This window comes from Podarcis bocagei, assembly GCF_964188305.1.
Source record: "Podarcis bocagei genome assembly, chromosome: 15".
Lineage (NCBI taxonomy): Eukaryota > Metazoa > Chordata > Lepidosauria > Squamata > Lacertidae > Podarcis > Podarcis bocagei.
In genome coordinates, this window is record NC_138141.1 from 14,242,322 (window position 1) to 14,313,834 (window position 71,513).

The following is a 71,513-nucleotide window of genomic DNA, read 5'->3' on the forward strand; positions in this document are numbered from 1 at the left end:
CATAACTCTGTATTCGTAGGTACCCAGTGGCGTGAACATGGCTGTCTTCCACTCATCACCTTCCCGCATGCGAATGAGGTTGTACGCCCCCCGCAGGTCCAACTTGGTGAACACCTTTCCCTTCCGTACCTTCGCCAGGAGGTCGTCGATGCGGGGCATGGGGAAGTCCGACGGCTTGGTCACACTGTTCAAAATCCTGTAATCCACTACGAGTCTTTTTTGGGGCGTGTCTCGCTTCTTAACAAAGAATACAGGACTGCCCCCCACTGCCTTAGACTCCCGGATGAAACCGCGCTCCAAATTATGATCGATGAAGTCTTTGAGTTCCTGCAGTTCGTCCTCAGACATGGAATACAGCTTCCCTTTAGGCAGCGCCGCCCCCGGCAGCAGGTCAATTTTGCAGTCATATGGTCTGTGAGGGGGTAGCCTGTCCGCCTCCTTCTCGCAGAAAACTTCCAGAAATTCTGCGTACTTGTGGGGAATCGCTTGCAGCGTGCCTAGCAGCAGCTGTGACTCCTCTTCCTCTCCTTCCTGCCTGGGTACGATGCAGTGTTCAGCACAAAAGGAAGAGCCGAAGACCAGCTGCCTCTGGAACCAAGCCATCGTTGGGCTGTGCTTGTCCAGCCAACTCATACCCAATACAATGGGCGTGTCAGACAGTTGAGTGACGTTGAAGCTGATGACTTCCCTGTGATTCCCAAGTCGCATCACCATTGGTGGCGTCTGCTTCACCACTTGCCCCCCTAGCAGCTCCCTGCCATCCACCGTGACAACCTGCAGGGGCAGTGTGGCCGGCAGCAACTGCACAGCGTGCCTGTCGACAAATTCCTGCCCTATAAAGTCCGCGTTGCTGCCGGAGTCGATGGTGATTGGCACGTCCATGGTGATTCCATTGGGCAGCTGGAGAGATGCTGTGAGCCTCACTACTGGTTTGGGCGGGAGGGGGTTCACTGGCTGTAAAAGTTCTGGGGACTGCGTCACTAACACGTCTGGCTGGGCCCCAGTGCCTCTTCCTCCAGCCAGACATCGTCGTTTCCCTGCTGTGGTCCTCCCTGCTGCGTTGCTGCAGTCACCATTGCTGAGGCTGCAGTAAGCTTGTGGGGCCTCTGGGGACACTCTTTCGCCATATGCCCTGGCTGCTCACAGACGTAACACTTCCTGGTCCCTCTAGGAGGCTTCGCCTTCACTGCTGCCGGTGCTAGGGCTCTGGTTGCTGACTGAGCCCTTGCACCTCCAACCTCCATAGGTTCGGCTCCTCCTCCTGGCGGAGGCGTGGATTGCGCTCGCGCTGCTTCTCTGGGAAAGAAGGAGGGGCCCCCGGCTGGTTCGCGCCCTCCACGTCCTTCGTCCTTGCTCCACGGACGTCCTTCCAGCCTCACCCCCACTGCCAGTGCCCTCTGAACGACCTCCTGGGTGGTTCGGGGTCTCTCCCCCCTCGCTATCTCATCTTTAATCGAGTTGTGCAGTCCCTCCCAAAAGAGGTCTCTTACAGGAGCCGAATCTCTGTCCCATTCCAGGGCGCTGACCAAGGCGAAAAAGCGTGCATGATACTGTCTGACGCTGGTCCTCCCTTGTCTCAGCCCATGCACCTCCTTCCGTGCAAGATCAATGTCAATACTTGATAAGAAACACCCATCCATCGCTTTAATAAAGGCATCCGCATTCTGGAGCGCCGGATCGTTATCTCTCCATAAATTGCGCAACCATGCTTTCGCCTCCCCATGCAGATGGGACATGATGAACCCCACTCTCTCCTGTTCATCTCTAAAATCTTTATGCAATAGTTGCAGTGCGCACAGTACGTCGGCTCTAAAGTTGGGATACTGTTGCAGGTTCCCATCGAAGTGAGAGAGCAGCCCGCCTGTCCGTCTCGCCAACCCAATTCCCTCCTGCCGGGGTGGTTGCTTTGCCAGTACGTCTAACCTGACCTGGAGATCCCTGCAGGCGGCAGCTGCCTCGTCCTCTCTCTTCCTGGATGCGAGAACCTCGGCGTTCAGTTGTGCCACTGCTTTTCTGAGGTCCTCTATCTGCTGCTCAGCCGTCATGTCTCCTGCCGTTCGTGAGCTCGCTAGTGGGCGCCTGTTTCTCTCCCCTCCTCGAGGCTGCAGATGCCCACAATGTGGAGACGGAGCCTACTGTCAGAGCTGCTTCAAGATCCTAGCTCACAGAGGATCACGCTAGCCAGCGGTCATTAAGTAAAAGTCTTTATTGAATTACAGTTTCCATTCTCACGCTGCTGTCTGCAACTCTACGTCTACTAGCTAGATCGGCGAGGCTCCGTCTGAGTCTCCGCCCCGTGCGCACCAACTTAATATCCTAGCCTTGCTCCACCTTTTCCTCCTGACTGTCCTCCTCTGGGTCCCTCTACCCCCCGGGGCTTCTTCCTTCCGGGATTCTTCTGACGCTGACCCAGACCCTTCTGCCTCCTTGCGCCGGGCTTTAGGACCCGGTTCCCTTTCGGGGCTGCTCACTGCGCCGCCTTCCTCTGCATTTGAACTTGGCGCGCGCGCCCAACCTTCCACTTTCCTCTTAACCGTTTCTTCGCTCCCCGATGGAGGTGTGGCCACTCCTGACTCCTGCCCTCCCTCCTGTGGTGAGCTGCCAGCGCTTCCCTCCTGGCTCCTTTCCTCTTCCCTGCTTCCTGGCGGTGACGCTGGTCCCGATTTCCAGCTGCTCCCCCCTGAGTCTCCTCTGGCTCTATCTTCCTGGGGTGCCTCCCTAGACTCCCCCCTTGCCCTGGCCACTGGTGCTCCTTTCTGTGAATCCTCTGATTCACTGGAAAGACTGGGAGATCTCGGGTCGTCGTCATCACTCATCCTTTCCTCTGTCTCCTCCCCTTCGCTCTCTGTTTCCTCCCTTGCCCGTGCCTCTGCACCTAAACCCCTGACAGATGCCCTTGTCAAATCTCTCCCCATCCCACTGGCGTGGCTCTGCAAGGGCTTATTCCTGAAGCAGAAGCCCTTGTACATCCCCATGATCCCCCTCATTGCAGCTGTGGGGCATTTAACCTCAAGCACCAAAATGTCACAGGCCACCCCTGGTATTCCTGCAAGTGTTTCCATATTTCTCTAAAAAGGCAAGTCACAAAGCTTATTCATGTTTTGGCTGTCCTGTTACTTAAAAGGGGACTGAACCACCAGTCCTCCTTTTCCAAACTTCAACCACTGTTAGGAAAAAATAAATAACGCTTGCTAAAGGCCAGCATCCTAGTAGGACCTGTTCTTTTCAGTTGCCACAGGAATTGCCATGGCTGAGGGTCAGCCTTGCCTAAATTCCAGTCAGATTAAGAAAAAAGGATGAATTCAGACTCAGGAATAATACATTATGCACATTTTATTTCTTCTGAGCTCTGCTAAATAGACCCAACTCTTCTTTCGGTTCCTGGAAAAAGGAAAAGGAAAGTGTTAGGATTTTCTAGAACATGGTCACATGCATTTATGGATAGAGGATACTCTACAGACCCTTGTGAACTACACTGGGATAAACACTGGTCCTTGTGCCTGGGAGGGAGTCCCTAAAGCATCCGTCAAGGTTCCAAACAACAGAGGGTCTCCCAGAATCAGCTCCTTCTTCATGGGAAAAGCACCTATATTTGTGACTGTTGCTGCTGTCTGATCTTTGACCACAATTCAGATTGATTGATTGATTGATTGATTGATTGATTGATTGATTGATTGTAACTGCTGCATAATTGCCTGAGAAGATACCAAAAAGCACCATCATTTCTCTTCTTGTGGGCCTTTGGTCAATTCAGCAAACTATGGTGGTATTTTTTGTTGTTGTTGTTGTTGTTGTTGTTGTTGTTGTTGTTGTTGTTGTTGTTACTGTGTTATGCATTTTTATGTTTTTATATTGCAAACCACCCTGCAATCCTTGGATGAAGAGCAGTATAGACATTTAATAATTAATAACAATAACAATAATCATTCCTTGAAACTCTTTTGGTTTCACTCAACTGCAACAGAGCAAAAAGAATCTGGAGCAAAAAGAACCTATAGCTGAATATATGAAGAGCCTGCTGAGGCAGACCAATGGCTCATCTAGTCATCAACATCATCAAACCTTTATTGGCATCACATAAAACATTCAAAATAAATAGGCCAGTGCAATCTCGTTGCCATTTCATTTAGTCCAGCATGCTGTTCTAACAGTGGCCAACACCAGGTAGCTATAGAAAACCTGCAAGCGGAAGCTGAGCTCAAAAGCAGTCCCCCTCCTGTGGTTTCCAGCAAGTGGTACTCAGGAGCCTTTCTGCCCCCAACCACAGAGACAGAGCACAGCTATCATGGCAAGTAGCAATTGATAGCTCTGCCCTCCAATATGGTTCTGCTCCATGCCTAGGATCAGTAATGCTCTAGAATACCAACTGCTGGAAATCCACAAGGTGAGAGAGTGCTCTTCTGTTTAGGTCCTGCTTGCAGGTTGGTCACAGATGGTTGCTGGACTAGATGGGCAACTGGCCTGATCCAAAAGGATCTTCTTATGTATACAGCCATCAAAGACCAGATAGGAGCAGGAATATATTCCCACAAGGCCAAGAGAAATGGGACACTTGTGTATTAACAAGTGTTGCTATCCACCTTAGGGAAGTCCTGTAGCCACATTCTAGCTTGTCTTGTGTAGGAAAGCAAGCCCTGGGTTGGTGCATTTTATCTTGAATTTATTTCTTCTCTCAACCATCATCAAGAAGGTCAAAAACATTGAGGGAGGGCTGTAGCTCACTGGTGGAGCTTCTGCTTTACCATGCTGCTCCGAAGCGGGGTGGGGGTGGGGAACACCTGCCCCAGCCGCCGGGCTTCGTAGCGCTGCTGCGAAGCCGGGCGGGGGGGTGGGAACACCTGCCCCAGCCACCCCGCTTCGGAACGCTGCTCCGAAGCGGGGTGGGGGGGAACACCCGCCCCAGCCGCCGGGCTTCGTAGCGCTGCTGCGAAGCCGGGCGGGGGGGGTGGGAACACCTGCCCCAGCCACCCCGCTTCGGAACGCTGCTCCGAAGCGGGGTGGGGGGGGGAACACCTGCCCCAGCCGCCGGGCTTCGTAGCGCTGCTGCGAAGCCGGGCGGGGGGGTGGGAACACCTGCCCCAGCCACCCCGCTTCGGAACGCTGCTCCGAAGCGGGGGGGGGCGGGAACACCCACCCCAGCCGCCGGGCTTCGTAGCGCTGCTGCGAAGCCGGGCGGGGGGGTGGGAACACCTGCCCCAGCCACCCCGCTTCGGAACGCTGCTCCGAAGCGGGGTGGGGGGGCGGGAACACCCGCCCCAGCCGCCGGGCTTCGTAGCGCTGCTGCGAAGCCGGGCGGGGGGGTGGGAACACCTTCTGAAGGCGGGCGGGGGGCGAAAGTCTTTGTCCCCCTGCCTGCCTTCCCAGGGGCTTTTAAATCTCCCCGGACAGCGGAGAAGTCCTCCGCTGTCCCGGGGCGATTTTAAAATGCCGCCCACCAGCATTTTAAGATCGCCCGGACAGCGGAGAAGTCCTCCGCTGTCCCAGGGTTTTTTAAAATGCTGGGGGTGAGAAGAAAAGCCCTTGTCCCCCCCCCCCCAGCCTTCAGAAGAGGTCCGGGGACAGACTGTCCCCGGACCTGGTCTGAAGGCGGTTTCCCTAGGAACGCATTAATTGATTTTCAATGCATTCCTATGGGAAACCGTGCATCGCAAGACGAAAAAACCGCAAGACGAAGAGATTTGCGGAACGAATTAATTTCGTCTTGCGAGTCACCACTGTATATGTTCTTATGTCACTTCTACCTTACCTTCCATCAGAACTTATAATCGCAGTTGTCCCTTGTTTGCAGCCTTCCCCCCTCTGCTTCCTCTTCTCCCCTGCAGAAGGAAGTTTAAATGGCACTTTCATGAAGATCAAGATGCAAAGAAGGAGGCCAATATTTTTAGTGAGAGGGTCACTCCAAACACTGAAGGAAGTCTTAGAGTGATGCTTCTGTATCCTGCAGTACCTTTGGGGCAACAGTCTTGGATCTGCTCTAGCCACTGCCAAACCCACCCAAAACATTTTCTAGGTTTTCTGTTCATCTAGCCTGGCTGTTTAGACCAAGGGTGCTGCAAGTCTGAAATGCAACAAGGGAGCGTCATTACTCTATATTAAAAAATAAATTCTAAAATACTTCAGTATAGTCATATAGGCTAGCTTTCTATGACCAATTTTTAGGAAGGGGGAGATCTCTAAACCTAAGTGGAGAAATAACTTCTCTATACCAGTCGTGTTTTATTTTCCCAGTGCCCACTGAAGGAATTTTAAAAACAAATTCCAGCAGACATTTTAACTGAAGTTTGATTTAACGGATTTTTACCTTTAGATTTCTTGTACACTGCTTAGGAGATGACTGGGGTTAAGGGGTAAACAAATTATTTACATGGATAGGTAAAAAGGGAAAAGATAAAGGACCCCAGGGTGGTTAAGTCTAGTGTTTGTCCATAGACAGCTTTCCAGGTCATGTGGCCACCATGACTAACTTGCTTCTGGCACAGTGGAACACCATGGCGAAAGCCAGAGCGTACGGAAAATAACATCAGGTGAAGATTCTCTAAATACATGAGTGTAGGCTTACCAGAGAGTCCTCCTGAACAGGTTGTGGTGGCTCTTCCTTGGATGTGCCTGCCTGCTTGCTAGATTGGGCTTTGACTGGTTTTACAGGAGAAGCCTCCATCTCATCTGTCTTTGTTGACAGGTTTTCCTTGGAAGAAGCCTCCATCTCCTCTTCTTCATTAGAGGACTCTTCCTGATCTTCATCCTCGTCCAAAGGGGGACCAACTGCAAGAGGAGAGTTGGCTCATGATCATGTAGGAGGTGGCGTATGAAAATTTACCATGATTAATCAAGCCACAGGTAAACAGCCAGATTTACTGCTGACACCCAGTACATTTCCAAGCACAATTCAAAGTGTTGGTGCTGACCTTTAAAGCCCTAAACGGCCTCGGTCCAGTATACCTGAAGGAGCGTCTCCACCCCCATCTATCCACCCAGACACTGAGGTCCAGCACCAAGGGCCTTCTGGCAGTTACCTCCCTGCGAGAAGCCAAGTTACAGGGAACCAGGCAGAGAGCCTTCTTGGTAGTGGCACCCGCCCTGTGGAACGCCCTCCCACCAGATGTCAAAGAGAAAAACAACTACCAGACTTTTAGGAGAAATCTGAAGGCAGCCCTGTTTAGGGAAGCTTTTAATGTTTAACAGACTATTGTATTTTAATATTTTGTTGGAAGCCACCCAGAGTGGCTGGGGAAACCCAGCCAGATGGGCGGGGTATATATATATTATTATTATTATTATTATTATTATTATTATTATTATTATTATTATTATTAGACAGCTGGACTCTGTGGGCAAACCTAGATGCCGCGTTAAATTTTGTAGATGTAATTTATGTCTGTTTTCCTTATCTAAAATGATAGCCACAGGAAATCCTGGACGATGACTGGTGCAAATAGAACACTTGATACCCTGAAGCTATGATCCCCAGGATTATATGGGAGAAAGAGTTACTTGTGATGATTATTCTGGTAATGCAAGCAGCAGCTTTTTCGAAAGCACCAGGTTTCAGGCAGCACTTAAGCAATAGCAGTATTTTGATATGCCCAAACACATGCAGGCATGAATGAGGGAGCAATAAAGAGGTAAGGGGTGTGTGATTGCAAGGGGAGAAACACTAGCCTGTCAGCAGGATTTAGCCCACCTGGGCTCATGGATGACATACATAAACTCAAATTCTGATGCCTATGGGGAAACAGGATACAGGATAAGCAACTATCAAGGCATGTACCCACCCCAAATTACAGGATAAATAGATTTCAGGAGAGCCTTTGTCAGACAGCGTACTTGGTGCATCTCAAAATCAACTTTGCATCTTCCCTTCACAATCACATGCTTTAGACCACAGGAGGGGGTGTAAAGGGTGCCTGGCTGGAATTGTACCCCTGAAGCAAGATAATGCCTCTTGCTTGGCTAAATAAAATGAGAAGGGTGTGTATTCATGAGCAGAAACCTCCAAATTTTTGCATAGCTGGAATGACCCTATGACAAGAGGTTGGGATTAAAGCAACAATGCTTGCAATGAGTTATCTGAACCAGTCAGGAGGGACAGACAGAGGGCAAACCTGTTCTTCCTCCTCACCAATTTCTTCTCTCTTAGTAAATACTCATTGGTAAGCTAGTTCACTTCCTTTCTGGCTTTATTACCTTCCAGATTCTTCTCCTATTTAGTCAGTATGAGTTAGCATGGGCTACCATTAGTTTTTGGCTCTATCTTGGCCACGTGTAAAACCTATACTCAGAATGGCTTTCTTTGCCACAACTAATAAACTTAAGTTTATTTATTCTTTCAACCAGCTGTCTTACCAGACTACGTATTTCGGCACTCCCCTGCGATACATTTACCAAACTCCAGCCCATGAGTCACATTTGCTTTTCTCTCTGGCCTCGCCCACCCTTGACATGGGGGCCCTGGAAAGGAATTCAGTCCTTGAGCTGAGAAGGATTTCCCGCCCCAGTAGACGTTACCTGATAAATATTGTCCGGCAAGGTAGACTGGCCCAGAGCCTGATTTTAGCCTGAATGTGACAGGAAGAGCCAGGTCAAGTCCCATTAAGGAAGCCTGGAGAGTACACAAGTTCATATTCTGAGACACTCACCACTACACATATCATAACAATGACATCAACAGCTATTCCATTTTGATAGATTGGCAACACAAAACCTATTGTGATCTATGCTAGATCAGTCCTCCTCTAGTTGATGGCCTCCCCAGTCAGATCTTTTGGGAGGTTCAGGTAATACATTTGAGCTGGCTGGAAATTATTTTGGCAGAGGTAATCCACACTTCTTTAAAAAATGCATAAATAAATGGCAAAGGAAGTACTCACCATTGGAAGCACAGAAAGTTTCAAGGTTGCTATATGCACTGCAGTAGATGGCTTGCTATCTTTGGGGGGCAAGATCTCCACCATATTGAGTTCATCCCTTGCATTTTCCCCTAGGCAGACCTTTTGACAGAATTCAAAGCCATCAAGACCTCAAAGAAATTGTAATAAGACCACCATTTCTGAAAGTAGTCTTGTATCTTTGGCATAACGCCATTATAGTTCCCCCATGAGCCAACCCCAAGTACAGTGTTTTTATTTTAGCTATAATGTAGATTGCAATCAGATTCTTGCCATCAAATGGGCTGCAAATAAGAAACAAGCAAAGTGAGATACTGAACTGGGTTATCTCTTTCCCACTGCAATGTGAAGTTCCACACCACTTCAAGGCCTAGGCCAAATATAGGGAACCTGTGGCCCTCCAGACACTGAACTCAACCATGCCCTGGCACGTGAGATATGAGGCACATGTGAACAGAGGTCATGTAACATTACAGTTCGTTTTGGTTTGACTTGGCTGCAGAAACTGAACTTTGCAGAATAAGCTGGGTGGAGGGACATGGGGTATTGGCTTGGTCATGGGTGAGGAACCTGCGGTCCTCTAGTTATGAGCCACAAGTGGTCAGGGATGATAGGGGTTGTGGTCCAATAACTCCTGGAGGAAACCAAATTGGGATAGGTACTCTGTACCAAAAACAGGCAACCTCAGGGGCCAAATGTGTCTTTGGCCCTCAAGGCTGTCTGCAGGCCACACATTTACTGGCCCAGCTCTGTGCCTTCCTCATGCAGAATGTATCCTTGAAGAAGAAGAATGCCTCTTGCTTGCTTAGATGGAAACATGGGTGTGGGTAGACACCTCTGACTTTTCTGGAATGTAGCACCCCATTAAAAAGGATCCAGGGGAGATGCTTCTGTCTGGATACCCAGGTGGGGGCGAGGGGCCACAGCACTCCCCAGGTGCAATCCAGTGGGGGAGTTACTCCCTGGGACTCCGTCATTTCTGGTGGGCCGGAAGGCATGGGGATCTACCCAATGCCTATGCCAAACCTCTTACATCCGTTGTCATTGAAGCTGTGGCCTGATTTCACCCAAATATTGGTTGTCATGTCTCTTATTCTTTATATTGGGGAGGACCGAAGAGTAGGGGGAATGCAATGCCTCTTGCTTGCCTAGATGAAGACAGGTGTGTGGGCAGAAACCTCTGACTTTTCTGGAATGTAGTGTGTTGAACAAATGGAAGAGTCGGGTCCATAGCTCCACCCACTATTGCCTCTACCCTGTGACCCATGAAAGGCTGCACACAAAGGGATGTGACCTTCAGGCTGAAGAGGCTTCCCCCCCTTACCTGCTCTAAAGGTAAAGGGGCCCCTGACTATTAGGTCCAGTCGTGACCGACTCTGGGGTTGTGGCGCTCATCTCGCTTTATTGGCTGAGGGAACCGGTGTACAGCTTCCGAGTCATGTGGCCAGCATGACTAAGCCGCTGCTGGCGAACCAGAGCAGCGCACAGAAATGCCATTTACCTTCTCGCCAGAGCGGTACCTATTTATCTACTTGCACTTCGTGCTTTCGAACTGCTAGGTTGGGCAGGAGCAGGGACCGAGCAACGGGAGCTCACCCCGTCGCGGGGATTCGAACTGCCAACCTTCTGATCGGTAAGTCCTAGGCTCTGTGGTTTAACCCACAGCGCCACCCGCTTACCTGCTCTATATACACCCAAAGTCAAACATTCTCAAACACCAGATGTGAACCAAATGCTACATACCATGGCCAGCCAACTGTTAAATATCATTCACCAACAAGGCTAGCAAGTTACTTACTGTCCTCAGGGACAGCTGCTGCTCATATGCCTCCTCTTCTGGAATATCAAATGTGTAGCTCGGGTTCTTACCATCTAGCCGACATCCTGTGTGAAATAAAGGAGATCTCAGAAAACCCTCACCAGCCGTTGAGGAAAGGCTTCTTTGTGCGCACGGAGAAGCAAAACTTCTTACCCCAAATGACACAAGTAGGCTGCTCTGACCTAGAGCTTTGAGTGGTGGCCGTGCTGTCTTCCAGGACCATTATTTACAGAGGGATTAGTCTGAGGGGGAGAAAAAGGAATGTGGTGAAACCTGTACTTTTCTAGCAAGGAGAAGAACCTGGAACATATAGAAAAGGCAGCGTGCTTCATTTCAGCTCTGCAAATGCTCTTTTGCTTTGAGAGGTAAATTGGAGGAAAGGTTAAAAAACGAACACTTTTATTTTCATTTTCGAAAAAAGGAAATTGCATCAGCTGCAAGCAACTATTAAGAGCACAGCAGCAGGTATGGTAGGGGAGTGTCCTCTGAACCACAGGAATGGAGGAAAATCTAGTTTCTGAAACCTGTATTGCCAGCCAATGGCTGTTTATATACCAGTGAGGAAGAGCTACATTTAATAGCTGAATATGCATTCCCCACCGAGTGTGGTTTAGAGTTTTTGCACCTCACAGGTAGGGAGGGGGTGGAAATTTGATTTAATTCACATTTAAAGGCAAATCTGATTTCCCATGCACAGTACATTATGAGAGTCAACACAGCCTTTGAAACTTGCATGTCTCTGAATTTTGCAGTGAAGTTCTCCAGCCAAGCAACGTACCCAAAAATGCATATATTAGCAAACAGTTTTACACACAAGATTAAACCCCAAGTTTAGAATTAGGCTGACATTCCAGCCTAGAGCCAAGATAGAAAGCTTCTTCATGGATAAATATTTTGGCCTTTGTCATTCACAGGTGTATGTATGTGTAAGCACATATGTCAGAAGGAGAGCAGACACACTGACTTAGAGACATGTTACTGATGGTATGCTCTAAACTAGAATCTGAGTTATTTGCTAAAGGCTCCTGGTGGAAAACAGGTAGAGTCAAATAATACTGACATTTTTTTATCTTTTTTAAAGAATATCGAGAGTGTATAGGCTTCTTCTAGAATGGGAAGTGAAAGATGAAGAGGTGAAAGAAGTAATAATTAAGTGGGAGAAAGATTTTGGTAAAAATATCCAACTACTGGCATGGGAAAGATTATGGAATAAAGAATGGAAATTTATGGCCTGTTATACACAAAGGAAAATCTTTTGAAGATGTTTTACAGGTGGTATATAACTCCCAGCAAACTATCCAAAATTTATAAAACAAGATCTAATATGTGCTGGAGGTGTAAACAGGCAGAAGGGACACTGTTTCATATGTGGTGGGGTTGCAAAAAAATTAAGAATTTTTGGGATATTATATTTGAAGAATTGAAAAAATTGTTTAAGAAAACTTTCATAAAGAAACCAGAAGCCTTCCTCTTAGGCATTTTAGATTCAAATATTCCAAATGAAAAAAAGAGAATATTTTTATATGCTATACTACAATGGCAGCAAGAATATTAATTGCCAGAAATTAGAAAGGAGAATTAGTACCAACAAAAGAGGAATTATTTGAATATCTTAAACAGGCAAAAATGACAGAGACAATTAGAAGACAGCCAAACCAAGAGTTCAAAAAGGAGTGGGAAATTTATAAAGAATATTTTTTTAAAAAACAGTGCCCTCAAGTTAAATCCTGGGCATGCTTTGATTAATTTTCACCAACTACAATATGGATTATTAGTATTCAGATAACAAAGAAATGGCAAAATGGTTAAAGAAGCAGTTAATTAAACAGGTAAGACAGACCCGCTTTGAGAAAGACGGAAGTCTATTGGGGAAGATAAGGAACTGGGAATTAAGAACATGGTGGCATAAGTTCTTTTGTAAGAACATATGGATTTATTGATGTTTTGGGGGGGTTGTTATTTTATCATTTTTGTTAATTTTTTGTGTTTGTTAAGTAAGAAAACTAATAAAAAGCATATTTAAAAAGTGTCAAAGGCAACTCTTTGAGAAGGGGACTAGATAGAGAATCTTACACAAGAGGAGGAGATTAAGCAGGCAGAAGTATTTTTACTGGAATGTCTTCCTTGCTTTAAGCTTTTGTTGGCAGCAGTAAGAACAGCATTTCTTAAATTTTGCCAATAGCGAGGAAATAGGGGGAACAGGAACTCATTGCAATCAAGTAATATCAAGTTTTGCATTCATAGAGAATTGTTATTTCCCTTCCATGGTGGAGTTGGGACATACAACCTGCTGTATTACAATGAGAAGGCTAAAGAGTTTAGCTTTGTTTGTGTCTATATGTACCGGCGATTAGTGGTGCCAATGTTGGTTTAGAAGTCACCTACCAGAAACAGGCCTATATAACAGCAAAATGGCTGATCTCAGAGCACAGACAACAAATCTATTACCCTCTGCTCCAAGTCAGCTAGTTCTAGCTATCTCCAGCCTTCCAAGTTAATTGTTAAAAACTGATTCTAAGCTGTTCTTCCTATCTGTTTCAACATTAGATTCCAAAGGTTTCAGAAAGGTCACAGCTTTCAAATCACTTTACCATACTTTAGTTTGAACATCTTAATTACATTGAATGGGCACCCTATAATGTTTTCTCAAGCAGTACACAGTTCAACAAATCTTCAAATTTATGGCTAGCTTTACAGATTCAAGGTTTTATAGACAAAGGATTCCACATTCGGTTATGACTTGTTTCTTTTACTAATCTTTCCAACTGTGACTAAGTTCTAGATATCGCCAAAGCTTGTCAATTGGAGGAATGTTAAACAGAACTCCAATTCTCCACATTCCCCAATTACAGGCCCAACTCCTCACTTACTGTACTTTTTCTTGGCAAGCTGTGGTTGGGTACAATCCTGCAACTCACTCCTGCTTACTACAATGTCATCATTGCTAGAGTGTCCTGTTTAAAAAATATTAAGCGCATCAGAAGACTTTGAAACAAGCCTCTTTCATCTTCACTACTGCTATTCAGATGAAGCAACAGGGGTTTTTTATCCTTCTTATAGCCCTGTGAAATAAGGATTAAAGAGCACCTTTCCAAGGCACAGGCAACACCCCTAAGCCTTTAATAGGAAATACTACAAAAATGAAGTTTCCAAAGCAAATAATAATATAGTTGAAATGCCCTCTAAGTTACCAGAGAATAAGCATACTATGCCAACATATAAAATAACCATTCAAGTTTCAGCTTTTTCCTACCACTTTTAGGTCCCTGAAGGAGTCAGTGCCGCTTACAAAACTGTAACTCAGCAGCCTCCTAAGCCTCCAGAGACCATTTATATAGAGAGATAAGGTGCTTAGCTTCAGCTTGGGCCAATGAACTTAGCCCTGAAACAAGATGCAAACATTTTATCTTAAAGAGACCCAACCCTTGGGTGCCCCAGTGTGCGAGACTGCATCTATCTCCAAAATTGAGCAGTACACAAAAGGATGAAACAGGCATGATCACTTCCAGTTCTTTAATTAAGGAGCAAGCCTTTAAAATCCATGTAATGCAACCATCTGGTTAGTAAGTACATTACTAGCATGGTCTTAGTGAAACCAAAGGCAGGGTTTCTGCCCCTGTAATAGCTGTGATGGTGTAACTTGCATCCAACTACCCTATATGCGATTGAAGGCTACTGCTTTTTTCGCATTCACTCTTGCATTAGATCACCGTAACTGCCCTATCATTTAAGCCTGTGGCTGTATGTTAAAATGCAACATTGCTTCCAGGTAGCCTGTTTATTCAGGACTCACCCTTATTCATTTCTATAAAGATCTTGGGGAGGTTAGAGAACATCACCCTGTTGAAGTCAGCTGTTTCTGATTTGGTTACCGTTAGTTTTTATGCAAGCACTTTTTATCCTGCACTTTCGAGTGCATTTTCCAATAACTTTTCTTACTGTAAAAAGTTCAGGGTTCTCTCTTCTTCTTTTTTTTTGGGGGGGGGGATGGGTTTGCTGTGCAATGTGAATTCACCAGTATGTGATTGAATCCCACCCCAAAATAGTGACAGTTTGTGTACCTTTAAGAGGGGATTTCAGCAAGGAATAGCTTGTCCTATCCAAGGGCTGTAGGGGGAGAGATGCAAAGGGCTTCTGATTTTACAAATAATTATATAGGAGAGGTCCTAAAGAGAGCCCTGTTAGATTAGGCCAATGACCCATCTAGTCCAATATCCTATTTTCACAGAAGGACTCTAGCACAACAGCACTCTCCCTACCTCTGATTCTCAGCGACTCACAGTCAGAGGTATACTCGATCCAAAAATAGAGACAGAAAATAGCCAAGGTTATTTATGTATGCTACTACTGCGGACTGTGTTTTGTTAGCCAAAAATGGAAAACGAGCGAGGTCCCAACCAAAGAAGATTGGCAACTTAAGTTGACAGAATATGCACAACTTGCAGACTTAACATAAGAATAAGAGGAGAAGAAGAAGAAACAACGTTTAAAGAAGACTGGAAAACGTTTATTGAATATATGGGAAATAATTGTGTACAGCTGAAAACACTGGCAGCATTAAGATACATTCAACAGTGTAAATAAGTTTTGATGGATGCAATAATGGAATACTGATTGATACAGTTTTTGTAAAATATGTAGGGATTTATGATATGTAAAATGAACCATGGAAAGAGAAGAAAGGAAGTCATTGATATCTGAAGGGTGTAAAATGAGTATTTTAAATTGTAAAACAGAATGAATATATATATATTCTCTTTCCATGGTTCATACACACACACACACACACACACACACACACATATATGAAAATAAAAAAATTCCTTCCAGTAGCACCTTAAAGACCAACTAAGTTAGTTCTTGGTATGAGCTTTCGTGTGCATGCACACTTCTTCAGATTCGTGCATGCACACGAAAGCTCATACCAAGAACTAACTTAGTTGGTCTTTAAGGTGCTACTGGAAGGAATTTTTTTTATTTTCATATATATGTGTGTGTGTGTGTGTGTGTATGAACCATGGAAAGAGAATATATATATTCATTCTGTTTTTTTATTTTGACTATGGCAGACCAACACGGCTACCTATCTGTAACTGAACACATATATATGTATATATATGAGAGAAAATAGCCATCATGACTTGTAACCATGGATAATCTTATTCTCCACGAAATTGTCTCATCTTCTTTTAAAGCCATCCAAGTTGGTGTCCATCCCTACATTTCCTAATGATGCTGACTGGGAATCTCTAGCCCTCCAGATGTTGTTAGACATTAGTCATGTGGCTGAGGCTGGTGGGAGCTGGAGTCCAGGAACATCTGGAGGGCTACAGGTTCCCCATCCCTGGAGTAGGTCCAGATTTTCCAAGAAACTGGATAGGGAATAAACAAACATCCCTTGTAAAGGCCTTATTGCTTCAAATATTCTTACCAAAAGGAGGAAACTTTGCCCTCCCTCATCCAATCCTTTTTGAGGGTACAATCATTTCCTTCCTTTTCCAAGCCATCGCTGCTTTGAGGGTGAGAGGAACCAAACCTGACAGGATTTCTCTTTTGTGCAGTTCTTAAAATACTGGAGGCACAAACTCATGTTGTGAATTTGGTGAACTTAAGGGAAGCGAGGGTCACTTCCAGATGATCTGTTTGGTGCGCATTCCTCCTGCTTCATTCACACAAAAGTTTGCAGAGAGTTTTATACAATGTGACTGTTTATCAAGCATTCATTCTGTGAACAAATGAAATAGGATGCGGCATCAAGCAAATGTTATTGCACACTTTCCACTACGTTTTCCTGTCATTGTCCTTACTACAAAGGTTTCATTTTTAGGGGGAAGCGGGCCAGTCACCCAACAGGACCAAATTCACTTCTCTTATGTAATCTGAATTTGTTGGTATGGTGGCGCTGTGGTCTAAACCACTGAGCCTTGGGCTTGCCGATCGGAAGGTCGGCGGTTTGAATCCCCACGACGGAGTGAGCTCCCGTTGCTCGGTCCCAGCTCCTGCCAACCTAGCAGTTCAAAAGCACGTCAAGTGCAAGTAGGTAAATAGGTACCACTCCGGCGGGAAGGTAAATGGCATTTCCGTGCACTGCTCTGGTTCGCCAGAAGCAGCTTAATCATGCTGGCCACATGACCCGGAAAAACTGTCTGCGGACAAATGCCGGCTTCCTCAGCCAATAAAGTGAGATGAGCACCGCAACCCCAGAGTCGTTCGCTACTGGACTTAACTGTCAGGGGTCCTTTACCATACCATACTGAATGCCTGCTCTTCCGGCAGCTGTTCAAGAGCCCTACAAGGGAAAGAAATAAAAGGCAGCCACCCTGCAACTAGGATAGCAAGATATAAGAAAGGGATCAGGTCCCTGCACCTTTAATTATTGTGCAGAAAATGGGATTTCAGCAGGTGTAGCATGTCATGCAAGCTACACCTGCTGAAATTTTCTCTGAAAGGTGCATAAGAATCTGGCTGACCATTGTAAGAGCAGAACTCTGAACTATATGAGCCTTGTGGCCTGATCCAGCAGCACTTTTCTTAAGTTTGAAGGAAAAGGAGTCAACACAAGCCTATCTCTCCGCCTAGTCTTATTCACTGGTTTGTTGTAAGGATAAAGTAACAGGGCAGGCACCATGTAAACTCTCTTCGGTTCCGTGGTGAGGAAATATATGTGCTCAGGATTGCAGTTTTAGTCTCAGTTAAGTGTGTGTTTACCACCTTATGAAAGGCCTCCAGGCAGATTTCTGAAAGTTTATTCATAAAAGGAACTACATTGGGAAATTATTCACGATGGGGTGCCAATGGGATATGTATCTGTTTGGACACTTTGTCAGTTTTTCATTTTTTGGTGCAGAAAGTGCTGTGCAGAGATCTTTCCTATTCTAATTGATTCAAGAGGGTTCTTTAAGCTTCTCTGTGTGATACAAGCTGGTAGTTTCTAGTTAACAAGCAAGCTTCTATTCTGCCTGGAAACAAGCAGAAGGTTCCTGATGTTTTGACTATTCAGAGAAACTGAGTACAGCTGATTTAAACTGGTTCTGTTATCTCTTTCACTCAAGGTCATGCTAACTATAATTATAAGCCAGAAGGAGCCAGGGTTTCACTTTCTGTCTCTCTTTCTCTCTGGTGTGGTGTACTGTACATAGTACGTTTAAGTGTTAAGGTTTTAGTCTTATAGTATGTTTAAGTTAAGTCTGCTGCAACTGGATTTCTTATGGACTGTTCCAATCCTGAAGATGTATTCATTTCTGACCATTAAGCACATTTGCCTTCGGTAGTGAAAAGCTCTGCTGGATGAAGCTAATTGCCTCTGGTCTATTTTAGGGAAATCCTGCAACGTGTTTACGTTTTTACTCTGCTAAATATATGTCTGAGTCTGCTCTGGATCAATATGAGCAGAAATCATGACACATCTTCTCCATCATCTCTCACAAACACACCTGGCCTCCAATATCCTGCTGCTTCTGATAGCAAAGAACGCGGGAGAAGGGAGAAAGGCATGCATTGTGATAGATGATGGCAGCTGCAGATTGGGCATGCAGGGTGACAAAATAAGCAGGAAAAGAATGTTGCTGTGCCAGAATCTTTATTCCAATTTGTCAGAAAGGTTCTCTTGACCTCCAAGGAGTGAGGTGGGAAGGCTCCAATTTTTCTCATTCATTTTTGCTGCACTTCAGAATTTCTTTAGAATTTTGGTGAAAGCAGGGCTTGTTGTGCGATAGCCAAAGGTGTGGTCCGTGTTTCTTCTTTACAGTATGCATCTCTCTGCAGCCTCCCTGGCTGCCTGTGATTCCTGGAAGGAGGAATCTCGTAATGTCTTCCCCAGGACTTTGACTGAAACATGGCAGCCCAGGAAAGCTGCAGAGTGCAGGCCACAAGTGAGATGATTTGCACAATGAAGGAAAGGACACCCACAAAAACACCCCTTGGCAACCTCAAATCTAAAGCAAGTGCTGTTAATTTGGCAATCCAGCCAAGGCCAGTGCACACCATGCCAAATGCTAATATTCAGTGGATCCCTCAATAAAGGCTTCCATTTTGTGGATAGCAAATTCATTAAATTGTAGGAAGCAATGAGTAGGAATAAATGGACAGTTCTCAGAATGAAGACATGTATAAAGTGAAGCCCCCTGGGGTTCTGTATTGGGTCCTGTGCTCTTTAATTTGTTCATAAACAAACTAGAGTTAGGAGCGAGCAGTGATGTGGCCAAGTTTGCTGATGATACTATATTGTCAGAAGTCATAAAAACAAAAAGATTTCTAAAACAACCTCTTCAAACTGAGCATTTATATGTGGCTGCTCTGCTGTCTGCATTACTGTAAATGTTCCGTAACTGAAGAGTATGCCTAGATTACCGTATTTTTTACTCTATAAGACTACTTTTTTCCTCCTAAAAAGTAAGGGGAAATGTGTGTGCGTCTTATGGAGCGAATGCAGGCTGCACAGCTATCCCAGAAGCCAGAACAGCAAGAGGGACTGCTGCTTTCACTGCGTAGCAATCCCTCTTGCTGTTCTGGCTTCTGAGATTCAGAATATTTTTTTTCTTGTTTTCCTCCTCCAAAAACTAGGTGCATCCTATGGTCTGGTGCATCTTATAGAGCAAAAAATATGGTAATAAAAACCCTGCGCCCCACTCATGGGACTATTACCAGGATTTTCTCTCTCCTTGCTCATTTTCAAGGCGTTTTCTTTTCTTGTTAATTGATGAAGAGTGGTGGTGGAGAATGCAGGAGAAATTTATTGGCACATCATTAGCAAGAGCACGCTGCTCCTGACCTCTAGATGCTGAAGGCTTTTGGTCTCCTAAGATCACATCCACTCCCCATCCAAAACTACATGTTGCAATAATCTGTGGAACAGCAAAAGATTTCGTGCCATGTGTAGGGACCATATAATCTGTAACCTTCACATTGCTGGAGGCAGCCAACCACAGTAGCGATCAAGGTTTTGGCTGAAAAGGGGAAAAGAAACTGATCATTGCATTGGCTGGAAAGAGAGTTGCAAAATAGTCATTTCCCTCTGTTCCCTCTGATCTTTCTGAATAATATGAGGTCTCACTGAAAAGGAATGTGCCTTTCACTCTTGAATCCTGTCTCTCTCTCTCAATGATTTAAATCAGGTATGGGGAACCTTTGAGCCTCCAGATGTTGGTGAACTATAGTTCCCATCAGCCCTAACAGCTCTCTTCCTCTTCCCCATTCTGCCAAGACTCACAGGCTTGAAGGTCAGTAGGTCTGATAGGAAGGGATGTGACAGTAAATTTGCTGGCCTCTCTCATCTCTATGCTCCTTAGCAGCTGATATCAAGAGCCACCAGTGATTAATAAGGGCCCATGCTACCTCTTGAACTGTTTTTCTAGTGCTATGGTGCTATTGAAAGCTTCCCACAATCTCCCAATGTAGCCATGCAAGGCGTTTTATGGAAAATGAAAATGGCAGCCGCCAGACTTTCCCTTTCAGCAGCTTAGTACTTATAGGGTTGCTTTTGCCTCTACCCAGTAAACCTGCTATGGGGCCTTACTGATGCAGGAGAGGACAGAATGGTGGGGCTGCTTATGAGTGTAAGACAGCCTGCTTAATGAGAATTCATCCTTATTGATTTGCACCAAGTTTGCAGGGGGGTGGGGTTGTTTATTGAGTATTATTATTATTATTATTATTATTATTATTATTATTATTATTATTATTATTATAGTGCCCTATACCTGGAGGTCTCAGGGCGGTTCACATAAAAAGATCATAGTATATAATTTTTTTAAAAAAAAGCAATAATCCAATAATACCCCCCCCCCAAAAAAAGAGCCACATGTGCTCGCTTCAGCAGCACATATGCTAAAATTGGAACAATACAGAGAAGATTAGCATGGCCCCTGCGCAAGGATGACACGCAAATTCGTGAAGCGTTCCATATATACCATATTTTTCGTCCCATAGGATGCTCCGTCCCATAGAACGCACCTAGTTTTTTTTTGGGGGGGGGGAAATAAAGGAAAAAAATTTTTCCATTATTTCCCCTCCAAAACCAGGTCGGGGAAGCCAAACCAGGTCGGGGAACAGTGGGATGGCGGCGCTGCGCCTCCCTGCTGCCCCCCGAGCTTGTGGGGCTGGCCGATGTCTGCCCGGTGTGCGGGGCGCTCTGCTTCAGGGTTCCTTGCGTGCCGGGCGGCAGGCTGCTATCCGCAGCGTGGGGAGCCCTGCGGGGAACTCCTGCAGGGCTCCCCACGCTGCGGATGTCTACCCGACGCGAGAGGCGCTGTGCTTCAGGGCGCCCCTCGCGCCGGGCAGCAAGCTGCTATCCGCAGCGTAGGGAGCCCTGCGGGGAACTCCTGCAGGGCTCCCCATGCTGCGGATGTCTGCCCGGCGCGAGGGGCGTTCTGCTTCAGGGCGCCCCTCGCGCTGGGTGGCAGGCTGCTATCCGCAGTGTGGGGAGCCCTGCGGGGAACTCCTGCAGGGCTCCCCACGCTGCGGATGTCTGCCCGGCGTGAGGGGCGCTCTGCTTCAGGGCGCCCGTCGCGCCGGGCGGCAGGCTGCTATCCGCAGCCTAGACAGCCCTGCGGGACCTCCCACAGGGCTGCCTAGGCTGCGGATGTCTTCCTGAAGTCTGGAGAGCAAGAGGGGTCGGTGCGCACTGACCCCTCTCGCTCTCCAAGCTTCAGCGATAGCCTGCATTCGCCCCATAGGACGCACCCAGATTTCCCCTTCATTTTTGGAAGGGAAAAAGTGCATCCTATAGGATGAAAAATACGGTATATATATATATATATATATATGCAGGTTTTGGTGTCTTCGGGTGTCTTCCCGTGTAAGAGTTGGGGTGTCTAGGCGACGTTTCGACGAGGTCTCACTCGTCATCTTCAGGCTGGTGCTTTCGGCTTCTTGTTACTAGAACAGAGCAGGGTCTCAGTGTTTGAGTTCCTATAAATACTGTTGAGGGGGTGTGGTGTATAGCCTCCAACGTTCTGGGCAGAGAGGAAGTTCCCAGGTTAATGTGCCTTTTCTTCTTTTGTTCATTAATTACTTGAGGGATATCTTGAGTGATTACTTGAGTGATATTCTGAGTACCACTTAGGAGGGTCATTAGGTGTGGATTAGTTGCTAAAGCTTTTGTGTCTTGATCTCCTGAGCTTGAAGAGTTTTTCTGAGAAGATGGCTGTACTGCACTTAGTTGTGCTCTGGCTTGGCTTCGTGTATAGGGGCGAGCTGTGGTTTTGTGCCCTGTGCCAGCCAGATCTGTGTAGGGATTGCAGGGGGGTGCAGCATCCGGAGGTGCCACTATGGTTTGGCTACTGGATGGTGTCTGTAATTTATCTGTGGAGAGGGTCTGGGTTTGGGTCTGGTGTGGTTGATTGGAGATGGCGTTCTGTGTGCCTCTGGTTCTGGTGTCGGTTTTTGTGGGGAGGGCTAATTTCCAGATGTCTGGCAGGCGGGACGTGTCGTCACGCTTGTTCATGTTGTGAGGGTGTTTCTCTATCTCGATGGCTTCCATGATTATTCTCTTGTGGTGATGTTCCATGTTAAAGAGCAATTTGGAATCTGCAAAATTAATTTCGTGTCCTGTTTCTTTCATGTGTTGGTAAAGAGAGGAAGTTTTTTCTTCTTTTTTGACGGCATTCTTGTGTTCTGCGATACGTGCATTTATTCGTCTGTTTGTTTGTCCAATGTACGTGGCTGGGCAGACTTTGCAGGGTATTTCATAGACCCCTTGGTTTTCTAACTGGATTTTATCTTTTGGGTTTCTGAGGATATTGGCTATTTTTTGGTTGGTGCAAAAGGCTGTTTTGATATTGTGTTTATGGAGGATTTTGCTAATTTTATCTGTAGTGCCCTTGATATAAGGAAGGAGGGCCATGCCATTGTTTTCTTCTGTGTCTTGGTTTTTGGGGGGTGTTTCTTTTTGGATTAGCTTCGTAACCCTGTTTTGCTGGTATCCGTTGGCGATTAACACATTTGAGAGATTCTGTAACTCAGTTGTCAAGTGGTCTTTGTCAGCCAGGCGTTTGGTTCTGGAGATGAGAGTCTTGGCTACGGAGTTTATTTGTGCAGGGTGGTGGTGTGATTGTGCATGTAAGTAGCGGTTGGTGTGTGTTTTTTTCCGGTAGATAGTGTGTCCTAGGGAGCCATCAGGTTTTTTGTAGATTAGGACGTCAAGGAAGGGAAGTTGGTTGTTGGCTTCTATTTCCATAGTGAATTGTATTTTGGGGTGTAGGCTGTTGAGATGTGTGAGGAAGCTATCTAGTTTTTCCTTCCCGTGTGGCCAAATTACAAAGGTGTCGTCAACATATCTGAGCCAAAGTTTGGGTTTGTGTTCTGACTTGTCTAAAGCATTGGTTTCAAAGTGTTCCATGTACAGATTTGCGATGACCGGTGAGAGGGGTGATCCCATAGGTGCTCCTTCTATCTGTTTGTATCTTTGTCCATTGTGGATGAAGTATGTGTTGGTTAGGCAGTGGTTGGTCAGGTCCAGGATGTATTCGGGGGGATTGTATTTGTTTTGAATGGCTGTCAAGGCTTCATTAATGGGCACTTGTGTGAAGAGAGATACAACATCGAAGCTCACAAGTAGGTCATCGGGATGTAGGTTTTGCTTCTTTATTGTTTCTATGAACTGGAAGGAGTTTGTAACGTGTGAAGCGATAGATTCTGCATAGGGCTGAAGTTGCTTAGCGAGAAATTTAGCGAGATTTTGTAGAGGTGAGCCTATGGAGCTGACTATTGGTCTGAGTGGTGTTCCTTCTTTGTGTATCTTGGGGAGACCGTAGAGTTTGGGGCATCTGGATGATTTTTCTCTGGGGATGATTCTTAGCTGGATTTCTTCACTGATAGGAGAGGCTTTTATTTTGGATTTGGTGGTTTTTTCCAGATAGGTGGTGGGATCTGTTTTTATAGGTTGGTAGGTAGGGTCTTGGAGTAGATTTGATAGTTTTGCTTGGTAGTCCGATGTGTTCATCACAACAGTGGCATTACCTTTGTCTGCTGGGAGAATGATTATGTTGTTGTCTTTCCTCAGGTTGGTGAGTGCTTTCTGTTCTTCTTTGTGTAAATTGCTTCTGGGTGGTTTGCTGGAGCAGAGGATGTTGGTGACTTCAAGTCTGATTTTATTGGCTTCATCTGGGTTGATTTTGGTTAGGCTAGCTTCGACTCCGCATATGATGTTTTCCGTGGGGATGCGTCTCGGGGCGACTGCAAAGTTGAAACCTTTGGAGAGTACTTTGGTTTCAGTTGAGGTGAGGATCCTGTCTGATATGTTATGTACTGTTTGTTTCATGGGTTGTTGTGGAGGGTGGCTGGGCTTCTGGCGTTTCTCTAGTTTGTGGAGTTTGTTGGTGTGTATGTCTGTCTTATGTGAGGACTCTGTTTCAGCTCTCCAAACGGCTAGTTGTTTGCATTTGTCCCAGAGTGCAGGGTGGATTTTGTTACAGAGTTTGAGGTGAAGTCACCAACATCCTCTGCTCCAGCAAACCACCCAGAAGCAATTTACACAAAGAAGAACAGAAAGCACTCACCAACCTGAGGAAAGACAACAACATAATCATTCTCCCAGCAGACAAAGGTAATGCCACTGTTGTGATGAACACATCGGACTACCAAGCAAAACTATCAAATCTACTCCAAGACCCTACCTACCAACCTATAAAAACAGATCCCACCACCTATCTGGAAAAAACCACCAAATCCAAAATAAAAGCCTCTCCTATCAGTGAAGAAATCCAGCTAAGAATCATCCCCAGAGAAAAATCATCCAGATGCCCCAAACTCTACGGTCTCCCCAAGATACACAAAGAAGGAACACCACTCAGACCAATAGTCAGCTCCATAGGCTCACCTCTACAAAATCTCGCTAAATTTCTCGCTAAGCAACTTCAGCCCTATGCAGAATCTATCGCTTCACACGTTACAAACTCCTTCCAGTTCATAGAAACAATAAAGAAGCAAAACCTACATCCCGATGACCTACTTGTGAGCTTCGATGTTGTATCTCTCTTCACACAAGTGCCCATTAATGAAGCCTTGACAGCCATTCAAAACAAATACAATCCCCCCGAATACATCCTGGACCTGACCAACCACTGCCTAACCAACACATACTTCATCCACAATGGACAAAGATACAAACAGATAGAAGGAGCACCTATGGGATCACCCCTCTCACCGGTCATCGCAAATCTGTACATGGAACACTTTGAAACCAATGCTTTAGACAAGTCAGAACACAAACCCAAACTTTGGCTCAGATATGTTGACGACACCTTTGTAATTTGGCCACACGGGAAGGAAAAACTAGATAGCTTCCTCACACATCTCAACAGCCTACACCCCAAAATACAATTCACTATGGAAATAGAAGCCAACAACCAACTTCCCTTCCTTGACGTCCTAATCTACAAAAAACCTGATGGCTCCCTAGGACACACTATCTACCGGAAAAAAACACACACCAACCGCTACTTACATGCACAATCACACCACCACCCTGCACAAATAAACTCCGTAGCCAAGACTCTCATCTCCAGAACCAAACGCCTGGCTGACAAAGACCACTTGACAACTGAGTTACAGAATCTCTCAAATGTGTTAATCGCCAACGGATACCAGCAAAACAGGGTTACGAAGCTAATCCAAAAAGAAACACCCCCCAAAAACCAAGACACAGAAGAAAACAATGGCATGGCCCTCCTTCCTTATATCAAGGGCACTACAGATAAAATTAGCAAAATCCTCCATAAACACAATATCAAAACAGCCTTTTGCACCAACCAAAAAATAGCCAATATCCTCAGAAACCCAAAAGATAAAATCCAGTTAGAAAACCAAGGGGTCTATGAAATACCCTGCAAAGTCTGCCCAGCCACGTACATTGGACAAACAAACAGACGAATAAATGCACGTATCGCAGAACACAAGAATGCCGTCAAAAAAGAAGAAAAAACTTCCTCTCTTTACCAACACATGAAAGAAACAGGACACGAAATTAATTTTGCAGATTCCAAATTGCTCTTTAACATGGAACATCACCACAAGAGAATAATCATGGAAGCCATCGAGATAGAGAAACACCCTCACAACATGAACAAGCGTGACGACACGTCCCGCCTGCCAGACATCTGGAAATTAGCCCTCCCCACAAAAACCGACACCAGAACCAGAGGCACACAGAACGCCATCTCCAATCAACCACACCAGACCCAAACCCAGACCCTCTCCACAGATAAATTACAGACACCATCCAGTAGCCAAACCATAGTGGCACCTCCGGATGCTGCACCCCCCTGCAATCCCTACACAGATCTGGCTGGCACAGGGCACAAAACCACAGCTCGCCCCTATACACGAAGCCAAGCCAGAGCACAACTAAGTGCAGTACAGCCATCTTCTCAGAAAAACTCTTCAAGCTCAGGAGATCAAGACACAAAAGCTTTAGCAACTAATCCACACCTAATGACCCTCCTAAGTGGTACTCAGAATATCACTCAAGTAATCACTCAAGATATCCCTCAAGTAATTAATGAACAAAAGAAGAAAAGGCACATTAACCTGGGAACTTCCTCTCTGCCCAGAACGTTGGAGGCTATACACCACACCCCCTCAACAGTATTTATAGGAACTCAAACACTGAGACCCTGCTCTGTTCTAGTAACAAGAAGCCGAAAGCACCAGCCTGAAGATGACGAGTGAGACCTCGTCGAAACGTCGCCTAGACACCCCAACTCTTACACGGGAAGACACCCGAAGACACCAAAACCTGCATTCCTGTACCCGTGAAAATCTACGAAAGCATATATATATATATATATATATATATATATATATATATATATATATATTTAAAAGAGCCACATTTTAAAAGGGTATGGGATGTTGATCAGGTCAGCCAAAGGCCTGGTTAAAAAGCAATGTTTTTGCCTGGTGCCTAAAGGTGTATAATGAAGGCACCAGGAGAATTTTTCTGGGGAGAGCATTCCACAGATGGGGAGCCACTGCAGAGAAGGCCCTGTTCTCGTGTTGCCACCCTCCTGACCTCTCGAGGAGGCGGCACACAAAGTAGGGCCTCAGAAGATGTTCTCAGAGTCCGGGTTGGTTCATATGGAAAGAGGCGGTTCTTGAGGTATTGCAGTCCTGAGCCATTTAAGGCTTTATAGGTCAAAACCAGCACTTTGAATTGGGCCCGGAAACTTAATCCGTAGCTAGTGCAGTCGGACCAGGATCAGTGTAATATGCTCAAGCTGTCTGAATTCTGCACTAGCTGAAGTTTCCAAACCGTCTTCAGAGGCAGCCCTACGTATAATGCATTGCAGTAATCTAACCTTGAGGTTACCAGAGCATAGATAACAGTAGTTGTCATTCTGATTAGTTTGTGGGGAGATTATTTGACATCAAGCAGTTGTTTTCCCACACCTTCCAATGCATTTTCTTGCTACTTTCCTTGCTGCAAAGGAAAATCTGTTTTATTTTTATTTTTGGGAAGTAAGTTTATTGCACAAGACCAGCAGTGAGGAATCTCTGGCCTTCTCCCCAGGGCACACACCTTTCTGAGCCACATCGCCTCACCAACCCTGCTTTGAACCTTCTTTGAGGGTTTTTTTCTGGCTGGAATATATCCTTGAACTCTGAGAATGCTTGTTGCTTATCTAGATGGAGGCTAGAGAGGGATGTCTACTGGACTAAGGTCAAATTTGCATTTGTTGCTCTGCCTACTTTTGCCACTGGGCGTGGCCCAGATGAGAACGTGGTCTTCCAGTTGAAAAACATTCCCCATCTCTACACAAGAGTATCAAATCCACTTTAACTGTGTTACCTAAATTCACTGGTAGGCAATTGCATCCGACCTGCAAAATATTTGCAGCTTGGAAGCAACCACAATGTTTTTAGAACTGTGAGGTCAATCTGGAAGACCCTCCACTGCATTGAACCCAAATATATGATTCTTCGTCCACTTACAAATATATAGGTTTAATGTATAGCAGGCTGCTTCACCACCAGCCCAGCACAATTCCTTTTTTGCTGGACAATTCCCAGTTTTTCGTGGCTTTCTGCATTGGAAACACCAGGTGGCATTTGCTGTAGAACAGGAGAAGAAAGAAGAAGGGGGGAGAGTTTGTAATAGGAACTTACATTGGCCTAAATGCAAATTTGCTTTACAAATGCTTCTAGTTCCGAGATATATATATATATATCAATTTTAAAAATTAGATACATGGGAGCAATATAGGTCTCATGTAGGAGAATATTTTAAACTGGCAGACTCATTTAGGATCAAATTATATTTTACTTTTAATGCAAATACTCCTGGGGAGGAAGAAATGTTAATTCAATATGTGAGGTATGTGGGGGTTTTTCAGCAAGTCTGTTGTCCATGAGGAAGGGAAGTTTAGTTGGCCAAAATCTCCCCACAATACAATTCCCAGGTTGTGGAATGACCTCCCCCCCCCCAAGCGTGTATCATGTCATTATTGTATATTTTTGACAATTCACCAAGAGTCAAAACTAGGAGTATGTGGGTCTCTCCTGTCCAGTCCACCCCAGTTCTGCCTGGAGAAAGGACTAAGACTATCCTGTCCTAGTTTCTGTGTGCGTTTTAAAGAGGAAATCCTTAAAAGTGCATGCAGAAATATAAATTTAAAAAATAAAAGTGAGCATGACTCGGTTTGAGGGCTGAGGTCGACAGTGCTACCTCTGCTGGTAATATTTTCCAATTTCCTTTTTAAATTTCCATAGCAGCCATCCCCAGGCTGATGTGGTTTGTGTGTGAGACTGCTTTCTACTTCATTCTTTGATTACAGTAGAACAATTCCCACTAGGAGAAAGAGATACTCCATCATGCTCAGAAAGAATTATATGAAAAAATAGTCTGGCAGGTCCCAGTTTTTACATCAGATAGCCATATCTTTCCCATACACTTACCTCTGAGAGCAGCAGAATAAATAAGCCCATGAAATCCTAGAATCTAAGAGTTGGAAGGGACCCCAGGGTCATCTAGTCCAACCCCCTGAAATGCAGGAATCTCAGCTAAAGCATCCATGATGAATGGCCATCCAACCTCTGCTTAAGAACCTCCTAGGAAGGAGCATCCATCACCTCTCATGGGAGTCTGTTCCATTGGCGAACAGCTCTTACTGTCAGAAAGTTTTTCCAAATGTTTAGTTGGAATCTCTTGTAACTTGAAACCATTGCTTCGAGTCCTACCCTTGAGAGCAAGAGAAAACAAGCATGCTCTCTCTTCCATGTGACATTGGACTAAGATGTTTGAAGATGGCTGATTGTAAAAAAAAAAAAAGAGAGAGAAGTACCAATTTTGAAGGATAGATTTTTTTGGGGGGGGGTTCTATCTTCACACTTGACACTAAACAGGCTTTAGAATTGCTGCATGCTATTTGTGCAGGCATGTGCATTAACGAAAGTCCAAAATCAAATACATTTTTTTAATTTAAAGAAATAATTTTAATTTAAAAAATATTTCTTTAACTAAAAAAATATTTTTAAAGTGTTTTATTAGCAATATGCAAAAACTCTTGCATGTGAAAAATGCAGTAACTATTACTGATTTACAAAATATGAAAAGCTTGACTTGAGATTTGAAGCTCTTTCAGCTCAGTTTTCCTTTAGGGACTTACCAGTGCAAAAGCAGAGAAGAATCCATATACCAGAAGATGGAAGCCATTTCATCTTCAGCTGTTTTCAGTGTTGAGGAAGTCCTACTAGCTGGGTCATATGAATGGCCACTGTAAACGTGGGACAGGGGGGAAACACAAATAGGATAGCAGAGGAAGCTTAGCGAAACAAACAAACAAACAAAAAACCCTCCACTAAGCAGTTTGTGGGGCAATCAGTCCTCAACTGGGCTGAGGATGATATTCAGGCAGTGCAGTGTGCATCCTCCAAGCTGTGAGGCTGATGAACTGCAGAGTTCTCCTATGTCCACTATGCCCTCTTACTGAATCTCTGGAAAAGCTCTAAACCGAGAGTGCAGAAATGTACCACTGATTTGAAATAAGCTGGAATAAGAAATAGGTGTGCTAACAGACTCCCTGTTCTCAACCTCCTCCTCCCCCACCAAGCACGGTGTGATGGGCACACAGCATAATGTCACCTCAAAGATCACACTGAGCCTAGTACACAGGAATGCAGAAAATGATAACATCAATGTGCAGGAGTAGAAGAACATCATGGACCGGAGTTCGCCCTCCAAGAACACTTTTCTGAAAGCACAGGTGGTCAAATGGTGACTCTTGTGAGCACAAGAACCCAACTTCAACAAGAGAGAGGCAACTTGTCCACCTTTACTCAAAACCCCCAAAATAGATCCCTTTGCTGGAACCATAAGAAGAAGAAGAAGAAGAGTTTGGATTTGATATCCCGCCTTTCACTCCCCTTCAGGAGTCTCAAAGCGGCTAACATTCTCCTTTCCCTTCCTCCCCCACAACACACACTCTGTGAGGTGAGTGGGGCTGAGAGACTTCAAAGAAGTGTGACTGGCCCACAGTCACCCAGCAGCTGCATGTGGAGGAGCGGAGACACGAACCTGGTTCCCCAGATTACGAGACTACCGCTCTTAACCACTACACCACACTGGCTCCTCATGTGCATTTGCAATGTGACTGCAATGCCTTTGGACAGGTCAAGCCCCTTGCTGTCAACTTATTTATTGCCTTTAGCTACCGTAGGTATTGTCATTCAGCAGGGCATTTTTTGTCAAGAGCAATTCACCATGAAGTTGTTACAGTAAGTCGCCGGATGACTTGGCGCAGCCCTGAACAGATGCTAAAAATTGCAGCACACTGTCTCCCTAGCTGGTTTGGGGGTCTCCCCTGGTTCTGGGGCAGGTGAAATAAATGCTTGATGTTGCTGTAGTTCAGTGAACTGTATGTCAGTGGTAGAGCACATGCTTTGCATTCAGAAAGTCCTACCTTCAGTCTTTAACATGTCCAGGTGGAACTGGGAGTGCCTGCCATCTGACATGCTGGAGAGCCACTGTCAATCAGGGCAGACAGTTCTGAGCTAGGTGGACCAATGTTCTGACTCAGCAGAAAGCTGCCTCCTGTGTTCCCAATGAGGGATCCTTGAAGGGACTGTTAGACTAAACTCCCCCAAACTTACACCAATACATAATTGCATTTTAGGGTAAATGGAGAGCCAGTCAGCGTTCCTTCCTCTCCTTTCATGACTGGTGGTTTCAATGAAGCAGGAGAATATCAGGTGGGGATGCATTCGATTTTATGAGGTGGCAAATGTGGCTCTCTCCCCTTTCCTTTATTCTCTAAATTTTTAAACAAGCTAAGCCGCCCCTCCAAGAGGTAGATAGGTATCTGCTGAGCAAATGGGGCCTTTCATCAAAGGTGGTCACAGAGAGGTTTACACAACATTTGATGCAATGATCCATCAGTTAATATAATACGGTGTTTAAAGCAAACCAAAACCCCAGGTAAAAAACAGAAAATCAATAAATAGGCATAGTACAACTGACTTAAAATGACCGCCAAAATACAAAGGTCTGTTAGGATATTTCTGTTCCACCTTAAAAGGGAGCAGGATGTTTGTGTCACAGCCTGCGTATTTCCTGTTTTCACAGGATGTTTCTGTTGTGTCTTTGCTTTCGTTTCTCTCTGTGTCGTAGACACTGAAGCAGGCAGTCATGTCTTTCTTTGTTCTGATCAACACTGAATAAAACTTGTAAATAATGCTCTCCTGAGTGCGACTTTTGCTGTGCATTATCTGCTGATAGAGTGTGCATGAGCTCTGGAATGTGGCAAGATATTTCAGGAAACTCATGTCACTAATTGCTGATACTGCGTGCCTACGGGAGATCGATGGATCGTCTGGCAGACGGCTTGGGGCCATGATGGACTTTGTCTCCCTGGCAGTATCCCAACAAGGTCTTCATCAAGCGCCTGAAGTTCAGCGTGGAGAGAGCCTGTTTGATCTCAGCCAGGAGGGAGTTCCACAGTTCTGTATACATAGAACCATAGAATTGTAGAGTTGGAAGGGACCACGAGGGTCATCTAGTCCAACCCGCAGCAGTGCAGGAATCTCAACTAAAGTATCCATGATAGATGGCCAACCCACCTCTGCTTAAAAACTTCCAATGAAGGAAGACTCCTGGTGGATGCAAGCTGTGCATCCAAGTCGTGGGGGAACCACTAGGAGAGCCTCTCACAAAGACCTCAGTGATTGGTCAGGGATATAAAGTAAGTACCTTCCAAAATTCCAGAGATGTTCACCCCGCTCAATCTTTCATCTCCCCACTAACTGTATGGAGCACCAACACCCATCCACGGTTGACAAAAAAACCCAAACTGTAGGCTGAAATAGTTGATCCAGCCCTATAATATAGGCTGCAGAGAACTGGGAAGTTACCCCCTTTTGTGGTCTAAACCTTATTGGGGGAATAATATTGTAGCTGAGCTTTGTCATTATTGTATTTTCTAATAGAATTGAGTTGCATGTCTCCCCCACCCTGGATTTTCCCCGCTGCTCAAGCTGTCTAGCTAGTCCTTGAAATTGTTGTGAGGATAAACTGATAGGAGCTTTATGAAATTATTCACACAGAAAGATATCCGTACAAAGTTTTGGTGCTTCAGAAAAGTTTGATTGGTTTTAATCAAAGCAATTTATTTCCAGAGAAGTAAGCAAGTTAATGGAAACTTCGCATGACATGCAGTCAGGTGTATCTTTCCCCACAATGTTTTCTGTATTTGTTTTAAAGTATGTACAAAGTCCCCTCTGAAGCAATTTATTCAGTCAAATGAATTCAGTTTCAAAGAGGGGCAGTAGAGAGGTAGCACAATCCCTCCCTACCACACAAAGCTGTCCTTTCTTCTCAGCTTCCAGTCCTCAAGGCCTTGGCCACAAATGGAGGGTAAGATGTTGGCCCTGAAGGCATCTCAAGAACTGGACCTTAAAAACTAGTCCCTAGAACAGGATCCAAGACCAATAAGGTTTTGTGTGTGTGTGTGTGACTTGACCCCCAATATCTGTTTGGTTCTTGACAGCAAAGCGTGTGGAAGGAGACATGCGTGATGGCTGATGATGGCAGCTGCAGACTGTGCTTGCAGAGAGACAAGAGAGGACGGGAAAGAACATCGCTGTGCTGAAATGTGTCCTCCAATTTATCAAAAGAGCGACAAGCATCTTGATGTTGAGGCTTTTTCTGTCCTAGGCTCCGCTCCACTGCCTATGCAAGCTTAGAAATTGCAGTACTCAGTGGGGCAGCATATGACCTCCTCCAGCATTAAACCAAGTGTCAGTGAATGTGAATTCCTACAGTCCTGGGTACAACCCACCACAGAACCAATCTTTGTATTCCCTAGAAGCCAAAAGAGAGAGAATGTAAGAGACCTTGTACAATGCATGAAACACTCGTTACCCTCTGCTCTGTTATCACTGATCTCTCTTGAGGCTTAAACGGCCTCGGTCCTGTATACCTGAAGGAGCGTCTCCACCCCCATCGTTCAGCCCGGACACTGAGGTCCAGCGCCGAAGGCCTTCTGGCGGTTCCCTCATTGCGAGAAGTAAGGTTACAGGGAACCAGGCAGAGGGCCTTCTCGGTAGTGGCGCCCGCCCTGTGGAACGCCCTCCCAGCAGATGTCAAGGCAATAAATAACTATTTTACTTTTAAAAGACAACTGAAGGCAGCCCTCTTTAGGGAAGTTTTTAATGTCTAATGCTGTATTGTTTTTAATATTCAGTTGGAAGCCACCCAGAGTGGCTGGGGAAGCCCAGCCAGATGGGCGGGGTATAAATAATAAATTATTTATTTATTTATTTATTATTATTATTATTATTATTATTATTATTATTATTATTATTATTATTGATACCCTGAGATCTCAAATGTCAGTGAGCAAACTATATTTTGTATCTATGCTCAGTCACAGGGGCCTTATAGGCTTCCTCAACAAAATGAATACTGTTTGTTTGCTCAATGAAACAAGCTCACAAATAATGAATTTTTTTTTACAAAAATGGGAAAGGGGAAATTTCTGAGAAGTCCCACATCTACCAAGGAAGTACAGTAGATGTGTCCCCACCCCATGAGTCTTACAGAATGAAGAATGGGGAGAGGACACAAAATAGATAGATGAATATAGTCCCAATTTGGGGGTTCCCAAAATTCCATCCACTCTGAGCATCAGGTCACACTTTTGGGTGACCAAATCGCCATTCAGTAGATGCCAGCACACACAAACAAGTTCAATTAATGTGCATGAAGATAGGGGAGAAAGGTAACACTTGCTAAGCATGCCTTCTCTGTTTTGACTACTGGCCATGCCTCCCTGGTGGCCACAATCCAGCATTAATCTGAAGGAGGACCTACTCTGAAAGGGTTCCCCCTTGCATAGAAGAACCTACTGCATGGCCACTAGGGGGCCATGGCCTGTGGGTGCACAGGGTAAAGGGTACTGTCAGGGAACTGCCATCGGAGGAACAGGTGGTGGAAGGGCTCACAGAGGCTGGTAGAGACTCAGCAGCTGAAGCAGGAACCAGCAGGGGGAGAGGTGGGTCTCTGGTGGAAGGGCTCACAGAGGCTGGTAGAGACTCAGCAGCTGAAGCAGGAACCAGCAGGGGGAGAGGTGGGTCTCTGGTGGAAGGGCTCACGGAGGCTGGTAGAGACTCAGCAGCTGAAGCAGGAACCAGCAGGGGGAGAGGTGGATCTCTGAGGGAAAGCGAGCAAGAGGGAGGGCTCAGGGACACGTCCAGCGAGAACAGTGGGGAGGTATCTGAAGCTCCCATAGGGAGACCCACTCCTCGCCGGAAACTGTCACGCCGTGAGTCCAGAAGACGTGTTTCCGTTAAGGAGCTTTTATGCTGGAAACGATTCCGAAAGCAACCACTGTCGGAATCTGCAAGTGACTAGAGCAGCCATGTCTGAGGGGCTCCGTCACAGACAGAGGTTTGTGGACTTGCACAAACTCTGAGGGACTACGATTTTACGCACAAGCAGCTCATCATCCCATCACAGGTACATTCCGACAGTCTTTGTAAGTTGTTTGTGCAGGAGAAGGCATCATGAGCGACCCAGCCGGAACCGGAGAAGCAGGAGTTGGAGCGGGTCCAAGCTTGGAAGAAAGGTACCGAGCGTTGGAGATCCAACTGGCGCTGCAGACGGCGAGGCTTGAGGAGAGAAGGGCTCAGGATGCAGACAAGAAGGGGAAAGCCACCCAGTTCACCAGAAAGGTACCAGGATTGGTGCAGAAGTTTGGGGGGGACCCCAAGGACTACCATGCCTTTAGGACAGAGATGCAATATGCCCTCAATGTGCAGTTTGATGAATTCCCTGACGAGGAATCGCGAGTGGCTTTCGTGATTGGGCATCTTGAAAGGGGGGCGAGGGACTGGGTTAGACCCCTGATGGCAACGAATAATGACGTCCTAAAGGACACAATGAAGTTCTTTCGTGCAATGGATCTGATGTTTTCCAGCGATATTGAGCAGGGAGTGGTGCGCAGACAGCTAATGGCTTGCAAACAGGGGAGCCGATCTGTCCGTGAGTACTGGACTGAGTTCACCATGCTGGTTCACAGATTGGGGTGGGACTTATCGGCAGAACCCATTCAAATGCTATTTGAAGAAGGGCTTGCTTCGGCTGTGAAAGACGAACTTTCCCGGAGTCCCAGGGCGGTTTCTATGGATCAGCTGACCAAATCTGCGCTGACCATAGGAGCGCGCCAGGAGGCGAGAGCCTTGGAGAGGCGGGAAGGGAAGGGGGAACGTTGGAAGGAGTTCCGCATTCCAGACATTCCAGAGCCAACTTTCCCGCCGGCGGAGCCGATGGAAATCGGAACAGCGCGCACGCGCGCAGTTTCAAAGCCCAGTGAGGGGGGAAAGAAGGAGGGAAAAGGCGCCCGGAAATGCTATCTCTGCCAACAGCCAGGTCACTTTGCCAGAGTCTGCCCCCAGAGGAAGGAATGGCAAGGGATGGTGGGAGCTGTTGAGGGAGGAGTGGAGGAAATACCGGAGCAAGTAAAAGCCAACGCCTGGCTGCCACCGTCGGGGCACAGCAGCCAGGCCAAAGAGCAGTGAAAGTGCCCACGCCAGAACCTCCTAAACCTGCCCTAGTGATAGAAGTGTCACTAGAGCTGCAAAACGGATACCCTCTAAAGATAAAGGCGCTTTTGGACTCAGGCAGCTCCTGCAATTTTATGAGCAAGGAGTTTGCAGCTGAACACCAGATACAGACGATCCCTTTAAGCAACCCCCTGCAGGTGACCACGATCGATGGCAGGGAGCTGTTGGGAGGAGAAGTCAGCTTTCAGACCGTCCCAATGATCATGAAGGTGGCAAGGCACACCGAACTGATAGCGTTTAATGTGGCCACCTTGGGAGGGGCTCCTATTATTTTGGGGATGAGCTGGCTGGCGTTACATGATCCGCTGGTGGGCTGGCATCAGAGAGTGGTTTCCTTTGGTTCCGCACATTGCTTAGAACACTGCAAGGAGGGAAAGGGTTCAGCAGGGGCCCAAGCTACCCTAGCAGGGACGGAAGTAACGGAGAAGGTGAAGGTACCACGACAATACGCAGATCTCAGCGACGTGTTCAGCGAAAGGGAAGCTGACCAACTACCCCCGCATAGACCCTTTGACTATCAAATCAATTTACTCCCTGGGGCACAGCTCCCTGTAGGCAAGCTGTACGCCATGTCAGACAGAGAGATGCAGGAGTTAAGAGAGTTTATTGACAAGAACCTGAAGCGAGGTTTCATCAGAGAGTCCAGAGCGGTGGGAGGTAGCCCAGTGTTTTTTGTGGATAAAAAAAACACGGACAAGCCGAGACTTGTGTGTGACTTCAGGGCTTTAAACGCAGTGTCAGAACCAGTGGCCTTTCCTATGCCCAGGATTGACGACATTTTGACCAGGGTGCGGAAGGGAAAGATTTTTACAAAGCTGGACCTCAGGGGGGCGTACAACCTGATACGCATAAGGAAAGGGGATGAATGGAAAACCACCATGTTCACCCCTTTGGGGGCATTTGAATATTTAGTGATGCCTTTCAGCCTACAAGCAGGCTCGGCGTGCTTCCAATCGTTTATGAACCACGTACTGGGGTCTTTGCTTTACAAGAATTGCGTGGCCTTCCTAGATGACGTGTTGGTGTATTCTGAGAATGAGGAGCAGCATGTGAGAGACGTCAGAGAAGTGTTGAGCAGGCTGCAAGCCAACCGGCTGTGGGTGAAACTGGAGAAGTGTCAGTTTCATACCAAGGAGGTGGAATTCCTGGGGTACCGACTGTCAGACAAGGGATTGGCCATGGATCCCGGAAAGGTCCAGGCAGTGCTGGAATGGAAAACACCCAAAACAAAGAAGGATGTGCAGAGGTTCCTGGGGTTTGGGAACTTTTATCGTAAGTTCATCCGAAACTTTGCTCACCTGACGGCGCCCATTACAGACTGTCTCAGCAGTAAGAAGAAATTCGTTTGGACTGATGAGGCGGGGCGAGCTTTTGAGGAACTGAAAAGGGCCTTCGCCTCTGAAGAACAACTTCTGCATGTGGATTTACAAAAAAAGATGAGAGTCGAAACAGACGCATCAGACAGAGCCATAGGGGCGGTGCTTCTTCTGCAGCCAGGGAAGGAGGAGTCAGAGTGGAGACCGTGTGCCTTTTTTTCGCGAAAACTGAACAAATCCGAGAGGAACTACACGGTGTATGACCGAGAACTTCTTGCTATTCATGAGGCTTTCCGGAGATGGAGGCACCTGCTAATTGGCGCACAACATAAGGTGCAAGTGTGCACTGACCACAAGAACCTAGAGTATTGGAGAACGGCACGAGTGCTCAACCAACGGCAGTTGAGATGGGCCCAGGAGTTCTCCAAATTTAACTTTGAGATTTGTTACGTGCCAGGCCCAGAGAACGTTAGGGCGGACGCTCTCTCATGCAAACCTGAATATTTGGAGGGGGAGGGAGCACCCGAAGAAAGACATGTCATTCCAGAGGACCACTGGGTGTGTGGGCGGCATTGGTGGGGCAAAGAGAACTGGTAGAGGGAACGGAGAATGATGAATACGCCCAGGACAAACTCAGGGGTCTCAGGAGGGAGGGAGATAAACCCGGAGGTTTTGAGGAGAGAAACGGGGCGTTGTATTACAAGGGAGCGTTATATATACCTGAAGGAGATTTGAGGGGGAAGGTACTCAAGCAGCTGCACGATAGCCCCACAGCAGGGCATTTTGGGCAACACAAAACCATGTGGCTGGTTACCAGGGAATTTTGGTGGCCCAAGGTCAGGGAAGATGTGCGGGAGTATGTGAGAGGGTGTGACCAATGCCAGCGAGCCAAAGGGGAGAGGCGGGCACCGGCAGGGTTATTAGAACCGCTACCCACACCTGAAAGACCATGGGAAGCAGTGGCAATAGATTTCATGACTGACCTGCCAAAGTCCAGAGGGAAAACAGCCATCATGGTTGTGGTAGACCTGTTAACCAAAATGGCCCACTTTATAGCCTGCTCACATGCTGTCACGGCAGAAGAAACAGCTAAATTGTTTGTAGAAAATGTGTTTAGGTTGCATGGCGCCCCCTTGAGGGTGGTTTCAGACCGAGGGAAACAATTTACTTCCAGGTTCTGGAGGAAGCTCATGAGCTTACTCCATGTAGAGGTCAATTTTTCAACTGCCCGGCTTCCTGAAACCAACGGGCAGGTGGAAAGAGCCAATGGCATCCTCCAGCAATATTTGAGGTGTTATGTCAATGACAGAGAGAATGATAGGGTGGAGAAGCTGGCGTTGGCGGAATTTGCCTACAACAATGTGGAGAACGTGTCCACGGGGATGAGCCCCTTTTTGGCTAATTACGGGTGCCATCCCAGGGCTTTCCCGGGGGGGGAGGGGAGAGCTGGAGCGTTCCAGCTGCCGAACAGTTCGTAGAAGAAATGGAAGCGATCCATCGCCAGCTCCAACTTAACTTAGACAGGGCCAAGGAGGAATATAAGAGGCAGGCAGACAAAAACAGAAGAGAAGGTGAAACCATTAGGGTGGGGGACCAGGTGTGGCTGTCAACCCAAGGGTTACCATTCAAAGGGGGTTGTAAGAAGTTAAGACCCAAAAGATTGGGCCCATTTGAAGTCACGCAACAGGTCAACCCAGTGGCTTTCAGACTCCGGTTACCGAACCACATGAAGCTGCACCCAGTTTTCCACAGGTCGTTGCTGTCACCGTATAAAGGGGACAGAGAAGGGAGGGTCACTCGGGGACCAGCAATGGAGGAAAGGGAACACAGCTACCATGTAGCGGAGATCCTCGATTCCAGGTGGAAGGGAGATCAAGTAGAGTATTTGGTAATGTGGGAAGGGGAACCGGAGTCGGAAAACACCTGGGTCATGGCAGAGGATGTCAATGACGAGGTTTTAATAGAAACTTTTCATCAGAGGTTCCCACGTAAACCTCAGCCTGTAGCGAGGTTCCGGAGGGAATACTTTGCCACTACCGACGAAGAAGAGGAGTTGGAGGGGTTCACAGATTCTGAGGAGGAGGAGGATTCAGCGAGCCGGAACGGCGACCAATGGAGGGAAATGTTTGAGACGTCTGAAGATGAAGAGGATTCTTTTCGGGGTTTTACCTCCTCACCGCCCAGAGGAGAGGGAACGGGAGGGGGTGAAGGGGGCCCTGGAGGGGAGGTGGATGTCAGGGAACTGCCATCGGAGGAACAGGTGGTGGAAGGGCTCACGGAGGCTGGGAGAGACTCAGCAGCTGAAGCAGGAACCAGCAGGGGGAGAGGTGGGTCTCTGGTGGAAGGGCTCACGGAGGCTGGTAGAGACTCAGCAGCTGAAGCAGGAACCAGCAGGGGGAGAGGTGGATCTCTGAGGGAAAGCGAGCAAGAGGGAGGGCTCAGGGACACGTCCAGCGAGAACAGTGGGGAGGTATCTGAAGCTCCCATAGGGAGACCCACTCCTCGCCGGAAACTGTCACGCCGTGAGTCCAGAAGACGTGTTTCCGTTAAGGAGCTTTTATGCTGGAAACGATTCCGAAAGCAACCACTGTCGGAATCTGCAAGTGACTAGAGCAGCCATGTCTGAGGGGCTCCGTCACAGACAGAGGTTTGTGGACTTGCACAAACTCTGAGGGACTACGATTTTACGCACAAGCAGCTCATCATCCCATCACAGGTACATTCCCATTGCCTCCACATGCATTCATTGACCATGTGAGTTGGATCTTCTGAGCAGGTATAGTACCTAGGGTGAGGTCAAGCAGGTAGAAACAGGTTGGGTGGCTTCGCCAAGAGCAAGGAGCAGATGTAGGGCCCAATTCAAGTGGGCTTTCCTTCCTCCTCTATATGTGAAGAGGCACCATTCATGCATACGTGAAAAACAATCATTTTAGGGCAGTGTTACATTGAAAGGGAAAGCTGCTTGAAGGCCATCAGTACTGTCTCCTGGGGAAGAGACACAGCTCAGCATCTTCAAGAGCCAGCAGAATGCCAATACGGGTGGATGCCCTTGCATTTCATCAGGGAGAACATTGTACAGCCAGTGAAAAGAAGCCCTCTGAAGGTGGAGATAACTTCTGAGGCATGACCTGCTGCTATACATCCTTCAGAATCGGTGGAGCTGCTCAGAGTAAGGGCATTTTCACCAAGGCCAACCTGGAATCATCTCTGCTGTAGTGCATTGGTGGGGAATGACCTCTCTCTGGCCCCAGGCTGCATCCCTGCTCCTCAGACCACATGCTCCACTGCTCCACAGCCTTCTCAAGTTCTCCCGGATGGCCAGAATGTGTCCTTGGAATGTGAGAATGTTTCCTGTTTGTGCAGACAGAGAGAGCTGTGGAGGTGTAGAAACCTTTGGCTTTTGTGTGGCTAAGTGGTAAGATTCTCATTTGATGTCCTACCTACTTTTTGCCTCTGGTCTTACAGCTGGCACACAGCTCCACTCCCAAGCGTTACTCCTGAGGGAATGGATCCCTCCGCCTGCTGGGTTAGTCCAACTCGCTTGCATACTTACTGAAATAAGTGTTCACTGTGGAACATGATGCTCCCATCCCGGCCCAACAAAATTCTGCTTCTGGAGGACAAGTGGTCGCTGGAGGCTTTTTTTCGCAATAGTAACACCAAAAGGCATTTGCTGCAGAAGAGTGAGTGGAACAGAAATGGGGAGGGATGGAAGGAGGGAGAGACAAGAATCAATGCAGAGGGCTTATCATTCAGGAGGGTTTTGTGGTGTTTTGTTCAAATCTGTTTGTAACAGGAAAGCAAAACACACATACCACCATACCAGCAAGTGCTATTGGGTAGAGTGAAGTAGGGGAGCTGGGTTCAAAACTGTGATGGATGAAGATGAAAAATTTCAGGGCCCCAACATCATGTGCAGTGCCCTTCCCACTGCCCCCAACTTCCTTAAAGTAAAGAGGAGGAACAATTAGCTGGCAACTGAATAAGATGCAGGGAGGGAATGAAAGCTAGGAGTTATTTAACGCAGAAGGTGAGAATAAGAGGGAAGGAAGCAAGAGGAACAAAGTCAATCTCGGTGAGCCCCCAGCCGTAAACCCTCCCCCCCCCCATATACCTACAGCCCCAATTTCAACAACTAAGCAGAGAACAGGGAAGCACACGTTCCTGCTGATCATATAAACTGGTCCACAGACATAAACCAGAAGCGCTTTCGAATCTTTGTGTATCTCATTAATGGAGGCCAGAAGTCAAATACCATGTTGAAAAACAAACAAACAAATAAATCTCTGCTTACCATTTGCATCAGCAATTTGGGGTATGCAAAATCGTTTCGACTTTTGCATGTGAAAAATGTCATTGCTGGTTTACAAAATGTCAAGGGTGTAGCTTGAGATTTGAAAATATTTTTGCTCTTCTGGTTGTCCTTTAGAGACTTACCAGTACAAAAGCAAAGAAGCATCCATATCCCAAAAGCCGGAAGCTTTTTCATCTTCAGTGTTGAGGAAATCCTACCAGTTGGTTCAGATGGTGGCCTCTGTGAACTGCGGAACAAACAGAAATGTGATAATGGAAGAAGCTTAGCAAACATCTCCTTTAAACAGTCTGTGGGGCAATCAATCCTCAACTGGGCTGAGGATGATATTCAGGCTGGCAGTGCAGTGTACATACCCAAGCTGTGAGGCTGAGCAACTGCAGATTTCTCCTGTGTCCACTATGCCTTCTTTTTCAGCACCCTCTTACTGAATCTCTGGAAAAGCTCTAAAGCAGCAAACCCAGAGTGTGGAAATGTACCACTGATTTGAAATATGCTAGAATGAGAATTAGCTGTTCTCAACTTCCTCCTCCCACTCCAAGCACAGTGTGATGGGCACATAGCATAATGTCACCCCACAGATCATGCTGAGCCTAGTACACAAGAATGCAGAAAATGATAACATCAATGCCCAGGAGCAGAAGAACATCGTGGACTGAAGTTCGCCCACCAAGGCCACTTTTCTGAAAATGCAGGTGGTCGAATGGTGTCTCTTATGGGCGCAAGAACCCAATTCCAGCAAGAGGGAGGCAACTTGTGCACCATTACTTCCAAAATGGTACTCCCAACCCCCCAAATAGTTTTAGGAGCAGAGGGGTGAAAATTCCTGCAGTTCAGTGAACTGCATATTCGTGATAGAGCATCTGTTTTGCATGTAGAACATCCCAGGCAGAATTCGCTGGAACCTCCATGTAGAACTGGGAATGTCCCCCATCTGAAACTTTGAAGAGCCACCAACATTCAGTGCAGATGGAGCTATATGGACCAGTGTTCTGACTTGGGATAAGGCATCTTCCTGTTTTCCTTATCACAGGTCCATGAGGAATCCCCCAGGTGACATCTGGAGTGAGCCTCCATAGTGAAGCTAAAGTCTAGAATAAGTCACTGTTCCTCCCTCACCTTTGCATTCAGTTTTGCTGGGCTTGTTGTGAAGATGAAGTGAGAGAAGAGACCATTAAAACTGCCCTGAAGCCCTTGGGGGGAGGGTGGAATCATATATTGTTATGAGTTTGTGGGGAGCAATCCAGATGTTGCCCTGGGTTCCTTCAAAACCTGTGAGCCTGTGTGTGGGAAGCTAAAAGCTATAGGAAGAAGAAGGCTGAACCAGTCAGGCCAATTCCTTTTTCAACAGAATGACCAGTGGTTTTGAACCAGTGTGCCGTGGCACCCTGTGGTGCCTTGAATGATGGTCAGGGGTGCCGCGGGCAACACTGGCCTCTGTCCCTCATTCCTTCCCTTCCTCCTCTGATGCTCTCTCATGTCTCTGCCTCCCAAAGCCTTGCATGGTTGTTTCTTGCAGCAGCCCTAGCTACAAGCTCCCCAGGTGAATGGTTCTTCTGGGGCTAGCCAGGGGGTGCTGGTTGCCAGGACCTGAGGTGCCTTCAGGGTAAGCAAGCAAGTGGGTGAGGGGGCCCAGCCAGTCAGTCCGCCAATCCTTGCTGTTGGGAAAGTCCAGACAAGTGGGAGACCAGGCAGGCAGGAAGATGCCATGCTGGCCTTTCTTGGGCTTGCTGTGTGCAATGCCTACCTGGGAGCAAGTGCCTTGCACCAAAGGGAAGCCTTTCCATCAAGCAGGCCCAGCAGTGCCCACTGCTGCCTCCCAAGGTGAGTAAGGTGCTGGCCTCACATTCACCTTGGCCCAGTCTCCATTGGGCCACTAAGGCTGGGGCATCCTCTTCCCGGGCCCCTGTTGGGCAGTTTGAGGAGGCATCTCACTTTGGGGCAGGGTGGTGGCAGCTCAGAGACTAGGAGAGGTGGCAGCAGCTGCATAGAGGACTCCCAAGGAGAGGAGAGGAGCCTGAGGGAAGACTCCACAAGGGAGGGTGTCCAAAAAGGGATGAGGGGCTGCCAGCTCTGCAGACAAGGGATGATATAACTGGGCTCCTGAGCCCCACAGGGGAGCTGCAGGAGGAATGTAGTTGGTCAAGGGAGCCATGGACTCAAAAAGATTGAAAACCTCTACCTTAGACCCCCACAATTCTGCTTGTCCCATTCCTAGAAAACACTGGTCCGAGAGGTTTACAGTTCATCCAACACTTTCTAGCCACAGGACCGAGTGTCTTTTCCATTTGTCCCACCACTTTCTCTAAGAAAATCAACTGTTGATCACAGAATTGGGGTGGGGGGGGACACCCTGGTTTACACTTCTTTCACATTCAGCAGCAAACAGTGGGCTTTCCCAGAGGAAAGTAGCAGGACAAGCAGAAGTGTGAGTGAGTTATTGTATTTTTTGCTCTATAAGACTCACTTTTTCCCTCCTAAAAAGTAAGGGGAAATGTGTGTGCATCTTATGGAGCAAATGCAGGCTGCGCAGCTATCACAGAAACCAGAACAGCAAGGGGGATGGCTGCTTTCGCTGCGCAGCGATCCCTCTTGTTGTTCTGGCTTCTGAGATTCAGAATATTTTTTTTTCTTGTTTTCCTCCTCCAAAAACTAGGTGCGTCCAAAAACTATAGAGCGAAAAATATGGTAAATGCCCACCATTTGCATCTTTAAAAAATGAGCTCTGTTGCCATAGAGACAAATGGGTGGGCCTTTTCCTGCCACACCTGGCTGGATGCCATGTCATCCTAGGATGGAGAACAATAGGCCAACAAGGGCTATGTGAGAGTTGTGCGTTGAGATGCTGGGCATAGGGATGTATCTTGCTCTGGGCTGGACTTGGGGCTTCCATGGAAACCTAATGGGGGAGCCAGATCTGTTGTGATGTTAAGGCTGGGAGACCCTTCATCGTCTACTCAGGTTGTATCAATGTGTATATAAAATCATATATCCTAAAGATACCACAGACTCCATTGACCTTCATTCCAAAGAAACCAAACACTGGTTAAGTGCTGGCATGCTCAGAGTCTCTTGCCACTCAGACAATGGGATTGCATGAAATGACATCATATGCTCAGGTTTGCTATATTAGTTTCCTGTATTTGTTAGTTAATGAAAGAACACACACACAGTGGCATAGCGTGGGGGGTGCAAGGGGGGCAGGCCGCACCGGGCGCAACATCTGGGGGGGGCGCGCTCACTGCCTCTGGAGTCGCCGAAGAGCCTCGGGCGCAGGCTGTAGCAGAGCCGCATGTCTTGCGGAACCGACGAGCTGTGCACGCGCCCGGGCTGAAGGCGTCCGGCAGGCAGCGGCTCTCAGCGCTCGTCCGGTCCCGCCAGGCAGCTCCTCCTCACAGGCCCGCCTCCGCCGCTGCTGCTGCAGCTGCTGGGCCGTTGCATTTTCCTCGCCTCTCTGCCCCCCTCCTCCTCCGGGCAAGCGGCGTCATTTGGGCAGCAGCGCCAGCGGCAACTCGCAGGTTAGGGGTTAGGGGGGGCGCAAATTACGTGCCTTGCCCCGGGTTAGGGGGCGCAAATTACTTGCGTTGCCCCGGGTGCTGACAACTCACGCTACGCCGCTGCACACACAGCACACTTTTGGTGGTTCAGATGAAGTTTGGTTGGTTTTAATCAAAGCCATTTCTTGCCAGAGACAGAAGCAAGTTACGGAAGTTTCAAATGACACGCTGCCAGTCGTATCTTTCTGCTCAGTGTTTCCTGTGCTCTAATACAGAAGAGCTTTTGGAGCTATTAATTCAGTCAAATAAATGCAATTCAAAGAGGATGGGGGGGCAAAACCCTCCCTGCAAGTTGTCATTTCTGCTGAACTCCCTCCCACCCCAAGTACTTTTCTACATATAGATGACAACATACATTCCTACCTTGTGAATCGAATGCCTTGTGAGTTGAACGTTTTGGCTCCCGAATGCCGCAAACCCGGAAGTGAGTGTTCTGGTTTTCTTTGGAACCTGAATGTCTGACAGGGCTTCCATGGCTTCCAGTTGGCTGCAGGAGCTTCCTGCAGCCAATTGGAATCCGCACCTTGGTTTCCGAACATTTTGGAAGTTGAACGGACTTCCAGAATGGATTCCCTTTGACTTGAGAGCCAGTGTGGTATAGTGGTTAAGAGAGGTAGACTTGTAATCTGGTGAGCCGGGTTCGCATCCCCTCTCCTCCACTTGCAGCTGCTGGGTGACCTTGGGCTAGTCACACTTCTCTCAGCCCCACTCACCTCACAGAGTGTTTGTTGTGGGGGAGGAAGGGAAAGGAGAATGTTAGCTGCTTTGAGACTCCTTCGGGTAGTGATAAAGCAGGATATCAAATCCAAACTCCTTTTCTTCTTCTTCTTCTTCTGAGGTACGACTGTACTGTATAGCCACTGGAACCATCTCAAGAGCTGGACCTTGAAGTCTCAGCATCTCAGCATCCTAGAATAAGTTGAAAGGTTGATGGGGCCAGAAGGACAGGACAGTTTTATAGTAGCAGCTAGTTATCTGTCTTGAAAGCACTCTTCCTGGGATAGGGTGGGGAGCAAGGAGCCAAAGTAAAGGAAGAGCAATTGATTTCTAAACAGGCCAACCACTCTTGCTCACACACAGAAGGAACCATATGGGGAGATTATCCAGATAAAGTATAGTTGGGAGGAAAACTGGAAAGCTTCCTTCATAGACTCTCACCTGACTCCAAAGACCTCTCTGGTTCTGTTAGCACAGCACATGCGAGAAGGGAAGAAATTAGCATTATGTCTGGTGGTGGCAGCTGCAGATTGGGAAAGAAGAGGCCCATGCTGAAATCTGTCCTCCACTTTCTCAGAAGAGCAACAAGTTGGGAGAAGGGGAAAACCTGAGTGACAAGAGCACGTTGCTTCTGATGTCTTGATACTGAGGACTGAGGTTGTGGCTGCTCTAAGCTACGCTAGCCTATTTATTGCAATATTCGCTGTGACAGCAAATGAACTCATTCCACATGAAAAGATCCTCTGATTTGGAATTCTGACAATTCTGGACGCAACCAACGTCAGAAATGACCATGCTGTTTCCTGGAAACCAAAAGACAGAGAACATAAAGGACCTTGTGTGATATAAGGGCATTCTTGATTAGCAGCTGATCTTTCTTCATAGCCTGAGATCTCATTTAGCAAAACTTTGTATTTTACACATATGCTCATAGCAGGTACCTCAACAGAATGAGTTCTGTGCTGGAATTTTCATTGACACAAGCTCGCAGATGATTAAAATTGAGCAGGAATTTGAACAAAAATGGAAGAGGGAAAATATCTGAAGAAGTTTTCAAGAAAGTTGGGATATATCTTTCCCAAGAGCCTTTGTGGTCTATATCAGTTTACAGAATGAAGGGGAAGGGACACAACATACTTAGATGTAATGATTCTCAATTTAGAGGATTCCCAAACTTCCATCCTTTCTCTCTGAGCATCCAGTTACACTTTTGAGTGACCAAACCCCTTTTCAGAAGATGCCCACACACAACACAAACAGGTTCAATTAACGTGCATGAGGGGGGAGAGCAATATGATACTTTCTAAGCATGCCTTCTCTGTTCTGTTCTGTTCTGTTCTGTTCTGTTCTGTTCTGTTCTGTTCTGACCTGACTGCCTGTCAAGGCTCTCTGGTGGCCGCAGTTCAGCATGGATCTGAAAAGGGGCCTAGTCTAAAGAGGTTCCCTCTTGAATAGAAGAGCTCAGTGCATAAACATTTGAGGCTCCCATTAGACCTACTGTGTGGCCACTGACAATCTGTGAAGAGAAGCCTTTCTCAACCGTGGGACCCCAGATGTTGTTGGACTACAACTCCCATCATTCCTAGCTAGCAAGACCAGTGGTCAGGGATGATGGGCATTGTAGTCCAACAACATCTGGAAACCCAAGGTTGAGAAAGGCTGGTGTAGACAATATTGAGCCAGATAGACCAATGGTCTGACTTCAGCATGAGGAAGCTTCCTATGTTCCAGCTGACTTATGTTTGCTTAAGTGATATGGGGCAGGAGTGTGAGGTTATTGCTTTGCCTTCTAGCATCTATAGCCTGAGGTGAGCACTTCACTCTGTCTAATGGTAGGGTTGGCCCTGATCATTATCCAAGAAGAATCCTGAGGAAAAGAGAAATCTGCTAGCTCCAGTTTTCAGTTTACCTTGGGTAGGGATGATGAGAAAATCGTATCAGTTTCCACTTCCTGAAACAATATGTGACCTGAAACCTAGCTATCCTTCAAAATTTGCACTTTTATGAATGTTGTGTTGCAATTCTCGGGGGGGGGGGGACGTGTACAAAAAAGTACATCTTGCAAAGAAGCATGCCTGAAACAGGCATATATTGTTGACAGCAATGTGCAAAAAATGCATTGTTTTAGGAGTAATTGCTGGCATATTGAAATGCAACACACTTTTGTGAGGCCTTTTTAAAATCAACAACACGGTAAACTAATGTGGATATAGGGTATACTTGAGCTTTGATGCTGGGGAGAAAATGTATCTCTACTCTTGAGGGAGGGAATTGATTGTTAAACCACTTAGGTTTCATAATGTCAATACAGCCAAAAGAGGAGGCAAAAGCTGCGATCCTACACCCGCTTACATAGGAGTAAGTCCTATTGAACTCAGTGAGAATTACTTCTGTTCATGCATGTATAGGATTGCACGGAAAGGGGCTACAGACTGGAATCCCCCTTCTTGGTATTCAAATCAGTCAAATGTTGGTTTCGCTCCGACTTCTCTAGAGGTGGAGATAACTTCTGGGACATAACCAGCTTTTGTGAATCCTTCAGAACCACAAGGGAGGCTTGCTGAGAGCAAAGGTATTTTCACTGAGACCCATTTGGAAGCCCCCTCATGGGAAGGCAGGGGTGGGGAACCTCAGACCTAGGGGCTCCCCTAAGCCACACCCCCTCTCCCTAGACCACGCCCCTTGCTGGTCCTGCTCCACCACCACCCCATAAGTACTTTTGGCTGGCCAGAATATGTCCTTCGATTGTCACAGTGCTTCTTCTTTGCTCCGAGAGAGATGTGTGTAGATGCCTTCAGCTTTTGTGTGGCACAAAATGTATGAATCACATTTCTTGTTCTGCCCACTTTTGCCTCTGGCCCTACTAGCAGCTGGATCCCTCTGGCCAGCGGCGTAGCGTGAGTTGTCAGCACCCGGGGCAACGCAAGTAATTTGCGCCCCCTAACCCGGGGCAAGGCACGTAATTTGCGTCCCCCCTAGCCCCTAACCTGCGAGTTGCCGCTGGCGCTGCTGCCCAAACGACGCCGCTTGCCCGGAGGAGGAGGGGGGCAGAGAGGCGAGGAAAATGCAACGGCCCAGCAGCTGCAGCAGCAGCGGCGGAGGCGGGCCTGTGAGGAGGGGCTGCCTGGCGCGTCCTCCGCGGCGAGCGCTGAGAGCCACTGCCTGCCGGGCGCCTTCAGCCCGGGCGCCGCGAGACATGGGGCTCTGCTACAGCCTGCGCCCGAGGCTCTTCGGCGACTCCGGAGGCAGCGAGCGCGCCCCCCCCAGATGTTGTGCCCGGTGCGGCCTGCCCCCCTGGCACCCCCACGCTACACCACTGCCTCTAGCTGAACACTGTGCCGTTTCCCTGCTGAGTCAACCCAGCTGTGCTTTTCCTTGCAGTCTTACCAATGTAAACGTTGCTTGTGAAACATGCCGCTCCCTGCCCAGCCCAGCACATTTCTTCTCCCTCGGGACAAGGCAGCGTTGGGATCGGCTTGTCACAAGAGTAGCACCACATGGCATTTGCTGCAAATAGTAATTATTATTGTTGTTGTTGTTGTTGTTTATTATTATTTATACCCCGCCCATCTTCTGGGTTTCCCCAGCCACTCTGGGCGGCTTCCAGCAAAATATTAAAATACAATAATCCATGTATATTAAAATCTTCCCTAAACTGGATTGCTTTCAGATGTCTTCTAAAAGTCAGATAGTTGTTTATTTCTTTGACATCTGGTGGGAGGGCGTTCCACAGGGTGGGCGCCACTACCAAGAAGGCCCTCTGCCTAGTTCTCTGTAACTTCGCTTCTCGCAGTGAGGGAACTGCCAGAAGGCCCTCGGAGCTGGACTTCAGTGTCCAGGCTGAACAATGGGGGTGGAGACACTCCTTCAGGCAAAAGAGTGAGAAGAACAGAAATAGGAGAGAGAAGAGGAAAATGGAGAGATAAGAAATCAACACAGAGGGCTTATCGTACACCTTTTTTTTGTTGAAATCCATTTGTAACAGGGAGATTATTATTTTTAAGCGCCATTTGGTAGAGTGAAGTATGAGACCCAGGTTCAAACCTGAGATAGGTGATGGGGAAGAATGCCAGGGCCCTTCAAAAAATGTACAGTGCTTCCCAACCCAACAGACTCCAATTGGGATTGTCTGGGAAGTGTAGCTCTGAGAAGAATTCGAGCCTCCTAACAACTCTCAGACACTAAAGTCCCAAGATTCTTTGGGGGGGAGCCATGGCTATTTAAAGTGGGATGATACTGCTTGAGTGTGGATGGTTCCTGTAACTGACAGATTCTTCCATCCCATTACATATGCGTGTCATTGGTGGGATGCATGTGGATGTTTTCAGTGGCGGGCAGGGAGCAAAGAGACCCTATTAAAAAAAGAAAAGTCAACCTTACGCTTATATAGCAGAAGCAGGAAACACAAAATTTTGGTTAAGCCTAACACAGGATTTACAAGATGTTATGATCTTGCTCCAAGACCAGAAACACTTTCCAGTTTTCAACTTACCAGTGGAAAAGCTGAGAAGCATCCATAGCTCCCCAACCAGAAACTTGTTCATCTTCACTTGTTGGGTTGCTGACATTGCTTGCCGTTTTTTTAAATGATGAGTAAGGTCTTCCTAGTTGTATTATGAGAACAGAAGGAAAGCCTTTATTGGATCATATAAAAGGTCTGTCTAGTCCGGGCTCCTGCTTCACACAGTGGCCAGAATGATGCCTCCAGGAAGCCCACAAGCAAGAGAGGTGATTGCCCTCAAGGACAGGCTGCCTCCAATCTTAGAGGCTGCTTATAGCCATCACAACTAGCATCCATTTAAAGCCTTGGCCACAATCTTAGATGGAGGTTATCACTGCTTCACGTTGAAGCAAATACCACACCCTGTGAATATAAGTGCTTCCACCTGGCTGCCCTGAATCTCCCTCCCTTCAGATGATGATCTCCGTCAATTGAAAAATAAGACAGAGAGTAAAACAAAATAAACACAGGATTGTGGGTCACGTTTAGCAAATCCAGATGACTAATGACCTCTTGGGACCGTCAATCCTTAACTAGCCTGGGGATGATCTCGGAGCTGGAACATGCAAGGGATAGCACAGTGCTGTTCAAAGTGTGTGCTTGATGCACTTGGGATTTTGCCTGCCTGCCTCCCTCCCTTCCTTTCAGCAGCTCTCTTAATGGGATTTCCAGGAGAGCTCTGAAGCAGTAAACCAAGAATGAGCACAGGAATGTCCCATCACAAACTGATTTAAAATAGGATCGGAATCAGCTGTGCCAACAAGCTAGAGGTTCTTTAGCTTCTTCTCCCACTCCCAGCACACAGCGATGGGAGCACAGTAATTGATGTTCCTCTTAGATCATACTGAGCCTACATAGGCAGGTAGGCATTGATAATATCAATGCTCATAGGCAGCTGAACACCATGGCTTGCAGGTTCAGTTCGCCCACCGAAGCCATAAAAATCTGTGTTTTTATATTGTAAAGTGCCTTGGGATCCTCAGACAAAGGGCAGTATAGAAATTTGATTAATTAATATACACATCTGGAAATGCTGACTAAATAATGGCATCTTCCCTGCTGGGTTGCACTATTGGTGGGGCAATTAGTACAAAGGTAGCCCTTTACTGGGTCAACAATCCCGCATACAGCTGTAGTGTTGTGTCACATTGCAGGGCCTAGGTGTGGTATAGTGGTTAAGAGCGGTGGACTCGTAATCTGGTGAACCGGGTTCACTTCCCTGCTCCTCCACATGCAGTTGCTGGGTGACCTTGGGCTAATCACACTTCTCTGAAGTCTCTCAGCCTCACTCACCTCACAGGGTGTTTGTTGTGGGGGAGGAAGGGAAAGGAGATTGTTAGCTGCTTTGAGACTCCCTAGGGTAGTGATAAAGCAGGATAGCAAATCCAAACTCTTCTTCCTTCTTCTTCTAGGTGCAGACTGAAAGAGCAATGCCACACTGGGTGGAGAATGAGGTATGGTCATGTCAGTGCCTTTTTTAAGTGTTTGTTGTGGGGGAGGAAAGGAAAGGAGAATGTTAGCCACTTTGAGACTCCTTTGGGTAGTGATAAAGCGGGATATCAAATCCAAACTCTTCTCTTCTTCTTTTTTAAGGGCAGTGATGCAACCCTCTCCCAAATTGTTTCAAGGGAAAGGGGTTTTACCATTGTTACAGCTGATGGGCTACTTCTTGTTGTTGTCTCTTTTGAAGGCCCCACTATATCATTTTTTTTTTCTTTTCTGATATGTTTAATGGAATTGTATTACTGCAGTGGGATCGCAACTTACACTGGTTTGACTCATGCAATCACATGGATTGCCAATAAATAAATAGAAAAGAGGCGGGAGACGCTTGCTTATTTATTTATTTTTATTGGATTTATATGTTAGGATATAGTTCCGTTCTACCTTAAAAGGGTACAGGCATGACTACTGTGTGTCACATGCCTGTTTACATTTCCTGCACAATCTGCTGGGAACTTCTGTTTTGTATATTGCTTTTGCTTTGCTGTTTAGCTGGACACGAAGGGAAGCAGACATGTTTTTTTTTTCTTTGTTCCTGAACTACGCTGAATAAATGCTGTAAATATGCTTACACATGACTCTGTCTGCCACTTCCGTTGTGATAAGATTTATTCACTCTGCTGATAGAGCATGCACAGCTTCTAAATGTATCTGAGGCTCGTGTCGCTAATTGATGCTGTTCCATTGGATCGCTGTTCCAAAGGATGCTGTTCCAAGGTGATCGCCCAGCTGCCGGCTGGTGGCTGGAGCCAGCAGGGGGCCTTCCTGATGCCCCCATCTCCCCTGCAGTATCCCATACCCAGAGACCTCAGGGCGGTTCACAGAACAAAATCAAATTATAAAACCACAATATACATAGTCAAATTAAAAACAGCAACCCAATAACACTCCCCCCCCAAAAAAGAACCACATTCTAAAAGGGTGCTGGATGTCAATCAAATCAACAAAAGGCCTGGTTAAAAAGCAACGTTTTTGCCTGGTGCCTAAAGGTGTATAATGAAGGAGCCAAGTGAACTTCCCTGGGGAGAACATTCCACAGACGGGGAGCCACCAACGAAAAGGCCCATTCTCTTACCAGGCTCTGTAGGCTACCACAAGATCTCTGGAGGCTCTCATGAGATCTTGGACCGCAGGAGAGGATCCGGGGGTTGTTCTGACCTAGCACAATTTTGCCTTTACACTCAACCCTGTATATACTTTAAAAACACTATAATCCACTTTGGGTATGATTTGATGGGAAAGGGCCCAAGGGGCCTGTAACACAGACTATTTTAGAGCTTATTTTTGTAATCCCTTCTGAGAGCCTTTTGGCCTAAACGGCAGGGTAAAAATGCTGTAAGTAAGCACATAAAATAGAATGGATAGCTCAGCTGGTTAGAGTGTGGTGCTGATAACACCAAGGTTGCAGGTTCAATGCCTGTTTGGGATGGCTGCATATTCCTGCATAGCAAGGGGTTGAACTACTAGATGATCCTCAGGGTCCCTTCCAAATCTACAATTCTATGAAATAAATGAGAATCCACTCAACACACTCATTTGCTTTCTTCCCCTCTTGGACAACATATACAGTGGTGCCTCGCAAGACGAAATTAATCCGTTCCGCGAGTCTCTTCGTCTAGCGGTTTTTTCGTCTTGCGAAGCAACCCTATTAGCAGCTTAGCGGATTAGCGGTTTAGCGGTTTAGCGGCTATTAAAGGCTTAGCGGCTAAAAGGCTATTAGCGGCTTAGCGGCTTAGAAAAAGGGGGGAAGCGAAAAAACTCACAAGACTTACAAGACGTTTTCGTCTTGCGAAGCAAGCCCATAGAGAAATTCGTCTTACAAAGTGCATCGAAAAACGGAAAACCCTTTCGTCTAGCGGGTTTTTCGTCTTGCGAGGCATTCGTCTTGCGGGGCACCACTGTACTTTATTTTGCAAGTGTTCTCTCTTAATACAGAAAAAATGTTCACAGTGTTGTACATTTAAGTATGGTCAGACGAAAGCACAGTCAAAGATATTATTGCTGTCTGTTCAACAAAGGACTTCAGCTCCTAGTCATGCCAGGTCATCCACTGTCAATCAAAGTGAACCAAAATGTAGGGTTTGGACACAATTTAAGAGAACTGGAGGGGAGGGGAACACTATGGAGTTAACACCGAAACCTGCAAATAATAATTGCATAAATAGCTCTTGTAAAATCATTATTAAAAGGTTTGATCAGGGAACGAAACAGCAGGAATAACCTTTTTATCCAAATCCCATAAAATTGTTTCCACATTGTTTTTAATAAGAGTTACCGTTTGAATATTTAAAAAAACAAACAAAAAAAAACCAAACAAAGGACTGAAGGATGCAGACATTAAGTTGCCAGAAAACGGAGGAACAGAGAAGCTCCAGAACATCAGGCTAAGCTTAGAAAAACTGCCAGATATTATTTTTATTACAGTAATCTGTTTGGCAGCAATAAGTGTACTTTATGTAGTCAATGCTCAAGTTGGTGACTGTTACACAAACTGAAGTGCAGCCCCGGTGTACTCGCCTGATATTTCCCCCTGCAAATGAAAAGTGGGAAAGAGAAGATTACAGAGGATCTGCATAGAGAATCCCTGAGTCTTGGTACATGCTCATCATTTCTATGCATGACTCGTGTTTTATAAGCTTCCTCCATACTGTGTTGAAATATGAGGATAGGTGGGGTTTGTCTGTCCTTGATTTTGCTTGTGCATGCATGTTCATGAAGCAGATGGGGAGTTTTAAAAATAATTTTAAAATTCTATTAGTCCTGTCTTCCAATGCTAGGACAGGGATTTATGCAATATATATATATAATTCTGGGCAACAGGGGTGCCAAGTTGAATAACATATGGGGGGCAAGTAAGCTCCGTCCCACATAATTGATCACAAGATGTGGCACACTCACACCATTTGATTTGCAATGCCCATCAACTTTGGGGGGGGGGGCAACTCCCTCAAATATTTTATGGAGGGGGACTAAGGGGACCTCAGCCCATAGGAGTAGGCTCCTATACTGGACAATGTAGTTTGTTAAGGGTTTGCAGGAGTTGCAACTCTCTCAGGGTGACTGCAATGCCCAGAATTATCTGACGGGGGAAATGTGTTTAGTAAAGTGTGCTTGCAGTAAATTAATTCACATTAAATTGAATTTTGGAATGAATACATTTCAAACTACTAGTTCTCGCAAGCCTGCTTCTTTTAATACTTCACACAACTCTAAGAGTAAATTGCCCAAACAATTATTTCCCACATAATCACCTTTGGAAATTCTTTGAATGAAGCAGAATCTACTGGGAGAGACATCACAGATTTTCTTTTTTGAACATGTGTTATCTTTTCTAACTCTGGTACATTTATGGCATTTAAGTCCTCCAACTGTATGAGCAAACAGAAAGGGGGAGAATGTGAGGTCAAAAATATAGATATAAACATACCAAATACAATCCATCTTGAGAAAATGGTCAGACAGGCCAATGGCTAGGGATGAGTTCAGAAGCAGTGGTGAGTTAAGGCTGGTGGCAGGCAACTTTTTCCTCAGGGGAATATGCTGGCAGCAGATGGGTCAAAAGCCCAATGGAGGTGGTGACACCAGACACCCCCCCCCCAAGTGCCCCTATTTTCCAGGGACAGTCACAGATTTACAGAAGCCATCCCAGTTTCTGATTTGGTCCCAGAATGTCCTCCTTTTCCTTACAACGTCCCTATTTTCATCAGTGAAATGTTGGAGGGTATGGATTTATCCAACCCCCCGAGTCATCTGAAGACAACCCTGTATAGGGAAGGCTTTTTTAATGGTTAATGTTTGATTAGGTTCCTAAATATGTTGGAAGTCAGTGAGATGAGCGGGGTATAAATAGGAAAGATATTATTATGGAATAGCATGTCCCTATTTTCAGCAGAGAAATGTTGGAAACTATGTGACATCCTATCTCTCTCTCTTTCAAACACACACACACACACACACACACACACACACACACACACACCCTCCCCAAAATGTCTGCACCCCTGTGTGGGTATCAGCTTCCACACTTGCACCCTGCCTCCCTCCCACCTCCTGGAACCCCCCCCCCCTCCTTACTAGCTTGTCTCCAGCAGGCCTACCCAGATGTACCAGAGGGCCACACAGAGAAAGGTTGGCACTTTCAGAAGACACCATACGCGGAGAAGAAATGCCCATGTAGAAGAGTAGAAGAAGAAGAGTTTGGATTTGATATCCTGCTTTATCACTACCCTAAGGAGTCTCAAAGCGGCTAACATTCTCCTTTCCCTTCCTCCCCCACAACAAACACTCTGTGAGGTGAGTGGGGCTGAGAGACTTCAAAGAAGTGTGACTGGCCCAAGGTCACCCAGCAGCTGCATGTGGAGGAGCGGAGACGCGAACCTGGTTCACCAGATTACGAGACTACCGCTCCTAACCACTAGACCACACTGGCTCACATGTGACTCCGGGCAACTGGAAACAACAGAGCATGCCTTTTTTCACTGCCAATACTATACAGATATACGAGCTAGGTTCATCTTGCCTACACTACATAAATTCCCAGGTCTCACAGAACAACTTTATACCTCCCTGCTGCTTGAAGATGAAAACTCAGCTGTTACATATTCAGTTGCTAGATTCTGCACTGCCATGATGGATATTTGTCGAAGGATGGTTTGTGCCACAAACTAGGCTCAAAATGCAAGACCTTTGCTCCTTCACGCTCCCTCCCTAATACAGTGGTACCTCGGGTTAGGTACTTCATTCGTTCCGGAGGTCCGTTCTTAACCTGAAACTGTTCTTAACCTGAAGCACCACTTTAGCTAATGGGGCCTCCTGCTGCCACTGCGCCGCTGCTGCACGATTTCTCTTCTCATCCTGAAGCAAAGTTCTTAACCTGAAGCACTATTTCTGGGTTAGCGGAGTCTGTAACCTGAAGCGTATGTAACCCAAGGTACCACTGTATGTGATTTTAACAGTTTGTCCTTTCTATCTTTTTAAGTATGTATGATATAATCACCTTTTAATTACTAGGATGTGTGGGTTTTTATCCCTTACGCGTTTTAAATCTTATGTGTTCAGCTGATCTGTATGTTTTATCTTATGCTGGTCTGTGACTGAAATAAAGTTTGATACTGATACTGAGAAAGGCTGATCACCATGTGTGACCTGCAAGGCATGGATTGCACACCTGTGAGTTGAGGGAATGGTTCTGCCCTATAGAAAAACGTTGGGACGCTTGTAAAAAACTCCTTGTTTTGCAGAGAGGCAGTGTGGTGTAGTAGTTACAGTGTTAGATCAGTGACGGTGTTTGCTGTTTTTCAGCTCAAGCCAAATAAAAGAGAATAATATTACCACAACAGATCCTAGCTGAAGTAAAGGTCACAGGAAGTTACAGAGGCTAAAGTTTAGCTCAGAAGTATCTCAAGGAATTCTTAATCACAGTAGGCAGCAATGATTTAAGGCAGCGGTTCTCAACCTGTGGGTCCCCAGATGTTGTTGGACTACAACTCCCATCATCCCTGAGCTCTGGCCTTGCTACCTAGGGGTGATGGGAGTTGTAGTTCAACAACATCTGGGGACCCACAGGTTGAGAAAGGCTGATTTACGGGGTTGTATATGTATGTGTGCACATGTGGGTTTATGTGCAGATACATAAATACATTCTCTTTCACACACACAGGTATAGATCCCTCCAAAAATGTTTCCCAGAGCAGCTTACAAACTATGTCAACACATATACAGCAGCGGAGCAAGCTGATTGGGCGCCTGGGGCGGCACGCAGGACCATTCACCTCTGAGGAGTCTGCCTGCCTCCTCCCACTCAGCCACCCTACAACTGAGGGGGAGGCAACGGGCAAACTGTTTGGGGCAGCGCAGAGCCTGTGGGAGCTCAAGCCACCATGTCACTCCCAGGAGAGACACATGGCTCAGGCGCGCTGCAAGCCCCACGGTGAGTGCCGCCCACCATTTTGTCACTGCCCTCAGTGGGGACACCCAGGGTGGACCGCACCCACTGCACCCCTCTTGCTGCGCCCCTGCACAGATATAATACTAAAAAACAACAACATTAAAACTCTTTTGAACATTTTAAATTTCCATTCCTTAAACCAGTATGAAAAGCCAGCTTAAGTCATATGAAACTATATGAAACATTTGAGGAGGGTGCTTTAAAGAGAGGCCATTTAGCACCGAAAGTTGGAAAGGGACCTGGAAGACGTAGTGGGTAGTGTCCAACCAAGTTGCCCCTGGAGCAGGCCCAGGGAAAACAATACACTGAAGTTAGGCATCATGACTAACTTCTCTGTTGGTTTCAATGTGTCCACCTTATGACCTAGTTGGGTGCTATGTATCAGCTTATAGAAAGAGACATTGAAATCCTCTCAACGGGCTGTACTGGGGGAGAGGAGATATCCCTGCCTTTAGGACTTACCTGCTGCTAAAGAGAGTATTATCAAGAAGCCAAGAGCCACAATCTTATTCATCGGAGCCTTCATTCTAAAAGGATCAGATAGAAAAATAAACCCATGAATCCGATCTAGCAAGCATGCAAGGTATTCAGTACCTTTGATATGACTTGTACAGGCTAACAGAAAGGTTTTGGGGTTTTTTTACCCTTTCAATTGTTTAGAAATCTTTAAGAAAAAATAAATGAGAACATACAATTCAATAACACATTTCCACGTCAGTTTGTGGATTGGGGGGGGGAGTCATGAAAAAGAACCAACATTTTAGTGCAAATTTCTCCTGTTATGCAGATTTAATGCAATTTCCCCCATTTTTTGGCAAAGTGATTTCCCCTTACAAATACACCTTGCATGTTATTTTCACTAATATGTGCATTTATATGCACACCTGACCCCAGTTTCTGATTTTTGTACACATTACTTGGCATTGCAAAATTCAGAAACTTGTGCAAATTTTGAAGGATTGTTTTCTTTGGTTTGCACATAGCTTTAGAAGGGACAAATTTGGTGAGCTTGCCTTTTAATGGTAATGTCTCTCCCATCTCTAGTAAACAACAGCTCTGGATCTTCCATCTGTATATGTGGCTAATGCTGGGGCCCCAAAGTGACTGCAGAGATATCATCTCCTCCTTTGGAATTCCATGGAATTCCAGTCAATACTGATCCAGAGCAGAACTCCATGGCAGGTTGTGATATCCATCTCCACAGGAGCGGGGCTCATCCTATCGCACAGGATGTCTTGCATACCCTGTTTCCTCATTAACCCCTGCTTATATCCAAAATGGGATGCGGGTGGCGCTGTGGGTTAAACCACAAAGCCTAGGACTTGCCGATCAGAAGGTTGGCGGTTTGAATCCCCATGACGGGGTGGGCTCCCGTTGCTCAGTCCCTGCTCCTGCCAACCTAGCAGTTCAAAAGCACGTCATCGTGCAAGTAGATAAATAGGTACCGCTCTGGCGGGAAGGTAAACAGCGTTTCCGTGTGCTGCTTTGGTTCGCCAGAAGCGGCTTAGTCATGCTGGCCACATGACCCGGAAGCTGAACGCCAGCTCCCTCAGCCAATAAAGTGAGATGAGCGTCGCAACCCCAGAGTCGGTCACAACTGGACCTAATGGTCAGGGGTCCCTTTACCTTTATATCCAAAGTAATCAGACATCGGGCAACATCACTTGGAGCCAGAACTCAAAGAGCAGAATGGATAACAATGCAACCATATCTCACCTGGTGGCAGTAAAAGCCACTTGTTAAGCGCCTCCCAGTCCTTGCCAGAAAATTGCAGACAACGTTCTCCTCGAAGTTTCACCAAAATCCAGACAGGCGTCTTAGGTGCTGCTGCGAAGGAAGGAAGTGCACCAAAATGTTCCACAGATGACGGGCATTTGGTCTTTGATCAAATTGAGTTTCTCACTGGGAAAAGGTCAGTGCATGGGCAGCCCAAGCTGGTGGCATTTTCATGAGGCCACAAAGCGCACCATGACCCTGTTGGGTGGAGGACCTCTAGTAAAGATCAAATAATGATGTCGTGGGCTGGTTGGGCCATTGGTACATTGGCTAATATTTACGGCAAAAGGCTATTTTAAAAGCCCAGAATTCCGGGCTGTGTAGGCACTATCCAGGGGTCAGCAAACTTTTTCAGCAGGGGCCAGTCCACTGTCCCTCAGACCTTGTTGGGGGGCCAGACTATATTTTGGAAAAAAATATGAACAAATTCCTATGCCCACAAATAACCCAGAGATGCATTTTGAATAAAAGCACACATTCTACTCATGTAAAAACATGCTGATTCCCAGACCGTTCGCGGGCCAGATTTAGAAGGTGATTGGGCCGCATCCGGCCCCCGGGCCTTAGGTTGCCTACCCATGCACGATCCATTTAAAGCAGAACAAAGGCACAATCTGCCCCTCCCAAAGAATCCTGGGAACTGTTGTTTGTTAATAGTGCTGAAAACCGTGACTCTGAGAGGGGTAAACTTCTTGGAGGGGGGCGCTTTAAAGGTATGGTGCATATGCAGCCCTAGACTATGTGTACGTCAAGGGGATTCAGGAGGGACTTGGTCTATTTTAACTCTTTCTCTGACAACTGACAACCTTTTCATCAGCTCAGGAAATTTCAGCAACGGAGAAACCATGCCAGGGAAAGTGGTCCACTTTCATGTTGGCTAACTACTGTTGGGCACTCACCAGGGAAGCCTGGATAGCTTGTTTGGTTAAGAGCATAGTGAGGATGACGCCAAGGCTACAGGTTCGAAGCCCGTGTGGGACAGCTGCATATTCCTGCTTTGACCGGATTGGACTAGATGATCCTCAGGGTCCCTTCCAACTCCATGATTCTATGATCCCTGAAGAGGTGCACCCAGTGGCAAAGTGGTCAAGATCCTAAGCAGCTATACAAACGATGCAGCATTGGACATAGAAGCTGGATTTGACCAGCACATGTTGCAGTACATGTTCCTCAATTAATAAACTGGGAGGGGCTGTGAATGTGCACAGAAGCTAGTCTACTGCTCAAAAGAGTTGCTCTCTTCCCATTTGACTCTGGCCCTGCCCCCGCCCACCTCTAGCATGCGCGCCTTGAAAGATTGCCCAGAAGGGAACTGATTTATAACAAATTGAAAAAGATATTTAAATACACATTCCCAAAAAAGCTGGAAGCTTTTTTGCTAGGCTTGTTGGGAGAGGAAAAAGAAAAAGCAGACCAAAGGTTATTTATTTATGTATGCTATGACTGCGGCTAGAATTTTGTTAGCCCAAAAATGGAAAGTATCAGAATTACCAACAATAGAGGAGTGGCGAACAAAGATGGTTGATTATGTGGAACTAGCCAAACTGACCTGTAGGATCCGAAATCAGGAGGAAACAAAATTCCAAAAAGATTGGAGTAAATTTATAGATTATATAAGTAATAACTGCAGAAATTTGAAGACTCTGGCAGGAGTGAAATAAATCTTACAACATAGATAGGATTGGATACAATAAGAAACTGTGGAAAAGCAACTGAAGTAAGAAAGCCTGTTGAAGGGAGGGAAGGAAGTCAACGCTCGGCAGAGTGTGGGGAAAGAATGTGGGTAAATGACTGTTAAATTTCACTGTATTTTGTTCGCTTGTATTAAAGGAAAAACCAATAAAAAGCATATATATATATAAAGAAAGATCGCCCAGAAGGGATGTAGCCCTCAGGCTGGAAAACATTCCCTACACCTGCGTTATAGCCTTCTCCAACAAGTTGCCTGGTCCTCCCCCCAAACTGGGGAAATTAGCCTTGATCTAATTTGTTGGTACATAATTGAATATCCCACACCATGCCTTGCACTGTGGGCCACAATTCACCCTCTGGAGTTCGGGACCATTCTTTGAGGAAGGGTCCTTTCTTGATGGCAGAGCATTCGCTTTGCATGCAGACGGTCCCAGGTTCAAAACCAGCATCTCCAGGTTGAGCTAGGAATCCCCCCCCCCCGTCTGAAACCTTGGCATGCTGCTGCCAGTCAGTGTGTGCAGTAAAGCGCTAGATGGACCAATGGGCTGACTTGCTAAGAGGCAGCTTCCTATGCTGTATCCTGGGTTAGCCCCTCTGCTAACTCAAGGGAGACTATTTTCTTCCAATTTGCCCTCCCTCCAACATCCTCCCTCATCACCTCTCCCACTGTTCCAAAGACAGGATTCAGCACCCAGTCATCCTGCAGCGACACCCTGTTCCTGCTGCTCTGTGGGAAGCAGCCCAGATCCCTGAAGCCCCTTTCCCTTATCCATGGCACAATCAGGCTAGGCATGACTAGCAAAGGCTGAGGAGAGGAGGGTTAGTGGCACAGCATGGGGAATCTGAGGGGGGCCGTGGCCTCAGGACGCATTTTTGGGAGGCAGAACAACCAGGCGCCGCCCACATGACAGGCCCCCTCATTGGAGCCTGGCTCTGGCACATGAGAAGAGTTTGGATTTGATATCCCGCTTTATCACTACACGAAGGAGTCTCAAAGCGGCTAACATTCTCCTTTCCCTTCCTCCCCCACAACAAACACTGTGTGAGGTGAGTGGGGCTGAGAGACTTCAGAGAAGTGTGACTGGCCCAAGGTCACCCAGCAGCTGCATGTGGAAGAGCGGGGATGCGAACCCGGTTCACCAGATTACGAGTCTACCGCTCTTAACCACTACACCACACTGGCTCTCCGAGGCAGCTTCCTCATGCCCTGCCACATTAGTTCCACTTCCGGGTCAAGCCTGACCCAGAGACGCAAATGGCAGAAAGGTGGTGTTGTCCATCTCTGATTCTAGGCCTTGCAGTTCCATGCCCCCTCCTGGTCATGCCTGACCAAGGGGTGGGAGCGGCGGGCTACAGTGGGTGAGTGTGCCTCCAGGTAGCATGCCCCACCCCCAGCGTGCCCCCACCCCCGGTGAGTCCACACCACTGAGTTGGGGGCATGGCAGCAAGATGGTGATGGCCCAGCTTGTTGCTGCTGCTTGGATCATAGCTGTCAACCTTCCCATTTTTTGCGGGAAATTTCCTTATTCCAGCGCCATTTCCCGCTGCTTCCCGCTGCTATCCCAGATTGCTAGATATCCCGTAGACTGTCCCCAGGACAGGTGAGGCTGCTGATCCCTTATTTTTGAGGCTGCTGATCCCTTATTTTCAAATCTGAAAGTTGACAGCTATGGCTTGGATGGGGGAGAGGGGTTGGGGTGGGAGAGGAGGACAAAGAGCCTGCTATTTTGCAAGCCTCCTTGATGTGTTTTATGAAAGTAGGAGTTATAAATATTCAAATCAATCAATAATAGAATCTAGCCGCTTGGTGTTCACAGCGCAGGAGAGAAGCACTGCAATGCACGTTTTTGCCTTCTATGGCAAAATTTGTAGATCCGGCACTGCCCTGCCTCTGGAGCAGATTTTTTTTCCGGGTAGGGTGATAGGGGCTACAGGTGAAGATATTGCCTTCTTTCCCTATTTCACTGATGCAAGCCATGCGACACCACTCTTTATTTATGAACAGTTCATATCATTCAGTAACAAGGTACACACTTGCCGCCTCTTATATTTTAAAAGTGACTTAATAATAAAAATTAGCACAAATGCCGGTGAGATTATGCATAGTATTATTCAATATTATGAATCAGTTGAAAGGGAAGACCTTAGGCCCTCTATATTTCAGTATTTTCCACTATGACATAACTTTTATTATATGTATGTATGTGTCTGTGCATGCATGTAAACACAGATTTTTAGTCAAATTTACATATATGAATGCAAAGTCTCACTCTGACAATTAGATAGAGAGACAGTGTCAGGGACATGGCTGAATCGAATGCCTGGGAAGAGTCAGACTCAGGAGGTGAAGGATTGCCAGTACTAAGAGAGACAGAGTCCGACTCCGGAGATGAAAGATTGCAGACAGAGCAGGAGGGGGGGCTCGACCCCCCTTCACCAAGAGTTCCCTGAATCAGCTAGAGCAGTGTTTCCCAAACGTTTTTGGGCAACGGCACACCTGTTTACCGGAAAAAAATCTCGCGGCACACCACCATTAAAGCCCCGCCCCCGTGACGTCAGCGCGCAGCGTCACGCCGGGAGGGACGCACAAAAGTGAAAGTTTTTTCCCTCCCCCTTGCCGGGGTGGGAGGAGGCAGCAGAGCGAGGGACTGAGGGGCGGCGGCAGCTGAGGCGGCGGCGGCTGCGATAGAGGGCGGAGGAGGGGGTGGCGGCGGGGCTTGAGATCATTGTTGTTGTTATGGCTGCTGCTGCTGCTGCTGCTGCTAGGGGATCCGGGGACGTGAGCAGGCCTGGCCCGACCCAGGTTGAAGGAGGACAAGCCGGCAGTGCGCCAAGTGAGTTCGGTTGCGCGCGACGGCCCCCGCTCCCCCCACCCCCGCCGGATCCTCGCCGCCGCCGTCTCTCGCCCGCCTCCCTCCCACGGCACACCAGCCGATGTCTCACGGCACAGTAGTGTGCCGCGGAACACCGGTTGGGAAACACTGAGCTAGAGCAGCAGACACAGACAGCTCACAAGAGGGGGGAGGGGAGAGATAGGTGGCAGTGAGAGGGTTGCTATGCAACCAGCAGAGAAACAGCATGCTGAGAGTTTTTCTTTTGAGAATTGTGGATTACACCCTCCTTCTCCCGAACCCGGAGAGCTGAAAGGGTTAAAGTGAAACAGAAGTGCAAAGGAGGAAGGGCTGGTGTAATGGGAATTGGTGTTGCTTGTGCGTAAACTGCAAACTGCTCCAAGCTAGCTGTGTAGCTAAAACTTTCCCCGGTTGACAGCCCTTGAAACGCGACTGTCTTAGTCACTGGCAGAATCCGTCAGTGGGCGGGACCTAAATTTGCGCCAACATAGGAGTTGTTTGACTCCAAGTCTCCGCCTAGATTCCCTGCGTGGAAGCCTTCTGCGCAGCGTGGGCGTGCCAAGCGAAGGTCCTGTGCTCTCTCCGCTGATTTCACTGGAAGAGTCTCTGAGCCTCCCCTCTGCCTTGCTCCCGGCTTCCCCTTTCTCCCTGGTGTCCCCTGGATTTCTTTCCCCCGTGGGAACCCTCTCTCTCTCCTTGCTAGTTCCCTCCCCTGCATCACTGGAGCGACTTTCCTCTCCTCTTCCCTCTGATGGCAGTTCCCTGACATCCACCTCCCTCCCAGGGCCCTCCCCCTCTCCCCTCCGTTCCTCGGACGGCGACGCGGGAAACCCCTGGAAAGAGCTCTCCCCTTCCTCAGAGGATTCAAACACTGCTCTCCATCTGTTGCTATCTCCTTCCACTGCCCAATCTCCCCAGTCGGATTCCTCTTCCTCGGCTTCCCCTCCTTCCTCCTCTTCTGAGGCTGGCCACCCCTCAAACTCTTCTTCATCCTCCGTGGTGCCAAATTGCTCTCTCCAGAACCTACCAAGGGGTTTGGGCTTCCTTGGGAACCTGCTATGAAACTCCTCCTGCAGGTACTCATCCCTGATCTCTTCCGCAGGAACCCAAGCGTTTTCCGACTCTGGTTCCCCTTCCCAGGCCACCAAATATTCCACCCTTCTCCCTCTCCACCTTGAATCGAGGATTTCTGCTGCCTGCCCACTGAATTCCCTTTCCTCCACCTGTGGATGCCTGGGGATTTCTCTTTCTCCTCCCTGCCATTCCCACCCCTCCCTGTACGGTGAGAGCAAGGACCTGTGGAACACTGGGTGTAGTTTCATGTTGGTGGGCAATCTTAGTCTAAAGGTTACCGGGTTAACCTGCTGCGTTACTTCAAAAGGTCCCAGTCGTCTCGGTTGTAATTTCCTACACCCCCCTTTGAACGGTAACCCTTTGGTTGACAACCACACCTGATCTCCCACCCTTATAGTCTCCCCTTCTCTTTGGTGCTTGTCTGCCTGCCTCTTGTATACTTCTTTAGCCCTCTCCAGGTTAACCTTAAGTTGCTGGTGTAAAGCTTCCATTTCTTCCACAAATTGCTCGGCCGCCGGCACACTCCACCTCCCCTCCCCCTCCCCTGGGAAGGCCCTGGGGTGACACCCGTAATTGGCCATGAAGGGACTCATCCCCGTGGACACATGTTCAGCGTTATTGTATGCAAATTCAGCCAGCGCTAGCTTTTCCACCCAATCGTTTCTCCTTTTGTTGACGTAGCACCGAAGGTACTGCTGAAGTACGCTATTAGCTCTTTCTGCTTGTCCGTTGGTCTCTGGGTGTCTGGCCGCCGAGAAGCTCACTTCGATGTCCAGCAGGCCCATGAGCTTCTTCCAGAACCTGGAAGTAAATTGTCTGCCTCTGTCGGACAAAACCCTCAAGGGTGCGCCATGCAACCTGAAAACGTGATCTATAAACAGTCTAGCTGTCTCCTCTGCTGTCACTGCATTCGAGCAAGCAATAAAATGGCACATTTTGGTCATCAAGTCCACTACCACCATGACTGCTGTTTTCCCCCTGGACTTGGGTAAATCGGTCATAAAATCTATGGATACCACCTCCCATGGCCTTTCCGGGATGGGTAAGGGCTACAGTAACTCCGCGGGTGGTGCCCTCTCCCCTTTAGCCCTCTGGCAGCGTTCGCACCCCCTTACGTATTCTCGAACATCTTCCCTCACTCTTGGCCACCAGAACTGCCTGGTGACTAGTAACATGGTCTTGTGTTGACCAAAATGTCCCGCCGTGGGGTTATCATGGAGTTGTTTGAGTACTTTTCTCCTCAAGTCCCCTTCTGGTATGTACAATGCCCCCTTATAGTACAGCGCCCCCTCCTTTTCCTCAAAACCCCCCTGATTTTCTTCTGCGTCTCGTATCTCCCTGATTTTAGTCTGTGCATACTCGTCATTCCTCGTCAACCCGGTTAGTTCTTGTCTCCCTATCAACACTCCCCCACACACCCATCGGTCCTCGGGTATCACATGTCGTGCTTCTGGCTCTCCCTCTCCCTCCACGTACTCTGGTTTACAGGAGAGGGCGTCTGCCCTGACGTTTTCTTTACCGGGCACATACTGAATTTCAAAGAAGAACTTGGAAAACTCCTGTGCCCATCGCACCTGTCTTTGGTTGAGAACTCGAGCAGTCCTCCAATATTCCAGGTTTTTGTGGTCCGTGCACACCTGGATCTTGTGCTTCGCGCCTATCAGGAAATGTCTCCAACGTCGAAAGGCTTCATGAATTGCCAGTAATTCCCGGTCATACACTGTGTAATTCTGCTCCGACTTGTTCAGCTTCCTAGAAAAAAATGCACACGGCTTCCACTCTGATCAATTTCCTGGCTGGAGCAGCACGGCTCTGATCGCTCTGTCTGACGCGTCTGTCTCCACCCTCATAGGGTGTGGTGTAGTGGTTAAGAGCGGTAGTCTCCTAATCTGGGGAACCGGGTTCGAGTCTCCGCTCCTCCACCTGCAGCTGCTGGGTGACCTTGGGCCAGTCACACTTCTCTGAAGTCTCTCAGCCCCACTCACCTCACAGAGTGTTTGTTGTGGGGGAGGAAGGGAAAGGAGAATGTTAGCCGCTTTGAGACTCCTTAAAGGGAGTGAAAGGCGGGATATCAAATCCAAACTCTTCTTCTTCTTCTTCTTCTTTGCAGATCCACATGTAAGAGTTGCTCCTCCGAAGCAAACACCCTCTTTAGCTTTTCAAAAGACTCCTGAGCTGCTGCTGTCCATTCGAACTTCTTCTTGCTGCTGAGACAGTCAGTTATGGGTGCCGTCAGGTGGGCGAAGTTCTTGATGAACTTTCTATAGAAGTTGCCAAACCCCAGGAACCTCTGCACGTCCTTCCGGGTCTTAGGAGCCTTCCATTCTAGTACTGCCTGCACCTTGCCTGGGTCCATTGCCAGACCTTTGTCTGACAACCTGTAAGCCCAGGAACTCCACCTCTCGGGCATGGAATTGGCATTTCTCCAGTTTGACCCACAGCTGATGTTCCTGCAGCCTTTTCAGCACTTCCCTGACATCTTTCACATGCTGCTCCTCGTTCTCTGACTAGATAAGCACATCGTCCAGGAAGGCCACGCAATTCTTGTACAGCAGGGACCCCAGCACGTGGTGCATGAATGCTTGAAATGTGCTGGATCCCGATTGTAATCCGAAGGGCATAACGACATACTCAAAGGCCCCCAGAGGGGTGAACATCGTGGTTTTCCATTCATCCCCCTCCCTCATCCTTATCAAATTGTACGCCCCTCGAAGGTCCAACTTGGTAAAAACCTTCCCTTTCCTTACCCTGGCCAAAATGTCATCAATCCTGGGCATTGGGAAGGTCACTGGTTCCGACACCCGGTTGACGGACCTGTAATCTACGACTAAGTGGGGTTCCTTGGAGTCTCTTTTGTCCACAAAGAACACTGGACTGCCCCCCACCGCCCTTGATTCACGTATAAAGCCCCTCTTCAGATTCTTGTCAATGAACTTCCGCAACTCCTGCATCTCCCTGTCTGACATGGCGTACAGCTTACCCACTGGTAACTGAGCCCCTGGGAGTAGGTTGATCTGACAGTCAAAGGGCCGGTGAGGGGGTAGTCTATCCGCCTCTTTCTCGCTGAAGACTTCTTCCAGGTCTGCATACTGAGGTGGTACTCTCACCTTTTCTTCCACCGCCATCCCTGCCACCCTGGCTACTGCCATCCTCGGGGTTTCCCCTTCATGGCAGTGCTCGACGCAGTGAGCTGACCCAAAGGTGACTGTTCGCTGGTGCCACCCCACTAATGGATTGTGCAGGGCTAGCCAGCTCATTCCCAGTATGATTGGTGGCCCTGCTAATGTGGCAATGTGAAAGGCAATTGTCTCAGTGTGTCTGGAGACCCTCATTTTCATGGGAGGGGTCTGGTGGGTCACTTCCCCCCCCCAAGAGTTCTCTCCCATCAATGGTTATTACTTGCAGGGGGTGTTCGAGAGGCACCACCTGGAGTTGGTGTTCTAGTGCAAAATCCCTGCTAAAGAAATTGCAAGAGCTGCCAGAATCCAGCAATGCCTTCACCTTAATAGGGTGTCCGTTTCGGAGCTCTAGCACCACCTCTATGGCTATGGCTGCCCGGGGGGGGTCTGGTTTGGGCACCTTCACTGGTTGCTCACCTGGCTGCTGTGCCCGCTCTCCTGCAGCCAAGCCTTGCCGTTTCCCTGCTCCTGCTCTCCCCCAGCGGCCCCCACCATTCCTTGCCACGCCTTTCTCTGAGGGCAGACTCTGGCAAAATGTCCCGGCTGTAGGCAGAGAAAACACTTCCTGGTCGTTTTCCCCTCTTTCTTGCGAACCTCGCCGGAGTTTGAAACCCCGCGTGCGCACACTCCTCCAATTTTCATTGGTTCCCCGGGCGGCGCGGGCGGTGCAGGCGGCTCAGGCATGTCTGGAATGCGATTGTCATGCCAATGCTCCGCTCTCCCTTCCCGCTGTTCCAGAGCGCGCACCTCTTGGCGTACTCCCACAGCAAGCGCCATTTTAGTCAGTTGGTCCATCGATTGCGGGCGGGGCGAGCGGGAAAGTTCATCTTTTACCCAAGGGGATAAGCCCTCCTCAAATAGCATTTGTACTGGTTCGGAACCCAGTTCCCACCCGAGTTTGTGGATTAGCATTGCAAATCGTGACCAGTACTCTCTCACTGATTGGTTCCCTTGTTTGCACGTCATCAGCTCTTTGCGTGTCACGCTTTGCTCCACATCACTTGAAAACATGTGGTCCATCGCGCTAAAAAATTTCCTCAAGTCCTTTAAGGCGGCATTCTCCGATGCCATTAAGGGTCTAATCCATTCTCTGGCCCCCCCCCTTCCAGGTGCCCTATCACAAAAGCGACCCTTCCCCCATCGTCTTCAAAGTCCCCATATTGCAAGTCCAGCGCATATTGCACTTCTGTCTTAAATGCATTATAGTCTCTGGGGTTGCCTGAAAACTTCTGTACAAGCCCCGGTACCTTCCTTGCGATGGGGGTGGGCTTTCCCCGAGCATCCTGAGTCCTCCTTTCATCCAGCCGCGCCGCTAGTATAGCCAGTTCCTGCTCCAACTCTCTGTTTCTCTCTTCAAGCGTTGGTTCCTTCCTGGCCCCCTCTCCGGCACCTGCTCCTCCAGTTTGACTCATGACGCTGCCTCTGCTGCTCTCCGCACAAGCAACGAAGGACTGACGGATTGCTGTAATGGGAATTGGTGTTGCTTGTGCGTAAACTCCAAACTGCTCCAAGCTAGCCGTGTAGCTAAAACTTTCCCCGGTTGACAGCCCTTGAAACGCGACTGTCTTAGTCACTGGCAGAATCCGTCAGTGGGCGGGACCTAAATTTGCGCCAACATAGGAGTTGTTTGACTCCAAGTCTCCGCCTAGATTCCCTGCGTGGAAGCCTTCTGCGCAGCGTGGGCGTGCCAAGCGGAGGTCCTGTGCTCTCTCCGCTGATTTCACTGGAAGAGTCTCTGAGCCTCCCCTCTGCCTTGCTCCCGGCTTCCCCTTTCTCCCTGGTGTCCCCTGGATTTCTTTCCCCCGTGGGAACCCTCTCTCTCTCCTTGCTAGTTCCCTCCCCTGCATCACTGGAGCGACTTTCCTCTCCTCTTCCCTCTGATGGCAGTTCCCTGACATCCGGACTTTGGAGTCCTTCTTGCTGTGACAGGGGCAGAGACTCAGAGTGACCAACTCATTTCAAAGAGTAGCAGTCTGGGAGCCACACACTGGATGTAATTTATAAATAAACGTACCATAAAACTGCCGGAGAGTCGTTAGTTCTTATCAAGGCTTGCTTGCCTGTCTGAGATCATTACAGATAGTTACATTCTTTTTGGGTAAGCATCATGCATAGGTGTGCCTGCATGTACCCAAGAAAAAGCACAGCCGAGCTAAAAGAAAACCGCACCCCACTTTTTATGCACCTCCCACTCTACACATCCTTGGGGATACATTGCAAGGAATAATGTAACCAGTACAGGGGATGTTGCACAATATTCATTGTTGTGTGGACACAGAGCAGGCAATATTCTCATTTCTTAAAACGAAAAATCAGCACAGCAATGCCTTGGAAATGTGCTCCAGTATATGGATGGGTCTTTTGCTGTTGAAAGCTGGTAGGAGCAGCTCCACCCCAACTCAGGATGTGCTTAGCCATTTTTAAACCCAAACATTATGAACATTACAGAAATCCTCTTCACAGCAAAAGTTATTGACTCTCGTGCTCTTTTTGATATTTACGAGCTGCCTGCAGATTTCGCTGCAACCTCGGTAAACTCTCCTAATGGCTCCTCCTGCAAATAAAATAAGAGAGATTGATCATTATAGAGCACCGGTGTGAAGGAAGTTCATTCTGTGCTGGGTTGTTCCATTTTTCAGACCTCTGCCCATAACAAATGATGACAGGTGGCGTTCACCCATCTATGTTTATTTCTGTTCTGCAGCACCTGAAGGCAAAACTGATGTGTCCCAACAAACCAATTTGTCTGGCCTTCACATTCAAAGACAGAGTTCGGGAAAGGAAGTTAAGGGCAAGTTGATATTTTAAATGATTTCACACTGACTGGAATGGGGTGGAAGGAGCTGTGTCTCTCCAGAACCGAAGTCCAACACAGAGGTCCAGCACCGAAAGCCTTTTGGTGGTTCTCCCTCGCTGCGAGAAGCCAAGTTACAGGGAACCAGGCAGAGGGCCTTCTCTGTAGTGGCACCTGCCCTGTGGAACGCCCTCTCACCAGATGTCAAAGAGAAAAATAACTACCAAACTATCAGAAGACATCTGAAGGCAGCCCTGTTTAGGGAAGCTTTTAATGTTTAATAGGTTATTGTATTTTAGTGTTTTGTTGGAAGCCGCCCAGAGTGGCTGGGGAAACCCAGCTAGATGGGCAGGGTATAAATAATAAATTATTATTATTATTATTATTATTATTATTATTATTATTATTATTATTATTATTATTATTATTATTATTATTATTATTGAAAGCTGCCTTGTATGGAGTCAGGCATTTAGCTCAGTGTTTGCTACATTCCCGTCATACATTTAAAGCACTATTATGCCATTTAAACAATC

The 71,513-nt window shown here is 47.3% G+C and overlaps 1 protein-coding gene and 1 long non-coding RNA gene across 2 annotated transcripts; both read right to left on the bottom strand.

The window, feature by feature from the left end:
- Positions 1–3,320: 3,320 nt before the first annotated feature.
- Positions 3,321–10,946, bottom strand: LOC308574223 (nucleoplasmin-like). Its single transcript, XM_081171854.1, has 7 exons — positions 10,858–10,946; positions 10,684–10,769; positions 8,868–8,987; positions 8,506–8,599; positions 6,560–6,762; positions 5,747–5,816; positions 3,321–3,381 (listed from the first exon to the last, which is right to left on the bottom strand). The coding sequence occupies exons 1-6, from the start codon at positions 10,925–10,927 to the stop codon at positions 5,760–5,762; spliced, it is 630 nt and encodes a 209-aa protein (XP_081027980.1). The 5' UTR covers positions 10,928–10,946; the 3' UTR covers positions 3,321–3,381; positions 5,747–5,759.
- A 21,310-nt stretch (positions 10,947–32,256) lies between these two features.
- On the bottom strand, positions 32,257–41,729 carry LOC308573970. The gene is made up of 3 exons (XR_014002289.1): positions 41,511–41,729; positions 40,627–40,746; positions 32,257–32,995 (listed from the first exon to the last, which is right to left on the bottom strand). It is a non-coding gene; the product is annotated as an uncharacterized lncRNA (long non-coding RNA).
- Positions 41,730–71,513: the final 29,784 nt, after the last annotated feature.

What these genes read in the sequence shown, in the direction of transcription:
- LOC308574223 (XM_081171854.1), bottom strand. Translation starts at nt 10,927, where the DNA reads ATGGTCCTGGAAGACAGCACGGCCACCACTCAAAGCTCTAGGTCAGAG. An exon ending in GCCTACTTGTGTCATTTGGG is followed by an intron (nt 10,770 to 10,857) that starts GTAAGAAGTTTT and finishes TATTTCACACAG; the next exon opens with GATGTCGGCTAGATGGTAAG. An exon ending in AACTTTCTGTGCTTCCAATG is followed by an intron (nt 8,600 to 8,867) that starts GTGAGTACTTCC and finishes TGTACTCTCCAG; the next exon opens with GCTTCCTTAATGGGACTTGA.